Source organism: Acanthopagrus latus, chromosome 9, assembly GCF_904848185.1.
Source record: "Acanthopagrus latus isolate v.2019 chromosome 9, fAcaLat1.1, whole genome shotgun sequence".
In the NCBI taxonomy this organism is placed as follows: Eukaryota; Metazoa; Chordata; class Actinopteri; order Spariformes; family Sparidae; genus Acanthopagrus; species Acanthopagrus latus.
In genome coordinates this window covers 30,230,843-30,300,279 of record NC_051047.1, presented here as the reverse complement: position 1 = coordinate 30,300,279, position 69,437 = coordinate 30,230,843, and the positions used below count along the sequence as shown (strand labels likewise).

At 45.3% G+C, this 69,437-nt stretch overlaps 6 protein-coding genes across 17 annotated transcripts in view; 3 read left to right on the top strand and 3 right to left on the bottom strand.

Moving 5' to 3' along the window:
• The first annotated feature begins 2,783 nt into the window (after positions 1–2,783).
• cnot11 (CCR4-NOT transcription complex, subunit 11) lies at positions 2,784–8,789 on the top strand. Of its 3 annotated transcripts, none has more exons than XM_037110527.1 (8): positions 2,784–2,911; positions 3,409–3,828; positions 5,673–5,837; positions 5,999–6,151; positions 6,462–6,664; positions 6,755–6,957; positions 7,672–7,768; positions 8,288–8,789. In XM_037110527.1, exons 2-8 carry the CDS (start codon positions 3,510–3,512, stop codon positions 8,486–8,488), a joined length of 1,341 nt encoding a protein of 446 aa, XP_036966422.1. In that variant the 5' UTR covers positions 2,784–2,911; positions 3,409–3,509; the 3' UTR covers positions 8,489–8,789. The 3 variants fall into 3 exon arrangements, with proteins under 3 accessions (XP_036966422.1, XP_036966420.1, XP_036966419.1); XM_037110525.1 differs by lacking the exon at positions 2,784–2,911 and adding an exon at positions 3,069–3,313; XM_037110524.1 differs by lacking the exon at positions 2,784–2,911 and having other exon boundaries at positions 3,069–3,828.
• A 1,782-nt stretch (positions 8,790–10,571) lies between these two features.
• Positions 10,572–22,397, bottom strand: lcp1 (lymphocyte cytosolic protein 1 (L-plastin)). Its single transcript, XM_037110096.1, has 16 exons — positions 22,258–22,397; positions 19,313–19,393; positions 18,828–18,976; positions 18,615–18,738; positions 18,007–18,139; positions 16,572–16,653; positions 16,321–16,486; positions 15,902–16,044; positions 15,720–15,815; positions 15,444–15,639; positions 12,608–12,686; positions 12,356–12,470; positions 11,722–11,855; positions 11,508–11,628; positions 11,115–11,239; positions 10,572–11,001 (listed from the first exon to the last, which is right to left on the bottom strand). Exons 2-16 carry the CDS (start codon positions 19,377–19,379, stop codon positions 10,869–10,871), a joined length of 1,863 nt encoding a protein of 620 aa, XP_036965991.1. The 5' UTR covers positions 19,380–19,393; positions 22,258–22,397; the 3' UTR covers positions 10,572–10,868.
• On the bottom strand, positions 22,270–49,164 carry LOC119026022 (serine/threonine-protein kinase Nek5-like). Of its 8 annotated transcripts, none has more exons than XR_005076992.1 (29): positions 49,005–49,164; positions 48,647–48,683; positions 48,417–48,544; positions 48,028–48,124; positions 47,588–47,685; positions 47,425–47,508; positions 44,188–44,258; positions 43,530–43,616; positions 42,177–42,231; positions 40,965–41,078; positions 37,990–38,076; positions 37,695–37,764; positions 37,295–37,398; positions 36,275–36,333; positions 36,027–36,188; positions 35,188–35,266; positions 34,725–34,823; positions 34,518–34,598; positions 33,863–33,946; positions 33,625–33,693; positions 33,355–33,471; positions 32,932–33,106; positions 32,420–32,542; positions 32,255–32,336; positions 31,576–31,669; positions 31,428–31,545; positions 23,076–23,291; positions 22,509–22,679; positions 22,270–22,407 (listed from the first exon to the last, which is right to left on the bottom strand). XR_005076992.1 is itself a non-coding variant. In XM_037110091.1 (26 exons), exons 3-26 carry the CDS (start codon positions 48,537–48,539, stop codon positions 31,363–31,365), a joined length of 2,397 nt encoding a protein of 798 aa, XP_036965986.1. In that variant the 5' UTR covers positions 48,540–48,544; positions 48,647–48,683; positions 49,005–49,164; the 3' UTR covers positions 30,889–31,362. The 8 variants fall into 8 exon arrangements, 6 of the variants coding, with proteins under 6 accessions (XP_036965986.1, XP_036965988.1, XP_036965989.1 ...); XR_005076993.1 differs by having other exon boundaries at positions 31,428–31,539; XM_037110091.1 differs by lacking the exons at positions 22,270–22,407; positions 22,509–22,679; positions 23,076–23,291 and having other exon boundaries at positions 30,889–31,545.
• On the top strand, positions 26,898–30,987 carry LOC119026024 (GDP-Man:Man(3)GlcNAc(2)-PP-Dol alpha-1,2-mannosyltransferase-like). Of its 2 annotated transcripts, XM_037110097.1 has the most exons (6): positions 26,898–27,049; positions 27,202–27,423; positions 27,915–28,117; positions 28,418–28,586; positions 28,709–29,352; positions 29,677–30,987. In XM_037110097.1, the coding sequence occupies exons 1-6, from the start codon at positions 26,994–26,996 to the stop codon at positions 29,958–29,960; spliced, it is 1,578 nt and encodes a 525-aa protein (XP_036965992.1). In that variant the 5' UTR covers positions 26,898–26,993; the 3' UTR covers positions 29,961–30,987. The 2 variants fall into 2 exon arrangements, with proteins under 2 accessions (XP_036965992.1, XP_036965993.1); XM_037110098.1 differs by lacking the exon at positions 27,202–27,423 and having other exon boundaries at positions 26,979–27,049.
• A 2,717-nt stretch (positions 49,165–51,881) lies between the features above and the next one.
• On the bottom strand, positions 51,882–67,744 carry LOC119026025 (integral membrane protein 2B-like). 2 transcript variants are annotated; one of them, XM_037110099.1, is made up of 7 exons: positions 67,517–67,744; positions 57,799–57,969; positions 56,713–56,781; positions 55,150–55,299; positions 54,580–54,690; positions 54,210–54,360; positions 51,882–52,653 (listed from the first exon to the last, which is right to left on the bottom strand). In XM_037110099.1, exons 1-7 carry the CDS (start codon positions 67,598–67,600, stop codon positions 52,565–52,567), a joined length of 825 nt encoding a protein of 274 aa, XP_036965994.1. In that variant the 5' UTR covers positions 67,601–67,744; the 3' UTR covers positions 51,882–52,564. The 2 variants fall into 2 exon arrangements, with proteins under 2 accessions (XP_036965994.1, XP_036965995.1); XM_037110100.1 differs by having other exon boundaries at positions 57,838–57,969; positions 67,517–67,741.
• A 1,670-nt stretch (positions 67,745–69,414) lies between these two features.
• med4 (mediator complex subunit 4) overlaps positions 69,415–69,437 on the top strand; it is a 4,067-nt gene continuing 4,044 nt past the window's right edge. Inside the window, exon 1 of the mRNA XM_037110740.1 lies at positions 69,415–69,437. This exon is cut by the window's right edge and continues 128 nt beyond it. The gene's annotated coding sequence lies outside the window, so the exon portion shown is untranslated.

Genomic DNA, 69,437 nt, shown 5'->3' with positions numbered 1-69,437 from the left:
ACAAGGGGGACAAACGTACAACATCTAAACTGCTCTCACAGTTAACATATAAACCTTGACAGTGGTTTACTTTTAATTTATTATGTTAATATTTATTTTTGTAAGGAGCAATATTTTAAATAATCTAGTGTGTGGTTCTTTGACCTTAAATGTTCAGCTGCTAGGACAGGATTTAAGTGACAGAGCTGACATGATGTCATCTCTGTTTGTCGGAAGAGAGTCCAGCAGCGCCTCCTGCTGGAGGATCCACAGCTGGTCTCAGGAGCTCTGATAGACCAGGCCAAACATCTGGGCAACCTGAGCTTCAACATCTGGAATAAGATGAGGGACACGGTCTCCTACACTGCTGTCATTCTGGATCTGAACTCTGCTCATCCAGAACTCCTCCACTGTTTGTCTGTGATGATAACTGTGCTGATGATGAGGACTGTGGTGATCAAGCAATGTGTTCTCCCACTGAAGTTTATCAGGAAATAATGTCTCTGCAACAGTGAAACTAAGTAAGTTAAAAGTTCAACCAAAAAGGAAAGTTCACTCTTTATCTACTCACCCCCAAGCTGATTGAAAGTCAGGTGAAGTTTTGTGGTCCACAAAACATTTCTGGAGCTTCAAATGCAAGACAATGTGGCAGCATTCTCCTAAAAAACTGAAATAAAAACTTCAAAAAACCCCACAGAAAATAAGATAAAATGGCTCCTTGCAGCTTGTCCAGCCTCCAACACAAACATAATGTGATAAAATATTAGAAACATTTTCTTATTTATGGCTGATTGGAATATTACATCACTGACTTTCTCATGCAGTTCCCATGGATCGTGATCAGAATCAGAATCAGAACTCTTTTATTCATCCTGCAAATGGGGATATCTGTGTGTCACAGCAGCATAAGGACAGTTCAATTTAACAATAAAGAATAATCATAGTACAAAATGAACAACATAATAAAAAGGTAAGAAACAGATTCCTATAAACATAATATGTACAAGTGTCCCGCCCCTTTCTGTGACATCACCCCATGAAGTCATCGTTCACATTTAATTTAATTACTTGTCCACATGAGGCATAATGCAACGAAATAGTTTCAGGAAGAAGCTGAAAGTATCATCGTCCAGTAGCTGAAGAGAATTTTTTCTCCAGTTCTTCCAGCTGCTCTACACTCTGGCGATGATGTCACGCACTCTAGCTCATGCAATACACACCCATTATAAAATCAGAAGAAGGCCTAAAAATCTGTAAAACTAAAACTGTGATGGTTTGGAAACCGTAAGAGATTTTTAAAAACTGAATACTTGCCCAACAGTTCATGGTCTTCCGACTCTTTAAAAGGTGGAATGGTATCTGTAGCTCAAAGCATGAAGAAGAGGTTGAAAGTCGATGAGTTTTGAAGAGGATTTTAAGATTTTCCCATTTACTTTCCATTCAAACTAATCAGACTGCGACCAGATCGCCATCTATTGGCCGATTTGCACCAAATTTTACACAGAGCCTCATCAGTCCATGGAACACAATTATGAACATTTACGTGATAATCAGACCGTATTTTGTTTAGATGTGCAAGATTGTCTGCTTTCAACACAATATGCAGGAATTTGTTGTTTTATATTTCGGCCGTTTTAAGGACTATCAAAATTCTTTTGATAACTTTTTGTCAGGGGGGTCCATAGATGCTTCACGCAAAATTTAATGCCAATTGGTCAAATTGCCTAGGAGGAGTTCGAAAAAGTAGCTTTTTCATTTGTCGCAATTTTGCGAATGGAAAGTTAATGTAAAAGTGGGCGTGGCCTACACCAAATAATTCAGCTGCATGCAGGGAACATGTAGATAAAAGGTTTACCAATGTGTGACACAATATGTGTGAGTTATGGGCCAAAAACGCCTTCAAGTGGAAAACAGCGCCACCTGCTGGTCATTTTTGGTGTGTAAGTTGCAGGGGCTAGTCTATACCACGCCTATGAATTTCATTCCCATAAGTGTTATGGTTTGGGCACAGGGCCAAATATAATTTTAAACTGGCATCAGGGCGCCACCTAGTGGCCAATTGATAAGTCCTTTGTCAGATATCCTCAAGAGCGCAGTGGCAATGACTATACCAAGTTTGGTGTCAATCCGCCCAACCGATGTGGAGATATAAACTATTTGAATTTAAAGAGCGCCACCTTGTGGTCATCGCCTAACCTTTTGGACACATCATCAGGAATTCATGTCAAAGTATTATCTCAAGTTTCATGTCATTTGGACACACCGTTGTGGAGATATCCAACACTTCCTGTTTGGCAGGAAATCTGCAGGAAGTTGTTATTTAATAATGTGAGTAAATTCTTTTAATAACTTTTTGTCATGAGGGTCCACAGATGCTGTGTGCCAAGTTTCGTGCAAATCAGTGAAATCGCCTGGGAGGAGTTCGAAAAAGTAGGTTTTCGACATTTTGCGACGTAGTGAAAAAAAACGGTAGGCGGAAATGGGCGTGGCCTATACCACGAGACTCAGCCCACTTCACTGAACGCGTGGATATAAGGAATTTGAATGTGCGACAAAGTATATGGGAGTTATAAGCCAAAACGCGCTGTGCTTAATAACAGCGCCACCTAGTGGTGGACATTCAGGACGACAATAGATTATAAAATTTTTCGCGAGGTGTGACTTATATTCCAAGTTTGGTGAGTTTTTGGGTATGTCCAGGCAGTGAAAAATGCAATCATTTCGTCCGAAGAAAAAAAAAAGAAAGAAAGAAAGAAAGAATCGCTTCAAAAACAATAGGGTCCTCGCAGGTTCCCTGCTCGGGCCCTAATAATGCGGGGATCTGACCGGACACGGGGAACCATTTTCTGAAAGGGAACAAGTCTCGCCACAAGGCCTCATGTAAACCGTCCTCACAGCTGCACCTTGGGAAGGAACTCGCAAAGCCTTATGGGTAAAAACACCCGTTAGATCGTTGTTAATTTCTGCTCAGGTTTAAGTGTAAAAGTGAAGCTCCGGCTGTTTGTCATCGTCTCCACTGAATAAAACTGTTGTGACAGTAACGTGAGTGTTCGACACGAGTCAAATATTGGAAGGAAATAAAACATGACTGAGAGAAACTACCCAACCCACAATGCACCGCGGCTACAACGTCAAATCAGAGTTTAAACGGCTTCAGCTGAACGTTACTGGAGCCGTGCTAACAGCCGTGCTAACAGTCGTGCTAACAGTTCACCGGGCCGGAACATTTCGTTCGGTTCGTGTTAGCTGCGTTAATAAGTGTGTTATGTAGAAAGTGAGGCCGTCAGTGGGCTTTCTGTCGGCGGACTCTTCAGGTTGGACCATGACTTCACCGGTCTGTGTTAGTTAGCGCGGCTAGGCTAACAGCTAAGCTAACTCGTTGCTAACAGGACTCGTGTGATGACGGTCGAACTGTTTTCTGTCTTCTAGAGATGAACTGAGTTCTCGTGTTCGGACACAGACTGTCTTTCTGTTGTATACACATTGACCCAGTTCATCAGTACCGAACCGAACTCGCCGCCGGGAGGACGATGACTCTGGCCCCGAAGGAGCTGTCCAACCTGCTGAGCATCATCTCAGAGGAGGCTTGCACCAACACCTTCGAGAGCCTCTCCACCCACTTTCACCACTACTTCGGTAAGGCGGAGCACTTCAGGGTGGGTTCGGTGCTGGTGATGCTCCTCCAGCAGCCGGACCTGCTGCCCAGCTCCCCGCAGCGGCTCACTGCCCTCTACCTGCTGTGGGAGATGTACCGAACCGAGCCGCTAGCCGCGAACCCGTTTGCTGCGGTGTTCGCTCACCTGCTGAACCCCGCACCTGCCGGGGAGGAGCCCGAGAAGGTGCTGTCAGGTAGGTCCATGTGTCTGTGTGAGATTCAGAACTTAAGGGTCGTCCGGTGGGTCCAGAACTGATGTTGATGTCAATCATCAGGTCCAATCAGCTGCTCGGTGATGTTAACACTGTGTTCTGATGGTTCCGATGGTTCTGACTACATTAACATCTGTCTCCACTCTCTGTTGACCGAACCGTTCATAGATTCATCCATCAGATTAGTCAAAAGAGTTGCGTTTATAGAAATATGATCCAAATCGCGTGATGTTCAAGTGTAGAGCCGAACCGCTGGTGATGAAGAGGAGCCGTGTGTGATGAAGAGGAGGAGCCGTGTGAGTGATGAAGAGGAGCCCTGTGTGATGATGAGGAGGAGCCGTGTGTGATACAGAACCAGTCCTGGTACCTATTGGTCAGTTCTTAGAGTAACTTTAATTTCTCTGTAATAGAATCCTGACATCAGCTGTGAACAGAGTGTAATAGTGCTGGGCCGTACGACCAAAAATGTATATCACGGTATTTTTCAATACGGTTTCACGGTATATGACAGTATTTTTTTCCATGCATAATCAGGTGTTCACAGCATTTTCTACTGGTTGACAGAGGAATTATTAGCCCCTGTTAGACTGAAAAGGCAACACATTTGCTGCAAGGTAAAGGTATAAGGGAGGTGTAATTGTCCTCTCTCAACCACTTTCTCATTCTTTCTTCCCAAAAAGCACCACTGAGGTCGGCGTAAACAGGTGACATGACGTGAAGCAGGAAGTTGGACGTGAACAGTGTCGAACAACATATGTGGCGACACTTGACAGATTTACTTAATTATAGACCAGTGGCCCATATTCTCACCTCCTCAGTCAAACACATGCTGATGTTAAATTCCCGCTATTAAAGGAAGCGTTCAGCGGAGCGCCTCGCATTAGCTGCCTCAAGCAACAGACAGCTAACAGGAAGCAGGTCGAATTTTTCTTCAAAATAAGAGCTTTACGTTGCACCCATTGGAGCTTAGAACTGAGTTCCTAGCAGGGGGCTTTTAATTTGAGAGTAGCGACCGTTGGTAGCTAACAAGCAGACAGCTACAGAGACCGAGGAGAGCTAGCATCTCCTGGATCTCAGCAGCTTTCCAGTTGCTCATCTTGACATCCACGGATGAAGTGATGAACTGCCATGTCTATCCTATCAATCTTCACTGTAACATAACACCAGAGCTCTACTGTTGACCCTCACCTCGCCTCACTGTCACACCATGCCTGTTCAGAAGCACAACACTGAAAAGGGTCCGGTCTGAGGCGGTGTCACGCAGCGCAGTGTTCTGAACGTTGTGTAATCAAATACAGCGGTATGGGTGTATATTAAGCACTAGTGTGTAACATGAGCTGTGGCTGCAGCAGGAGTTCTGTCTCAGACCCGGTCCAGGTGAGGGTTAGTGTCTGAATGTATGACAGGTGCTTCCTCGGATTGGATGTCCTCCCTAGAGGATTTAGATTTTCTCTGCTCCTGAAGCTGATCCGTTTGATTTCATGTGAGTCAGAACCAGGTGGTCATGGTTCATTTGGTACCCAGCCATCATCACTTCATCAGAGCCCGGTCACCATTAAACCTGCCAGAACCAACACAACATAACTATTAAATCAATCGACTCTTTCAATAATCCATCGATCATTTCAAGTCGTTGATAAAGAAGAAGTGCCGCTCTGCTGTCGGCTTGTTAAATGTAAATAAGTTCTGGTTCTGTCCTCAGGGACAGAAAACTGAAGATCTTTGAGGATGAAACTCCATTTTATAAAAAACTGATCCGCTAATCCATAAATGAAAGGGCAGATTAACTGATGACAGACTAACCATGTGTCATGTGACCTCTGCAGGCTTCCTGCCTCCCATCACTCAGCCCGAGAAGTTCTTCCTGTCCCAGCTGATGCTGGCGCCGCCCAGAGACCTGTTCAAGAAGACGCCCAGACAGGTGTCCTGCATGGACGTGGGCAACATGCCTCAGTCCATCGACATCAGCGGACTGCAGCTCGCGTTGGCAGGTCAGTGGGTCCAACACAGCTGATCACATCCTGAACAGCACAGTTCTGCTAGCTGGAAGAACCTGGTGGATACTTTCATAGAGGTGAAGAGTCAGACGGTGAAGCTCCGTCAGATGTTTAATGTGTGTGTGTGTGTGTGTGTGTGTGTGTGTGTGTGGCAGAGCGTCAGTCGGAGCTGCCCACTCAGAGTAAGGCCAGCTTCCCCAGCATCCTCAACGACCCGGATCCAGACTCATCCAACTCAGGATTCGACAGCTCAGTGGCCAATCAGATCATAGAGTCTCTGGTGACAGGGCCCCGTCCCCCTCTGGAGAGTGAGTGAAAGATTCTGTAGAATCAGAACAAAGTCCAGTTGTTTGGTCCACCTTTCTGTCTTGTGTCCAATGGTAATAATTGTTGCTGTTCATGTCCTGACACCTGATGCTCACCTGTAACTATGAGGACAACCTGTTGCTATGGTAACCACAAAGGTTTAAGCAACTGCAAATTGTGACCCAAAAACAACTGAACAGAACATGTCAGATAAGAACAGAACAAAGCATATCAGAACACGTCAGATCAGCCTGCTGGCTGATGCTAACTTTTGTTTATGTCTGCTCTTCCTCTTCCTCTTCCTCCTCTCAGGTCACTTCCGGCCCGAGTTCATCCGGCCTCCTCCTCCTCTCCACGTGTGTGAGGACGAGCTGGCCTGGTTGAACCCGACTGAGCCGGATCACAGCATCCAGTGGGACCGCTCGATGTGTGTGAAGAACAGCACCGGTGTGGAGATCAAACGCATCATGTCCAAGGCCTTCAAGAGCCCACTGTCAGCCCAGCAGCAGTCACAGGTGAGACGGGTCAGAACCACCGACCCTCCTCTTCATCACTGGCCCTCCTCTTCATCACCGGCCCTCCTCTTCATCACTCTCTCTCTGCAGCTGCTGGCGGAGCTGGAGAAGGACCCTAAGCTGGTGTACCACATCGGTCTGTCCCCGGCGAAGCTCCCTGACCTGGTGGAGAATAATCCTCTGGTTGCCATCGAGATGCTGCTGAAGCTGATGCAGAGCAGTCAGATCACCGAGTACTTCTCTGTGCTCGTCAACATGGACATGTCTCTGCACTCCATGGAGGTGGTCAACAGGTGAGAGCACCTGGACACTATACACAGCTCTGTTCTTTATGTTCAGACCCAACGTGATGTAGGCACATCAGTACCAGAACAAACAGGTTTCTGTGTGATCTGACTCAACTAATGGATCAGAAGCTGAAATAACATCATCGGAACTGAAGCTGCGTTGTTTACATGCTTGTTCCCTGAGTGGAGTTCAGATTTTCCATTTTATCGTCAACTTTGTGTGTAAGGAAGTGGTTTGGTGTGAACACAGCATGATGTGTCGTCAGGCTCCAGGATGCTGTCAGTAGTGATGATGTCATCAGAAGCTGTCTTGTGTCATGACTCAGAGGTTAAAATGACATAAATCACTGAAACTGCAGTAGAGTTGAGTCTGATCAGCTTTGATGAGCCGACTGTGTTGTAAATGTTTTATCTGCTGGTGTGTGTGTGTGTGTGTGTGTCACGGACACACTGCTTCTGTTCTCTGCTGTTTCTAATCACGACTGTTTGAGCGCTAACATTAGCATCAGTGAGGTGAACAGTCGAGTGTTGTTGTCTTCCAGCTGTTGTTTCAACAGGTGGAGGTTTGTTAAGCGATCAGTCTCATGAATGAAAGTCAGATTATTCAAATGAAGGTTGCTTATTGTATTTTAGTTTAGTAACAGTCACATCTGCACAGGACAGACGATACATGTCATCACCACTAGTGTCTGACTGACTTCTTCTGTGGTGTTTCCTCAGGCTCACCACAGCTGTGGATCTTCCTCCAGAGTTCATCCACCTTTACATCTCCAACTGCATCTCCACCTGTGAGCAGATCAAAGACAAGTACATGCAGGTACCAATACTACAGTACTGACACCACAGTACCAATACTACAGTACTGACGCCACAGTACCAATACTACAGTACTGACACCACAGTACCAATACTACAGTACTGACGCCACAGTACCAATACTACAGTACTGACGCCACAGTACCAATACTACAGTACCGACGCCACAGTACCAATACTACAGTACCGACGCCACAGTACCAATACTACAGTACCGACGCCACAGTACCAATACTACAGTACTGACGCCACAGTACCAATACTACAGTACTGACGCCACAGTACCAATACTACAGTACTGACACATGAAGTCAATGTGACTCATCCGTCTGTATTCTGTTGTTTGTGTCCTGATGAAAGAATTGTATAGAGATGCTATATAAATGTTCCTGCTGAGTCGTTAAAACATCACTGCATGTTTTGCATAATAAAAATTAGTCTAACAATCTTAATGATTAAACAGAAGATGATGATGCAGTTTGGTTTCAGTCCGTTTTTTGGTCTCGATGTCGTCCTGCAGAACCGTCTGGTGCGTCTGGTCTGCGTCTTCCTGCAGTCTCTGATCAGAAACAAGATCATCAACGTTCAGGACCTTTTCATCGAGGTTCAGGCCTTCTGCATCGAGTTCAGCCGCATCAGAGAGGCTGCCGGACTCTTCCGCCTCCTCAAGACCCTGGACACCGGAGAAAACCCCACCGAGGCCAAACCCGCCAAGTCCTGATCTTCATTGAGACCCTGAGGTACTCTACAGTATGACACGTCTGAACATGTCAGAGGGACGCCGGTCCGTTCACTAGAGACTGTCCTCATGTCTTTGTACATGACAGGAGCACACACCGGTGACGATACTGTAAATATGGCGGCGCTTTGTTTCCTCCCTGCTCGCCGTCTGAACTCTGTCAGCGTTTCCCTTCTCTCTGTTCCAGAAGTTAAAGCTGGACCAACAGTTCAGATGTTTTGTTTTTTGTCTTTCTCCTTTGGAAATGAAATCTTTTCTCTAATTAAACAAGTTTAACTCAGTCTTCATGTTTGATGTGGTCACTTCCTGTTAAAGCTTCAGGATCAGCTCAGCGTGTTAAACAGACCTGGTACAGACTAGAGATCGACCGATATGTTTTTTTCAGGGCTGATACCGATTATTAGTAGTCAAGGAGGCTGATAACCGATATTTGGAGCCGATATTCATTTGCAGTAAAAGGGAAAAATAATGGCATCAACATTTTGAGTAATACAAACTACAAGACTTTGAGTGTTTTTACACATAGACTGAAGTCTGTCCATCTGCAATAAGGGTGTGAAAAAAGAGAGAGAGTTAAAAGTGGGGCCACATGCTGACATACGCTCAACTCATCATGCTTCATTTACTGCAGCATTTAGGAAGCCTGTAGTTGATTTTATTATGTAAATGTTCTGTTTTACCAACATGTGATAGCAGGGACACTGTCATTCAAAACTAGCCTGCTACATTACTAACGATGAATCTAACTGTAGCTGAAAAAATATCACAATAACGGTAGAAACTATTCATCCCTGAACACCATGCAGTTCATGTAGGCTGTATGATGCAGCTGCAGCATGTCTAAAGTCTTGAACAGCAATATTCTGCTCCTCTCTACAAGAAACTGTCAAAGACAGCTTCAGGACACAAACATGACAGTATGTCATGTTCTGCTGCATGGAATCTCTCAGTCAACACAGAAAAACATCAAGTAAAATAACTTGGTAGTTAAACAACCATTATTGCCCTACAGTTTTCTCTCAGACGGAGCTTTGCTGTCAGTTTCTGCAGCTTCTCATGTGGCTGACACACACACACACACACACACACACACACACACACACACACACACACACACACACACACACACACACTTCTTACTTTTATCACTGTTTCCCTATCAATATTATCTGCAACCTTGTTCCAAGTGATTAAACTGTTAAAAACAGTAAATATCCTACAGCTTCTTCTCTTTAATAATCAGTGTTTATCACAGGAACAGACGGCTGCTGCTGACGTATTGGGCCTCACAGTAACGTTAGTAGTCGTGAGTTGTAGAGTTTCTACAGTCTGCTGAGCGTCTACAGCCAGAGAAGGAGGAAGTGGACCGGTGGGCTAACGTTACGCTAAAAGCTAATCAGCCTTCACCTCAACGTGCTTCCCTGCAATAAAACTGGACTGAATTGAGTTTATTAGGTTTTACTCTCTCACTCACACACGGACTATTTCCATACTGGTATTAGCGAGTGATTAACAGGCTGCTGCTTATGTTTATGACGTTAACAGGCTCACAGTAATGTTACTAGTGGTTGTGAGTTGTGGAGGACTGGGATGTTTATTACAGTTTCGGGACAGTCTGCTGCCTTAGCTTACCTTCGGAACCAAGGCCCCAGGAACAGTACCGGGCTATGAGTCCAGTTCTACGTGGTGGCTGAACTTCTCCTCCTCTCCGCTGTGTGTGTGAGCACTGTGCATGCACAGTTTTCACTGCTGATTGGCTGTTACCCGCTCTGCCTGTAACCAATCAGATGGTGCTGTGGGTGGGACAATGCTGGAGACAGAGAGGCTCGGCTGCATCACAGCCAGAATAACCCAGTTTTAAATTGATCACTTATCGGCCATCGGATTAAAAGGCCGATGCCGATATGCGTCAAACTGCCGGATATCAGTGCCGATAATCGGTCAATCCCTAGTACAGACGCTCATTCACCTTCTGGTCAATCTAGTAGCTTCCCTAAAACTCACTGATTAGTGTTTGTTCATGTTGTGTTAAATTAAACCTTTTTATACAATCAAACAACACAACTTTAATACAAAAATGTGTTTATTGTTGGAACATTTGGCGTAAAGTTTGTGATTGGAACATGTTTAAATCAACTGAGCAGGAGAAACTCAGACAGTTCAGCCATGTAGAGAAAAACAGTCCCTCCTGATTAACCCTCATTAAATTAACCAAATGTAGAAATCAAAATGAAGCCTGAATGTTTCTGTAACTGCTGCAGTAAGTGAACCGTTGGCATCACGTGTTGGACACACTAACAGTGCTGCTCAGCCGGCAGAGGCTCTGGTCTCTGCTTCTTCAGCTTCTAGAGGTCATCCTGTCTTAGATTCTCTTCATGCCGCGGGCCATCAGGCAGGCAAACACCGTCATCACCATTTTAGGTTTGACCTCCACCAAGTCCTCAGGCAGCGCATACACCCGGGCGCCAATCTTCCTTGCCATGGAGATGGCATACCTGGAAACACATGGACAGGTGAGGAGGGGGTGTAGTCACAGGTGTAGAGAGAGAGGTGAGGGGGTGTAAAGCAGTGAGGGGGTGGAGGTGTAGTGATGGAGGTGTGTACTGACTTGGCGTTGTTGAGTTTCTCCTCCTCCGTCAGGTCTTCGGTCTTCAGCAGGTCATATCGGATCGATCCGGGCTGGATGGCGTCGATCAGGTCCAGGACCGGCAGACTGCTGCTGATGGAGCCGTCCTGCACCAACAGGAGAACGTTTCAGTCGTCACAGCAACACTTTGTCATGTTACGCTCCTCCTGATTGGTCAGGACACCTGGAGGGCGCTCGGTGTCAGAGACGCCTTCTGGTCTCAACACATTGTATCATCATCACTCAGGAGAACTGGAACTACAGTCTGCAGTGAGTTATTAACTGTGAGGACAGCTGGGTCACCAGGTGGGTCACCAGGTGGGTCACCAGCTGGGTCACCAGGTGGGTCACCAGGTGGGTCACCAGGTGGGTTACCTTGAAGCTGCTGATGGTTGGTTTTCCAGCCTGTGTCAGTGTGTCGTTGACCCAGCCCACGATGGTGTCATCATTCACCTTCTGCCCGTCGCCCAGCTCCTCCAGGATGTTCAGGGTGTACCTGAGGACAGACAGGTCATGATGTCACGCTACAGGTCGTGAGGTCATATAGGCTCTGACCTCTGACCGGAGCGCAGGTGAGCAGTGTTGTTACCTCCTCATGAGCTGCCACAGCAGAGCGAGGGTGAGGGTTCGATTCCCTGCGTTCAGGTCCTGACCTGCGATGCCCACCAGAGAGAACTTGGCCTCGTTCTTCCCCAGCTCCACCGCGTAGTTACAGTTCTCCAACTGTGACACAAACACTCAGATTACTTTAGTTACGTGTAAGCTTTAATTTATTCAGAGCCTGAGCTTAAAGCTGGTACAGTCTAAAAATACTCCACTACTGTTTCTTAAGTAAAAGTATTTAAGTATCATTTAGTATTAATTATGCAGACAGGCTTCTTCGTGGCATCTTAACACTGCAGTTCACAGTGGTGGAAAGAAATTAAGTACAATTACTCAGGTACTCATTACTCAATAGAGTACTTCTAACGTCAGTCCATTAGTTTAGGAGCTGTAGTTACTAACTGCAGCTGCATGTTGGATCCTTCATTACAAGTAAATGTCCTGAAGTCAAAGTAAAGAAGTATTATTAAATGGAGTTAGAGTATTTTTGCACAATTTTTGCTCTATTCACTTCATTCACCACTGCTAATCAACAAGTGATGCAAACACAGCATCATCTTTGTTCTGTTAGCATGCTAATATTAGCATGTAGCTCTGGGCTGCAGTTAGCATCGCCGTACCTTCTTCATGTTGCTGCCCAGTTTGGGGTACGGAGGTTTGTTGACTCTGTCCCAGTTCACCGGGACCTTTATCTTCTCATACAGCTGGAAGATCACCAGAGCGTCATCGATGTCTCTGTGACACAGTGACAAAGACAGGAAGTGACTTTTATTGTGGAGACTGTTGGTCTGAGCTGAAGGTTCATCCCTGAGGATGAAGCTGCTCCAGATGTGGGCAGATGAACCAGTCTGTGGTCAGAGTTCAGTTCTTACGCGTAGAGGTGGTTCACTCGAGGATTCACTCCCAGAGAGTTCATCCAGTTCCTGAAGGTTCGCTCCTCCCTCGTCTCACCTGCAGGAGAACACACCTGGAGGTCACTGGCTTCATCTCAGCTTCTCTTCTTCATTTTATTATTACGTCTTCCTGTCAGATATTTTGGCCCTGAACTCGACTACATTCTCAACATGTTCACTCCATTCAAAAATCATCTTCTCAACTGGGAAGTGATCGCATGTTTCTCTCATTGATCTCATTCATATCATAGTCATTCATACTTTCAGAGATATTTGACATTTTTCTGCCATTTTTTTCATGTTCAAGCAGACGACACAGAAGTCGAGGAAGAAATCCATAATTTTCACACCTATTCAAGTATTTTCAAAACTCATCTAGTCGTTCACACTTGCAGATGAAAACTCCATTCAAACTGTGAAATATTCCACATTAAAGGTTGTATTCATCTTTTAAATCCCATTAAAACGTTTGAAAATGTTCAACTTTATTTGAAGCTTTGTCGCATCACAGTTATAATGGCAGTCAATAAGGAATCACTGATCTTCCAGCTCTTTCACTGTACAGAGTGTAAAGCAATGTGATTGTGATTTTGGGCTATATAAATAAAACTGGTTTGATTTGATTTGATTCTTCTCCCTCCATCATACATTCTCATTGAACTCCATTCAAACTGTGACACGTTCACAAAGATTAGGACTTTCTCCCCTGAATTCAGCTTTTTGCACAGTTGCAGTTCAAACGTTAGTAACTTTTCAGCCACTTTGAGATTTTTGCAGTGGTGTGTATGGGGTGGAACACTTACAGCCGGAGTGGAGGAGCCAACTGAAAAATTCAGAAAATCTTGTCTTCAACTCGCACTCCCGTCGACAATTTACACTCCAGCAGAAAATAAAAACACCAGCTTGTAGTTACACTCGTGCTGGTGTTACAGTGGATCTCTGGAGGCAATCGGACAAAAACTTTTGGCTCGGTGTGCATTTTACTGACAGGAACACCGACCAACTGACGTGTTGAGTCCCATTAAACTGAGAGGAAAAATATCTGGAGGCAGACAAACACATCCACTTTTCTAAACTGCTAAACAAGACACATTTTTGAAAACACACACAAAAACTTTAAAAAGTGCTCACAAGACTCTTATAGTTTGACTATATCACTACTTGAGTGATAGCAGTTACTGTTTGGGAGGGAGAAGCATGATAATGTGAGGAGAGCCTCAGCTGAAATCACTATTAAATCAACTCCCACAGTCCGGTACCAGGACCAACCTGGTTACTACGATATATCACGTTATTTCATCTTGCGGTACGTTATCGATACACTGGCGCCAAATATCCCCCAGTTGGGGGACCTTGGGGTTTTTAACCCTAACTCTAACCCTTAAGACATGCAGAACAGCCACAGAGCCACTACTGCACTAATGATGAAAGAATATAGTCATATTTTATATCAAATTAAACAGCAGAAGCTGGGCTACAATGTGTAAAAAAACATGTTTATATGACCCAAACATAACCCAAACACTGCTCAAATAAACAACTAAACATCAAACTTCGTGAATCACCCTAACCCTAGAAAATTAGCTTGGGGCTTGAAGGGTTAAACAACACACATACAGCTGCTCTAAACAGATTCTTTCACAAAAACCTGCTACAGTTTTGATTTACAGTCACTACTTCAAGCCTCCACATGATGGCGCTTAGCATGAATAAGAGTGGGTGCTGTGGTAGAATACTCTTTGAGAGGAAATACAAAGAAGAAGAGGGAGAAGAAAATGGTGCAAGGCGGAGGATTAACAAACATCAGAGAAAAACACATGAAAGTTGCACCGTTGTAAGTCTAAAGTCTCCACTTCGGCTTTTACTATACTGACAACAGAACAACGCTTGATAAAGAGTTCGCAATCTGCAAGAACTGTCTCGCGAAGGTGAAGATCACGGGCAACACAATGAACATGCATAGCCACGTTTCTGTAAGCCAGCCTACAATCAACACCATATTGATATGATATGAGTCCATATTTACAGATAAGACGCACTGAAATGTAAATTTTCTGCTTTCATTTTGTTTTATATAATTTTCTGTTAATTTGCACAGACAGAAAATAATTTGGCGAGGCATTATTCTGTATCATTCTTCTCTTAAAGACGTTTACATAACACAAGGACATCGGAGCAGCTGCAGCCACTGTCATTCATGTGACATTGATTGACTGTGAAATTGATTCAATTAATTATGAATTTCTTTAGTGACAGATCTCGTGATGTATCGTGGATGAAATTTCTTGCAATATATCGATTATCGCAGTATTGCTGTATCGTGATATTATTGTTATTGTGGAGAAAAATATCATGATAGTATCGCATCACGAGGTACCTGGTGATACCCAGCCCGACTGGTTACCATCACCATGGCAACCGAGATCAACTGAGCTGACACAGAGAGACAGATTTATCAATGAGTCAGGTTAATTATACTATATTTAACTATTATCTTTTCATTCATTCGAGCCAAATATTCCAATGTTCCCAATCATCGATACATCATAATAAATTCAGTTTGGCCTTAGTTTTTCAACAAACCTACATTATTTCACAGTTTTTATATATTCTGGATATTATTCAAAGTTTTGACAGCCAGCAATCCGGATTTGGCTTCAGCTGGTCAACAGGGAGCATTCACAACCGCTTTATAAGTGTTTCATAGGATTATTATGTTGTTGTATTTGTAAGTAATCTAATCTGAGAAGAAGCTTGTAGAGTAAAAGTACTACTCTGACATGTAGTGGAGTAACTACTCAGGGGTGTGACGGACCTTCGATGGAGCTCCAGTCGATGTCCTGGTTCTCAGGTTTCTTCAGAGCCGGGTACTTGTTGAACAGGTTGGCGACAAACGCCAGGTTGAGTTTGGGGTTGCCGCGGACGACGTCTGTGGGCATGACGAACTGTCTGCAGCCGAGCCGGTCGGCCTGGTCCAACATGCACTCGGCTCGTTTCAGGTCCTCCTTCTCCTGCAGAGAGACGAGGAGGACGTCAACACATGTTCATATTAAATGCTATTACTCCTCTGAATAATTAACGAGAGTCTTACTCTGAGCCCCGACATGTCGATGGCGATGGGGGGGATCCCCTCCTCATCTCCTTTAGGTGCCACCTGGTTCAGCAGGTTGTAGTACGCCTTAGAGTCCTGAACACACACACAGTTTCAGAAACAGCCGCAAACATGAGCACAGACTGAAGGGATTCGACTTCTGAGAGAAGAAATAATCAAACCTTGATGTCAGAGCTGAAGTTATTGATCTTGCCGGCACCGGCCTCCTCCAGGTGATAGTTGGCCCAGCGGAGAAGCAGCTCCTCAGGGGACAGTTTCATCAGATCCTCCAGAGACTCTCCATCACGCAGCAGAGCCACCAGAGCTGCACACACACACACACACACACACACACACACACAAATAAATGTTTCTGGTTGGTGGATTTTTGGAGCTAAGCTAAGCTAACAAATCTAGCTTCAGCTTCACAGTTACTGTTCAGACTTCAGTGGTGTTGAGTTTCTCATCTGAGAGAATGACTCTAAAATCTAAAGTCGTTTCTGAGAATACAGTCAGTGTATTAGACGAGTGTTCTTATTATTCTGTCCATGTAGATGTATCTCTCTCTCTCTCACACACACACACACACACACACACACACCTTCGTTCTTGCTGAGCTCAATGTCGGCAAACAGTCCGATCTTGATGACCTGCCACAGCAGACCCAGGACCAGGTGCTGCCGGCCCTCCTTCAGGTCTTCCGCCCCGATGTTGACCACGTGGCAGCCGATGGCAGAGGCAGAGTTCAGGGCCAGGTTCAGGTTCTCCTGTTGAAGAGGACAGAACCACACAGGATGTAAAGACATGTACAGATGATGTCATCCGACTGCCTCCGACTTCCTTCAGTCTCACCTGGATGGTGAAAGGTGTGAGCTTCTTCTTGTTGATGGTTCTCTCGTCGATGGTGTCGGGCACCGACAGGTTGATCATCTTACTGACAGGTGACACGTTGGACAGTTAGAAGGCATCACTTCAAACAAGACTGCAGCATTTTGGGAAATACAGTTTTTCCGTTGTTCCTCAGAGTCAGGATCTTCAGATTGATGCTCTCGACTCTTTAAAGCTTAAGCCAGCGGAAGGTTAATTTAGCTTAGCATAAAGACAGAAAACAGCTGGCCTGTGTAAGAAACTGTAAAGCTCATTAATTGACAAGTTATATATTGTTTATTTCATCCATCTGTGTTTGTAGTTGTACAGCTTCATGTGAGGGAGACGAACAAAGATTGTCATTTTGATGCAAATATAAAATACTTCTGAGGTTTCTGGGCTCTCTTCATCGAAGGTGTCAGCATGTAGTACGTTGATAAAAGAACTCTGCGGAGGCAAGGCTGGGTGGAATGATAGAGCGATCTTTATTGAAACAGATGCCAGCGCCCCAATCAGAATCGGCCGCATTCTGATGCTCTCAGATCTGTGGCGAAGGTGACAAACAGCTTTGCCCTCTGCGCTATCAGAGGTCCTTTCGAACCCTCCATCTTAAGAGATCTACCAAATGCTACGCCTAACTTTCTCTTCCTATGCAAGGGTTTTTAGAGTCCCTTTTCCAGTGCACACCCACTTCTCCTAATTGGTCACTTTGGTAAATTATCCAATAGACTAAAAGAGGAGTTGACCTGTGTCCCCCATAACTCATCTAACTGGCTGCATTCAACATCATGTCTTGTCCCCAAAATGACCCAAATGGGTTCCCTGCTCTTCTACGGGAACATAAACCTTTAAGCATCTCCCACCAGCTGGCGTGCGGGCCAACCTCAGGTTTAATACTTTATGATGGCCTGCCGCCTGCTAACCTGTAGCACTCACACAGTTACTACTCGGACCCTGGAGCTGTGAGCATCACTCTGTCTGCATGCTTCACTCACATGAGGAGAAACAATCAGTCATCATTCAATCTAAACTAAGTAAACTCAAAAATCAGAATGTTTTGCCATCCAGATACCTCACTTAACTAAACAAGATATCACATGTCAGTCTTTGAGCTGACATTACACAGAACCAGGCTAGCTGTTTCCACCTGTTTCCAGCCTTTATGCTAAGCTAAGCTAACTACCTCCTGACTCCAGAGCTGTGATGAATAAACACATAAGAGAATTTTCATAAATGTTGAACTATTCCTGGAACGATGGCCGCCTGTCAGTGTAAATCAGAGTGACCTTGATTTTTGCAGTCTTTATGCTAAGCTAGGCTAACATGCTAGCTGTATTATAATAAGACAACCTGACTCTCAGTGAAAGAGCGAGTCAGCAGCTCGTCCTTGTGAACAGATCAGTTTTAAAGCAGAAGGTACCAGAGGACGATGCCGTCTCCCATGCCGGTGAACAGGTCGTTGCTGGAAGGATCCATGGGCAGAACATGTTTACAGTCGCCGTCCTTCTCCAGAGCTTTATTGATCCAGTTCACAAAGGCCACCTTCTCCTCCTCTGCAGGGGGAAGACAGCACACATCAGACCACAGCCGACATCTGTCAGACCTGTTACAGTTCAGTCCATCATTCTGCAGCCTTTCATTGACAGGACAGCTGAAGAGTGTGACGGGAAACAGGGTAAGAGAGGGGGAGTGACACGCAGCAGAGGGACCCGGGCCGAGAGTCCAACCCGGGTCCGCTGCAGAGCCTCGGCACATGGGTCGCACGCTACCAACCGAGCTAAGCGGCGCCCGCTCAGAGCTTCTGTTGATCCACTCAGATGTTCTGTCCCCAGAACCTCAGAGGGAATCAAACCCACAGAACTCAATCTGATTGTTACAGTTCTCATCATCATCACAACATGTACAGTCGCCTCACAAACAGACCCACAGATATTAACAAAGCTAAAACTTCTGATGCTGGTTATTACAACAGATGACTCGATGCTGATGGACTGATTGATTGATCAGATCTGATGTTGGTGAACAGACCGGAGTACGAGTGCTGGGTGCCCGTCTGCTCCGATGTTCCCGCCACGCTACAGATTCCCTCCTTCTTATTGATGGCCTTCCTGAACGTCTTGGCCACCTCGCTGCTCTTCAGCCCGTGGACGATCTGAACGAGACATAGAAACAGTTCTGAGCGCGTTGATGCCACAGATGGGTCGGACAACAGAACAGCTGACTGACAGAACCTGTGGTCACCTGAGTGAAGTCCTGGAAGGTGAGCTGGTTGCTGGTCTTGGTCAGCTCCTGGACGATCTCTCTGACTCGGTATCCTGGCAGAGACAGGTTAGCAGCTCTGAACAGCTCATTGAGCTCGTCCTTACTGATGAACCCGTTGTGGTCCACGTCTGGAGGAGGAGAGGTCAGAGGTCAAACTCAGGGACCAGACTTTCATACAGGAGGCCCATTATCTTCATTCAAACCTGGTTCATCCTCAAGCTGTTCTTCTTACTGAACTCTGTGGGCCAAACTGATCCTAGACTGAGCTGGGATCAGTTTGGCCTCAGGACCGCGACCTTCAGTTCATCTACATTCAAATATTCTGATTTCTGATCAGCCTTTAACACTGCACCTCTGCTAGCTGAATAAAACAGGTGACCAGTGGAGAGACAGACTGAGAGAAGTGATCATTTATACAGTCAGACCGTCAGTGACAGGAAGTGACATCAGCTCAGCGCTCTTACCAATCTTAGCGAAGGCCTCTCTCAGCTCCTCCTCTTCCTCTGGAGAGATGGTCACGGGGGCGGCCATGTTGGATCCTGAAACTGACATGACATGCTATGAGTTCAGCGAGCAGCAGAGAAGGAGGAAGTGCAGATGAAACCTCCTGATTCTGCTCACTGATGCAAACTGTTCACACTTCTCTCTTCTGCTGCCGCTCACTTCCTGTCTGACAGAACAGCCTCTTTGTCTGTTCCTGCTGAGTGTGATCAGCTGTGATCAGCTGTGATCAGCTGTGATCAGCTGCAGGACAGCGAAGAGGAAGAACACTGAATGATTTAACTCTTCACTTGTTCGGCTCTGATGTCCTGATGGACCAGCTGCAGCAGAACCAGAGCTTGGGCAACAATAATAGATGCTTCATTACTTTTATCATTCATCATTTCTAAGCAGGAGCTGCTGTGGTGCAAATAAAGAATAAAACCTCCAACAGCCTGAAATGATTCAGTCTCTCCAGATTAAACCTGAGCAGCCGAATACGTCACTGAAAACTGAAGATCATCAAGTCAGTTTTTCCCTGGGTGAAGTTTTGGAGTGGAACGACTGAGCGTCAGAGAGGCGCCGAGTGAGCAGCCAGCCTCTGGTTCACACTCACAGCTGATGTTCAACAAAAGGTCAGTGAGCCCCAATTAATACTTATTGATCCAAATGGAGACATCAGAGCAGAAGAGACAGCTGACTTGGTGCATCATGTTCAGAGGAGGAAGAGAGAAGACACTGAGATCACATGACGCCTCGTTTATTTCAGTCTGATGATTCACTGAGTGTGTGTGTGTGTGTGTGTGTGTGTGTGTATGCAGAGTTTACATGAACACACACTTAGTATCAAGAAAGAGGATGTTAAGAAAGACTTCAGATTTCATCCTCTCAGGACTGATTCAACTTCCTGCAGCTCCAACAAACCAGACGCCACGCCACGCCACGCCACGCCACGCCACAACACGCCACGCCACGCCACGCCACGCCACGCTGTATCGTTACACTGACTGTGGCTGTAGAAGCTGTTTCTCCCCACTAACATCTCTGTGTGCTCGTCTGTAACTGACCTCAGGAACAACAACCAGTGACTTCAGTTCCTCCTGATGCAGCACGAGCTCATTATTTACTCATGTGAAACCATCTTCAGACTGAGAGATAACTGCACCGAGCACAGCGGCTACTGATGTATGAAGGTAGCAGGTAGCAGGTAGCATTCTCAGCTGTTAGCATGTAGCTCATTTACCAAACAGAGCAAACAGATGTAACTGGAGTATCAACACGGTGAATCACAGGACGACGACTTGGACTGAACTCTCTCACATCAGCTTCATTATTCCTGAAACAGAAACTGACAAGTCACCTTATATTTAATCACTTCAGAATCTCCTGTTGATCAGATTTATTTTATCTTTAACATCAAGTCGATCAGAGTTGGACGCTTTGAGTGAGTGTGCATGTCAAATAAATCTGTTGTTCAACTCTCGTCCTCTCGTTCATCATCAGGACGATCAAAAGCTCAGTCGAAGTTATAAAATAAGAGAAGAAGCGAGAATCTCTCTGACATTTTATATACATATATGTATAGATATAGATATAGATGATTAAAGAGTCCTGCAGCAGGTGACAGAAGCACAAATGAAACTCAGCCTCGAGACTAAACTGAGTTTAACCAGACATTCTGAGCTGACTTGAGTGAAATGTGATGTTACAGATGCAGGACGGGTCCTTAAACGCATCACGACCAACAGCTACAGAGGAACATAACATACTGATAACACAGCACATACTGATCACCGCTGACAGTCGATCTCACCGAGCTGAGAGCAGAAGCACGTTTTAATAAACTGTCAAACATGAATTCACTTCATGACAAACCTTCCAGCACCAAAGACGACGGGAAACAGAATAAATAAAGTGATGTGACTTCAGTTAAATATTCCATTATAGCTGCAGCTAATCATTCACTTCATCATTGATTATCCTGCCAATTAAACAGATCAACATTAGTTATGGATATTTGCATATTGGTGCATTGATGATGGATTAGCAAGGACCAAATATTCACGAACATTTGAGGAATGAAAACAAATCAGAAACATGACAGAAGAAACAAACACAAAGGTAAAATAATGTATAAATGTGCAGAAATCCTGAAGCAGAACTAAAAGGTTTTCTATTGTGTTCACTACTTGAGTAAATGTACTTAGTTACTTTGCACAACAGGTTGTCAGTGAACTTCCATATTAGTCTTTGTGTGACTGAAGATCATGTGACTATGAATCATCGGAGCAGCGTGGACTCGGCCTCGCCAGCCTGTCGACCACGTGCACCAGCATCTCCCCACACCTCCACAGCAGCAGGCATCACAAGTACCAGAACTGATGAAGAACCAGAACTGATAAAGAACCAGAAGAAATAAAGAACCAGAAGAAATAAAGTACCAGAACTAATAAAGTACCAGAAGCGCATCAGTTTCTGCTCGCGGCCTCGGAGGGATTTTCTGCAGTTGAAGTGAAGCTGACCACAAACTTCCTGTTGAGCTCGCTGCAGAGGTTTAACTTCTCCTTCCTCTCCTGCAGGCCTCTCTGCCTCCACCTCATCTCCACCTTCAGTCTACAACCTTTTCATTACTTCTGTCAAACACGCACAAAGTTACACTATCACCAATGCACAGTTACAAGTCTGTGATGTTCTTTGTGTTTGTATCGGACGATCAACGAGCACAGCAGCAGAGTCGTCAGCGAACACGGACCGGATCATTTAAATGTAGAGATTGAAGGGATAAATGCAACATCATGACACACTCACACACACACACACACACACACACACACACAGGATAAAGCCCTCCACTCAGGTGTGTCTCATCCCACAGCGATGCCTTCAGGAACACCTGCGTGGAGGAGGAAACTCCTGATCTGTGAGTTACCTGAGAGGTGAGCAGGAGGCTGCAGGTGTTCGGAGGAGTGTTGGTCTGTCCGTCTGTTCCTCGTCTGTTCCTCGGCTCGTCCGTCTGCTCACTTCTCCACAGGCAGCACTGAGTCGGCACTGATCAGGGCGACAACGCATCTATTCAAATCTACAAGGAAGGAAGTGACACGCAACACTTCAGAAACAGGAATGAAAGCATTTTGTCTTTATATGGCAATGACGCTGGCTGCAAGTGAAGGTAACCCTAACCGCGCTGAGGGCGGGAGGCTCAGAGACCAGGCTGAGAGACTCAGAGCGTCGTTCAGGTTCCAGTGTCTCAGACTGAGATCTGACCAGCAGCTTCACCCATCATTTTGCAGGCGGCAGTGTTTCTTCACTGCCTGTGATGTTTTCTACAGTCAGTCACATCCACTGCTGCTCCTGTGGACACACACGAGTCAGTATCATTTGATTTGACTGTTGTTCTTTAAGTCAACAGCTGACGGATCTTTGAAGGCTCAACTCAACTTTGAATTGTGAATTTTTCAGCCTTGTGAATCAGATATTAACTTTAATCCTCATACATTTTATTTCTATATAAACTCTCCATGTTATTGGGTTGTATTTGGCCTCATCTTCATCTAAGTGATTATTGTTTTAAACAATTTATTCATCGTCCATCTGATGTTTGTCTGTTTTCAGTTGTTCAGTACAAAAACAAAGACACAGACGGATAAAGAGACACTGAACATGTTAGTTTCCAATACCAGCGGGCGGACACACGGACAGGCAGGTACACAGGTTATTTACCTGGTGTAGGGTTGAATAAACACTCACCTGTCTGTCTGTCTGCCTGTGCTCCAGCTTCTCACACCATGTTGGTCATCATGCTGCCAACAGCCTCTGCTCTTCTTCAGTCGGTCCTGCACAGCTCCGGTCCCATCAGTCATCATCACAAGTCTGATCAGGTCTGAGTCAGTCTGTGATCCAGATCATCCCTGAGGTGGTGAAGGCTGAGGTCTGAACCGGGTCTTCTAGTCCTGAACACTGTAACTGAGAAAATGTTTTTATTCATTCCTTTGCTGACTTAATGCTTCTGAAATTAAATCCTCATCCTGGTTTTACCGAACAGGTTCAGTACAGCCCGGCTCAGTCAGCTGTTTCTACCACTGACATGAATATCAACTTTTATTGTGCTTTTGTATATAACTGATTTTACAGAATGCTTTGTCTTTTATCTGGACTGAGAGTTTTGAATGGAACGTTAAGAGGACGGCGGCGCAGAGTGAACACGTCCTGTGTCGTCATGACATGAATGAACCACAGGTGTTTCCTCACAGATGCGTCACACCTGGTTTCATCTTATCTGTTTCCTACACTCTGTCTCTGTGTTTGTCACAATGTAACTCACATATTACAGTATCAATAATCTAACTGGCTGGCCATCTGTTCCTCTGTTACCTGGACAGGACACCTGCACACCTGTCTCCTTCTGGAGGTGTATACAATAGAATTTAAACATAAAATACAAGTTCAGTTAATCTGTTATTATAAAACTAAATGCAAAGCACTGCAAAGCTATCAGAGCTAACAAAGCTAACTGGAGTCAGGTCAGCTGGACTCACCTGCTGACCTCAGGTACCTTCAGGCATAGACATATACATACACATAGACATAGACATAAACATAGATATATACATACACATAGACATAGACATAAACATAGATATATACATACACATAGACATAGACATAAACATAGATATATACATACACATAGACATAGACATAAGTGAGTGTGTAAATGAGACATTAACTTACAGCCCTACGTCGAAGAAGCTTCACTACACTGACTTGTCTTGCTTCACGGGGCGGAACTGCCAAATCCAATATGGCGGCAACGTTGCTGTATCGTATCGTATCGTATCGTTGACATATCGTATTGTTGACGTATCGTATGGTTGACGTATCGTATGGTTGACGTATCGTTTCGTTGACGTATCGTTTCGTTGACGTATCGTATTGTTGACGTATCGTATTGTTGACGTATCGTATCGTTGACGTATCGTATCGTTGACGTATCGTTTCGTTGACGTATCGTATCGTTGACGTATCGTATCGTTGACGTATCGTATTGTTGATGTATCGTTTCGTTGACGTATCATATCGTTGACGTATCGTATTGTTGACGTATCGTATTGTTGATGTATCGTTTCGTTGACGTATCGTATGGTTGCGTCTGAAATTCCATACTATACACTACATACTCAATGTGTGTACTATCCTTCAACATACTTTTGAGTGAATAACAGCAGTATACATCTTTTCAGACGTGCTGTTTAGCACAGAAGTGACGCACTTCCTGAGACCCTCCTGCCGGTTGAATTGGAGATGTGTAACCGTGGTAACCCGTGCCAACCTCACCTCTACTGGCAATCTACAATAATATCTGTGTAAGTATAAGGTTTCACTTATGATGACACACTGTTGTGGTTGTAATGTTAACTGAGATAACTAAGGAGCTAACGTTAATTAAACAGCTACTGTTAGAAACTTAAATTGAAGCATTATAACGTTAGACATTACACCAGAGCTGCATTGGTCGCTGTCTGCCATTGTCTGTTGTGTTGTTGTTGTCATCACTGCTGCATTGCATTGTGGGATATTTATGCCGGCGCAGTGTCCAGTACTTGCATACTTCAATATCGACCAGAAACAGAGGTGCTGCTTAGCTTGGTTGGTAGCGCGTGCGACCCATGTGCTTTCTGCAGCAGACCCGGGTTCGACTCCCGGCCCGGGTCCCTCTGCTGCGCCTCTCTTACCCTGCTTCCTGTCACACTCTTCAGCTCTCCTGTCAAAAAGGCCAAAAAATGTTTTAAAAAATATAGATTTACCAGAAACAGTATGCACCTCACGTACTATTGGGTTCATACGAAGGTTTCAACATACTAAAAAATCTGACATACTGTTTTGGTGTACTCAGTTGAACGCTAGCGTGGACTTTCAGATGCAGCCATACATCTTCAGGTGTTCCCTGTGCTGACGTCATCCTCACACTGTAAACTGTCCACATTTAGGGTTAAATCTCAGACGCAACCTCAGCTCATGACGTCAGCAGCAGGACTGATGGAGGCTGTGTTAAAGCTCTAATTGTTTCTACAAACTGTCTCTGCTGTGCTTCAGGTTGGAGTCAGAGAGTCCTGAGCTGCTCCTTCGTCTGAAAGTTACATTCTACAGCAGCAAGCTTCAGTGGAGAGATTTACTGCAGGTAACATGGAGCTAACCTCCACTGTCTCACCTGAGCAGGTGACCTGATGGTTCACAGAGGGGCAGGTGTGAGGGGATCCAGCATCCCCACTCACTCCTCTGCTGCCCAACACCTCCATCCTCAGATGCTCCACATCACTGAGGGGTTCCCATGGAAACCAGCAGGGACCAGAGCTGAGCGCCTCCTGCTGGACCTGCTCAGTCAGGTAGGATGGTGTTATGACATAAACATGTCTTAAATATGCCTAAAATGGGACTTACATAATAACCTCCCACAGCTGGCAGATGGAGGTTTGCAGCACTTTATAGATTTTCTATTTTCTATTTATGACTCTGACTGGACTGTTTTGTGCCTTTTCTTTCCTCCCACTGTGTTTACTGTCATGCACACGCACACACACACACACACACACACACACACACACACACACACACACACACACACACACACACAGGTAAAGTCTGTGAAACATCTGATTCTACTTTCTTCTATTTCTACTTTACTTCTTTATTTGTGTTTTAATAGAAACTTTATTAAAAGTGAGCTTTTGGAGAGGTTTGAAGAAAAACAGAAGCAGACAGCGAGTCTCATTATTTGAGTATCCGGTCTGTGAAACCAGCTCCAGTTGAACTCTCAAACGGTTGATGGAGTTTAATATAAATATATTTTCCACATGAAGAGTAACATGTGATGAAACACTGTGTGGGTTCATCTCCTCTGTCAGTTCTATGTTCCTGCCCTCTGGATGGTTCGGGACATTTTAACTAACAGGATGAGAACTTTACAAACAAACAACATATTATTCTGTGAGAATGTTTGAATGGGGTGGAAAGTTACAGATATGAGCTCACTGACATCATGTGTTTGTTCCTCTGTCTGCTAACCACAGACACCCCACACACTCAGACCACGACCTCAGTCCAGAGGAGACAAACTGACTTTAGGTGTTATACTGAATTAATACTGAGCGCCTCCACCTGGCGAACAGGAGAAACATCTGTCACATCTCCACCCACCTGTCCTGTCAGGTGAGGAGGCTCAACCTGCTCAAGCTCAAACCCTTTTGGTTTCCATGATGGTGACAGTTATTTGCAGGCAGTTAGGAGTTAAAACAAACATTCAACACACAGCTTCAATCATATTATATAATTAATGAATGAAAAGGTTAACTTGAATAAATATAAATTATATATATATATATGTGAAGAAATGGGGGGGGGTGAAAACTGAGCAGGGTGAGTGTTTTATTTACATATTTATCATTATTATTTATCTTTATTAAGAACATTCAGGTGACAAAGGTTAAAATACACGTTTATTCATAAACTATACAAAATAAAGAGGTAAAAACATTAAACCTCTATATTTAATGAACCGTTAACAGTTAACGTGCCGATGACGTATATGAAAACAAACTAAGCCAATCACAGCGAGGCAGCGCGGTCAGCTGACAGCAGCTTCCGGCAGTGACGTCAGGTGTTGTGAAAATGGCCGGACACGAACATCATCATCACTTCTCTCTGTGCTTCTGTGATTTAATGAGGTAATCTCTTCTTCTTTTCAACGATTCAACGTTAAATTAACGGACGGTTCACCGGAAGCGACGTCAGAGTGCTAACCGGACAGCTAGCTTTAGCTTGATAGCAGCGAACTGTCGTCGGTCCCGGTTCACGGTCTCTGTCTGCCCCTCCTCAGGTTGTTGTGGTCTCTGGTGGTCCCCTGTGCCTACCTCAGCCTGCTGCTGACCCTCCTGCTGCTGCTGCTCCTGATGGGGGTCCGCATGTGGCTGCAGGGCCGCCGCAGGGCCCGCCGGGCCCAGGACGGAGGCCCCGCCGTGGCCTTCTTCCACCCGTACTGTAACGCGGGAGGAGGCGGGGAGAGGGTGCTGTGGTGCTCCCTGAGGGCCCTCATGAACCGGTACCAGCTCCACCTGACTCACAGCACCTGGTGTCTGTGTTGTCTGCTCGAGACTCACACTACACACATACTGTATCCATGTAGTGAGTCCGTGTCTGTGTCGATGTCTGTCCACACAACAGACCGACAACACGGCTGAGGGTCAGACTCTCTGCTCACTCCAGCTTCTAGCTCAGACACGTTAACACAGTCGGATTCTTTGTCCTTGTTGTTGTGAGTGTTCCCACCAGCAGCTGTGGATCCACATCCCGACCCAAACCCGCTGTGGATCAGCTGTGGATCAGCTGTGGATCAGCTGTACTGAGTCTCACTATCAGCGGGCCGTTAGCATCACTGCAGGGATTCGAACTAAATGACCATCCAGTGCAGCTCTAAGTGTTGATGTGGAAATAAGACGATTTTAGTGACAGTGTTCAGAAAAGTAAAAGATGAAGTGACTGCAGTTAAATGGAACTGAGTAGAAAGTGGACTGAGTGGTCGTTTCCCTTCAGATACCCGGGCGTCTCCTTCGTGGTGTACACTGGAGATCAGGGAGTGACGGGGGAGCAGATTCTGGAAGGAGCCCGACAGCGTTTCAACATCACGCTGCCTCGACCAATCAGCTTCATCTTCCTGCGTCACCGCGTGCTGGTGGAGGCGACTTCCTACCCTCACTTCACCCTGCTGGGTCAGAGCGCCGGGTCCATGTTCCTGGGTGAGAACAAACAGAACCGCAGAGTTAATGTCAGTCTGCTGTGACACATCTTCAACTCCTGTCTGAGCACAGCATTAATATTAACATTACAAACACAGAGAATATTAAAGTATTCAGAAATAAATATCACGTCTATGATCACCTGATGTCTCTGACTGTGTCGGATCAGAACTCAGAGAATGTCATTCAGCTGTTAGCTGATTGATCATCAGTTCTTCTGTGTTTTATAACTTTAGTAACAGTTGTATATATATTGTGTGTGTGTGTGTGTGTGTGTGTGTGTGTGTGTGTGTGTGTCAGGCTGGGAGGCTCTGACAGCCTTCGTTCCTGACCTGTATGTGGACTCGATGGGTTACGCCTTCACCCTGCCGATCTTCCGTTACCTGGGCGGCTGTAAGGTGGCAAGCTACGTTCACTATCCCACCGTCAGCACCGACATGCTGTCAGTGGTCAGAGAGAGGAACCCAAGGTAACACACACACACACACACACAAAATGAACATGATGCTCTCAAAGCGTCTGATACCTTATAGAAACACCTGACGTCTAAAATGAAGCTAACCTTCTGTGTTCCTCCTCTTGTGATTCCAGATTCAACAACGCTGACTTCATCTCCAGGAACCCCATGCTGAGCGCGGTGAAGGTGGTGTACTACTGCTGCTTCGCCCTGCTGTACGGCCTCGCCGGCTCCTGCAGTGATGTCATCATGGTGAACTCCACCTGGACACTGGGACACATCCTGGCTCTGTGGCGTTCGCCAAACCGCACCAGCGTCGTCTATCCGCCCTGCGACGTCAGAGCCTTCCTGGACGTCCCACTGGAGGAGGATGATGAAGATGACGTGGAGGAGGGCTGGGAGGAGCTGGGACAGGAGCTGGGGAGCGGAGAGGAGAAGGACGGACGAGGAGGAGACAGGAAGTGTCACTCCATCGTGTCGGTGGGTCAGTTCAGACCGGAGAAGGACCACCGGCTGCAGATCAGAGCCTTCCACAAACTGCTGGACAGGAAGGAGGGGGGGCTGGGGGGACGGGAGTCTCTGCGGCTGGTGCTGATTGGTGGATGTCGGAACCAGGAGGATGAGGAGCGGGTGCTTCTGCTGCGGGGGCTCTGTGACGAGCTGGGCGTGTCCGACCGGGTCAGCTTCAAACTTAACGTGCCCTTCGAGGAGCTGAAGAGAGAGCTGGTGGACGCCACCATCGGCCTGCACACTATGTGGAACGAACACTTTGGGATAGGTGAGCACGCACACATACGAACGCTACTCAGTCTTAAAGATCCGACATGTTTTATAGATATCTGTCAGAATTCTGCATTAAACCAGCTCGACCTTTGTTCTTCATGTTGCTGAGTCGAGTTCTCACAGCATCTCAAATGTTTCCAACATTGTTCAGAAAAATCCTCCAGTTTCCTTGAGGTGACGTTTCATCTGGTCGTCTGTCTGTAACTTCAGGAGAGTCAGAGAGAGCAAACATGACCTCATCTGAGTCCCATGATGCCACACTGCTTCATGACATCATCAATAACATGATGACCCATCTGTCCCTCTCCTCTGTCTCCAGGTGTGGTGGAGTGTATGGCTGCAGGCACCATTGTTCTGGCTCATAAATCCGGCGGGCCGAAGCTGGACATCGTGGTCCCGTATGAAGGAGGACAGACGGGCTTCCTGGCCGACAGTGAGGACAGCTATGCTGCTGCCATGGAAACCATCCTGACGCTGTCTCCGTCTGCCAGGCTTGAGATCAGACGAAACGCCCGGCGCTCTGTTGAGAGATTCTCCGACCAAGAGTTTGAGTTCTGTTTCCTGGCAGCGACGGAGTCCCTGATGACCAGACTGGAGCGATGAAGAGGAGCCTGGCCTGGAGTCCACCACGAACCAGGACCTCATCTGTCCTGGGTGTTATTAGTCTACACATGTATGGAGTGAAGCAGTGAGAGTCAGATCTAAACTTCAGCACCGTCAGTGACGTGTGACATGATTCGTCATACAACATTTGAACAAGAGAAGAAGGAGAAGCTCCTGCTGGACTCAGAGCTTCTTATCCACTGACATGAAGAAAAACTAATCAGGACGAGGTTCACCAAATTCAGTGACTTTGCAAGTGTCAGACTCAGGTGTTTGATTCTCACCTGGTGACAGGATTGATGGAAGGAAGAGGACTTGTTACAGACACACAGAAAGATAAAGTTTGTCCTGTCTTGTATTGAAGGTGAGCAGCAGTTCAGTTAACATGATGCAGTGATTCAAACATGAAGTCACATCATGTTCATCATCAAACTGTTGATGTGACGTCGGGTTAAAGTTTAGCAGAGATGAGCTTCAGGGAAGTTTGATCAGTTAACTCGCTGTCTCTTCTACGTGTCTTTAAATAACCTGTTTTGTAGTTTTTCTTCTCTTTTCATTATGCTGTGCTGAAAGTTCCCCCTTGTTTTCAGTCTTTGTGCTAAGCTAGGCTAGTGTGCATCATCTGGTCTGACTCTGGTGACAGACAGGAAGTATTTCTGACAATTTGTTCCTTTTAAGGTGTTTAAATAAAGTTACATTCCAAACTGAGCTACAGCTTTACATCCAGTGGACAGTGATGTGATCATAGTTCAGTGAAGACGTGTCAGGATTCCTGAACTGACAGAAAAGGCTTGTAAAGGTATTTTTTCATCAGTGAAATGAAAACTTGCTGTGTTTTGTGTTGAGCTGAAGGCCAAATGTCTCTAACTGAACTGTTGTTTCACTTCCTGTTTGCGATGAGTTCCAGCCATGGAGATATGATCGTGTGCAAAATATCAAAGAATCTTTATTTTAAAATACATTATTAATATTTAGGTCTGTTAATGTAGAGGAACTCAACAATACTGCAATAAATACAATCATCAAACATGTCGAGTGACTTCTTCTGACAGGAAAAAAAACACTGACAGAGGAAACAATCTGTCTTCTGACAGTGAAGGAAAGAATTATAATCAGAAATCAGAGCTGCACTGAAGATATTGTGTAAGGAAATAAAGGATATTCTGTATTTTTCTTATTGTCATTAAATCTTGTGAAAAGACCAGAAGAGCCAGTATCCACTGTCTGTGTTCTGCATGTTGATGAAGGTTCTGCTCATTAGTGATGATGCACAGGACCTTTGATTTAAGAACTGTTGACAGCAGAAGTTTCTCTTGTTTGCACAAAGGAAACTTCTTGACATCCTGTTAGAGAACAACTGTCAGTGCAGACCGACTGTTCAGCTTAAAGAGTTCGGAGTCAGTTATTCTGCGGGATGTTTGTGAGACTCAGGACGTTTCTTTGTAGTTACAGGCATGTTATCTTCACCTTCTTCAGAGGAAATGAGTGTAGTCGCTCCAGCAGTGACGTCTGAGTCCTCCACCTCAGTCTTCATCTGGTGACCTCTGTCCTCCTCCTCCTCCTCCTCCTCCTCCTCCTCCTCCTCCTCCTCCTCCTCCTCCTCCTCCTCCTCCACTCTCTCCTCTGAGCTGCTGTCCTCCAGGACAAACAGGTTCTTCATGGAGTCTGCCACCGCTTCTCTCAGCTCATCCTCCGACTCCTCAAAGTTCCTGGGGACAGACAGGTAGTACACATCACCTGATGTAGTTGAAGCTACATTCAGCAGGTGTTGTCCAAAGAGTCTCACTAAACACTTTAAAACTCTCAGCCAGTAAGTTGTGTATTTGATCCACATCTAATGGAAAGTGACACTATGTCATGTGCGACTGCTTTGGTGGTTTTATGAAAATTCTTTAGGAAGAAAAAGCACAAAGACTATTTCACACCAAGAGCTGCTGGCTGAGTGGGTCTAGAACAAGACCACTATGCGCTATGTTGCTGTTTGTGTTTTTCAGGTATTAAAAATAATATTTCCAGTTTTCACGCAGCTCAGTTTGGTTCAGGTAATGAAACTACTGGATCAATTTGAGTAAAAGATCACAATCGCCAGTCAGCAATTTCACACACAACACAAACACGTGATGATCATTAAAGATAAAACAAAAGAAGCTCATTCCATTCACAAAGTGTTCATTGGTTACAATATATTGATATTAACTTCAGGAGGACGAGGCAAATATATCTTATCATAATATCAAGCTAATTCATCCCAACACATAAGAGGGTCCAGAGAGCAGGAGGAAGAGTTGACTCACGTGTCGTCATCGTCAGACCTCGGCTCCAGACGCTTTTCATCCATCTCCACATCAGAGTCCTCCTCCTTCTCTGGCTGTAAATCTGAGAGTTTGGACAGGTCTGTGTGTCAGATGTTTCCAGAGGTTTGATCACCTGAACAGCTCATCTTGTTCATTCAACACTACCTGTGTTCAGTCTGTGTTCACCTGCAGAGTCCACAGTTGAGGTGAGTTCAGCCTGGTGGAGAGCATTCAGCAGAGTGTTGGGGGGGGCGTGGCCCCACTGTCTGTGAGCTGCTGCCTCCTCACCTGAGGGGGCGGAGTCAGGAGACATACATACAGACAGTACAGGTACTCATCAGTCATCCTGTAGTGCTGTGACACAACACCTGGACAGAGGGTAAAATATAAGTTTTTGATCTGAAATAAAAGAAAGTTTAAGATGTGATGAGATCCTCTAGAATGCAGATGTCTCACTCTGTTGAAACTACAGAGACAGTAGAGCTTCTCTTACCTCATAAACAATCTTTGGTGAGTTCAGACACAGACTGACATCAGATAAGTTCCATGTGTCCTGTCCCTGAGCTGCAGAGCTGCAGGCAGGCTAGCTGTTTCCAACTGTTTACAGTCTTTATGCTAAGCTAAGCTAAGTGACTGAAGAATAAATGAATGACTTGTGAAACATTGTTGTACTCCACCTTGTTCAGCCTCCATCGCCGTGTTGTGGATGGAGTTGATGTCCATTTTGGCGAGTGCATCCATCAGTGTCTGAGGAGTCCTCTGGCTCCACCTCCTATGCAACTCTGACCAATCCTTGAGCTTCAACTCCTCCCCCTCCTGGAAGCTCAGAGTCTGGTTCAGAGGGTCCACGTCCTGTTTGAGGAGTCAGGGACAGAATGAGAGGAGGAGGAAGATGATGCAGATAAGACACAGGAGAATAAAAAGGCGCAGATGAAGAAGATGAGCTCCACCAGGAACCAGGACCTCATCTGTCCTGGGTGAAGCAGACTCAGCTGAGTGTGTCAGACTCAGGTGTTTGATTCTCACCTGATGACAGAAGAGCTGGAAGAAAGACGATAGAAGATGCAGAAGAAGAAGAGAGACAGAGAGGAATCACTTACCTTCCCCTCCTCCTCTTCCTCGTCCTCCTCTTCCTCCTCTCTTCTCTCCTCTTCCTCCTCCTCTGTGTTGTTTTTCATCCTTCCATCATCTAACCGGATCTCAAACATGATTCCCTTCTGCGGGAATGACAGATATCATCTGAGACACTTCAGTGTTCAGGTGGACAGCAGGCTGAAACTCAGCGGCTTGTTGATTCTTTGCTGTTTTTCATGAAAGATCTGACGGGTTTGTTTTATTGTCAGACAGGTGTACCTGTCCTCTGATCTCACCTGGTCTCTGTGTTTTCTCTTCAGCTCTCTCCTCTGATCTCTGATCTGCTTCAGAGCTGCTTCAACTTCCTGCAGCAGAGACAAGAGACATTATAGATCTGATCATCTTTTAATCTAACATCAGCACAGAGTGAAATAATCCATACAGAGTCTTCACTGTTCTTTATATACACGTGTTCTGACTTTAGTATAAAACAGGTTCTGAGTCAGACTGAACTGACTTCCTGTCAGTGTTTACCTGTGCAGGTGTGTCTCTGTGCTGCTCCTCAGGCTCTCTGCTTTTCTCCACCACAAAGGTTCCTTGTTTGTTTTGTGGCTCAACCTGAAACAGCACAGAATGAAAATATATTAGCAGCATGATTTACAGTCTGATCGGGTCGAGACTGTGACTGTGTGTTGACAGGAGGGTGATATGAGTCCAACCTGTCTGATGACACTGCTGTTGATAATATTTATCTCTAAACTTTACAGTAAAGACTGAAAATGAAAAAAACGAAGAAAACAAGTACTCTGATCTCTCCACAGTGATAATCATCCAGCAGTTATCTGCCAGGAAGTGACTGTTGTTGGTGATGTCAGGGTGTCTTGGTCTATATAACAGTGAACAACAGCCAACAGGATGTTTCTTACAGACGTTTCACCTCTAGTCCTCTTCAAGAACCTGAAACATGTGGAGCTGCCTACGATACAGCACAGAGAGTTACTGTGACCTGGACGACTGACAACCTTCAGTAGTTTTTGAGCAAACAAATAAACAAAGCAGAGAATTTCCTTTTAGCATGTGACAGTTTTCCAACCTGACGTTGCTGAACAGGCTGGAGACATGAATATTCAGCTGGTGTGATGAGACGTCTGTCTGCTGTAGTCTCAGGTGTAACACAGGTCGTACTCACCTGAGCTTCAGCTCTCTGCTTCATCTGTCTCATCTCCTCATGATACTGATGTCTGATCAGATCCAGCTGACGGAGGTACTCCTGTTTACATGTACACACACACACACACACACACACACACACACACACACACACACACACACACACACACACTTAAGCATGGTACTTGAGTAAATGTACTCAGTTACCTTCCCTGGTGTCTCCTACCTGCTGTCCGTCCTGTCTCCTGTCCTGAAGAGTGTGTTGGCGTTCAGAAGGTCTCACTTCCTGTGTCCTGATGCGTTCAGCTGTACATGGACGCAGACCCTGATGGTCAGAGAGGAAGCGTCAGAGGGCAGAGGTTATAGGGTCAGTAGAGCATGGCATGCTGGGAAAACACCATCAACACCCACACTGAAAGAAGGTGTCAGTGTAATCGACAGCGTCTGCTCAGTGACTTTATATTTGTCCTACTGAGCAGATTAAACTGACGTCCTCCCTCCGTCTGCTGAAGTGTCAGCTGAAGGTGGTCATCCCGTCGTTTGTATCTATTCTACTTTTTGTTCCAGAGTGATTGATTTATGCTTAAAACACATTTGTTTGATGAAGTGTGTGGAATTACTGTGTTCCCCCAGGGTCAGAGTCATCGTGTCTTAACAATATTATAATATAATGAAAAGCTCCATCCTACCAGCTGTTTCTCTGCTCTCAGTTTGTACTGGTTGGCCTCATGTCTCCTCTGCAAGTATTCATTACGAGCTGCAGCCACACTGACACACACACACACACACACACGCACGCACACACACACACACACACACACACACACACACACACACACACACACTCCATTATGATAATACATCACAGATTAATCATGTTCAAAACACCAGATTAGTTTAAAAAACAAGCTAAAAGAAGCATTTTGGAAAAAAAATGTTTATTCACTTTCATGCTCGATGTTTGATCAGAGAATTACTCTCATGTCTGCACGATCAATACGAAGCTACAGTGGACTGTTAGCTTAGCAACCTGGCTGTTTAACTTCAGTCGAGCTAGCTGTCTCCACTGTTTCCAGTCTTTATGCTAAGCTAAGTTTACCATCTCCTGGCTTTAGATCCATTTTAACAGACAGATGAACATGAACACGTGGAGCTGCTCTCAGCTGAACATGGTGGCTGATGGGTAACTAGTCAATGAAGTGTTCAGTCAATAATTAATAATCAGAAAATACTCTGATAATCAATTAATCATCAGATTCACACACATCAAAGTTTCATGACTTCTATTTTCTTCTTCTTCTTTAACAAATTAAGGCATGTTTGAATCAATTCCAATTATAGATTACTTGTTTAAATCATGTTTTATCAAAAGTTTCTCAGTTGTGATGCTTTTCTGCATTTCTGTCTCGTGATAATAAACTGTTGGTCAGACGTGAAGACGTTACTTTTGAACTTAATTCTGTTTTGATTTTCAGAGAATTTGTAGACAAATCACTAAATCAATCACCCTGAGAGTAAGCTCACTCACAGCTGGTGTGGTTCCACAGCAGGCTCTTCACATGGCTCCTGAGGAGCAGGAGGAGCAGGAGGAGCAGGAGGAGGATGAAGGACGTCCTTGTTCCTCCACTGAAAGGCGTCCAACTGGGCATAGTAGTGCTGGTAATGACTGACGAGCTGCTCACCATCAAACCTGCAGCAGTAACAGAGTCGTCACACCATCACTAATGATCACTGATGAACATTCACACTCACAGGTGAAGATCCAGTCTGACTCACCTGTGGTTCTGACCTGTGATGTCTCTGTCTGCAGCTCGTCCTGCTCTCTGATGGACAGGCTGACATCACACATACATAATATCAGTACAACTCAAATATAACAGGCCGTAAGAGACAGCTGTAGGAACCCTGGATACCATTTAACACACTGGACCTGCACACTGTCCACCTGCACACTGCCCACCTGCACACTGTCCACCTGCACACTGCCCACCTGCACACTGCCCACCTGCACACTGTCCACCTGCACACTGCCCACCTGCACACTGCCCACCTGCACACTGTCCACCTGCACACTGTCCACCTGCACACTGTCCACCTGCACACTGCCCACCTGCACACTGCCCACCTGCACACTGCCCACCTGCACACTGCCCACCTGCACACTGCCCACCTGCACACTGTCCACCTGCACACTGCCCACCTGCACACTGTCCACCTGCACACTGTCCACCTGCACACTGCCCACCTGCACACTGCCCACCTGCACACTGTCCACCTGCACACTGCCCACCTGCACACTGTCCACCTGCACACTGTCCACCTGCACACTGTCCACCTGCACACTGCCCACCTGCACACTGCCCACCTGCACACTGTCCACCTGCACACTGTCCACCTGCACACTGCCCACCTGCACACTGCCCACCTGCACACTGTCTATTTGTTTGACTAATGTATACTTCTGTGCAGTATTACTGGTGGAGCCAACACATGTCCACATGTTATAGCTCTCCTTCATGTTCTCTCAGCTGTAATAAATTGAACTATATCTATATCTAATCTTTAACTATAGATAGATCTAGATCTATCTATAGATGCTGTGCTGGATCTAAGTGTTCTGTTCTAGTTTCAGGCTGTAACAGTTTGGTGTGTTGCAGACTAGATGATGTCACCTTGATCTCTTCAGACACAGTATCAGTTCCTGAGTGCAGTACACATACTCAGTACACATACTCATAGTACACTATGAGCCAACTCTATCACTCTTCTTCCTCTATGTATAATTGTTCTTAATACTTGATACAGGGCAGGTGTGTGGACTCTGGGGACCCTCCAGTCTGGTTTAGCAGCTGGTCTCCTCACAGCAGCCGCTGGTCTCTCTGCTGGTCCGGACTTCTTCTCTGTGAACAGGACAGTCTCAGGTTAGAACAACATGTGGCTCTCCTGCTCTGGTCCTTCAGGTTCAGTTGGATGTTGAACTGAACATGAGACATGCGGGGTGACTCTCCCTCAGTGCGCTAACATGTCATGTGATCACAATCAGCCCAATCAGGATTCAGCTCATCTCCGTGGAAGCGATTTGATCAAGGAGAGTCGAATTTCTGAACAGACATGTTGACGGGAGACGACCAGCAGGAGGCGCCACAGTCCTCAACAAACACACAGCTGCTGCTTCCTGTCACATGTTCAGTGTTACCTGCTGCTCCTGGTATAACTGCTGCTCTGCTTCTGTGAAGCGCTGTGTGGTTCACCTCCTGCTGCATGACCTGCACACACACACACACACACACACACACACACACACACACAGGAAACAAACAAAACATATCAATACTTCCATATATCGGATCAATTACAGTGAATACTCTGCTGTCTGAACATATTCTGGAATAAACTTTTCATGATAGTGTCATATTTATCATGTAGCAGTAATCATAAAGTATTCATCTTGGACACACTGATTGTGACTAAGAACCGATCAGAGGTCTCACCTGTGTGTCCAGGTGTTTCCTGATGTGTTTCTCCAGGACAGGACGTCTGAGGACGGAGCTGACCGAGGGACGGTCCCGAGGGTTCACCTGGAAGACAGAGTGTGCTTTTGTGTGTAAATTACAATAAATAAACTGTGACCTGATAAGTAACTAGTAACTTTAGCTGTACACCTGTAGTGACGCACAACGTTCAGGTAAACTTAATCAATATATGTATGAAACTCAAGTCTTTAGATTTGAGAACACTGTGACACTGGTTTCATTGTTACCTCTGAGATGTAGTGAGGGAAAAGTATACACTCATAAAAAAAACTAAAGTTACTCTCAGAAATGTTTGATTGTTCAACAGACTGATAATAATTTGATCAATAAAAGACTCATCCATAAGAGATACGACAGGTACAGCATTGTGACCGACCTGCTGCACATCATGAAACTATAAACATAAGATCATAACTACATTAAATGTCACCGTGTGGTGGTGACAGACTTCTGCTGTCTCTACATTCACTGAGAGAAGGAAACATTCAGGTAAAGTTCTGTGTGTGTTGTTCTGTGTGTGCGTCTGTTAGCTCCAGTGTGTGTGTTAGCTCCAGTGTGTGTTAGCTCCAGTGTGTGTTAGCCCCAGTGTGCATTAGCTCCAGTGTGTGTGTTGGCTCCAGTGTGTGTTAGCTCCAGTGTGTGTTAGCTCCAGTGTGTGTGTTAGCTCCAGTGTGTGTTAGCTCCAGTGAGTGTGTTAGCTCCAGTGTGTTTGTTGGCTCCAGTGTGTGTGTTAGCTCCAGTGAGTGTGTTAGCTCCAGTGTGTGTGTTAGCTCCAGTGTGTGTGTTAGCTCCAGTGTGTGTTAGCTCCAGTGTGTGTGTTAGCTCCAGTGTGTGTGTTGGCTCCAGTGTGTGTTAGCTCCAGTGTGTGTTAGCTCCAGTGTGTGTGTTAGCTCCAGTGTGTGTGTTAGCTCCAGTGTGTGTGTTAGCTCCAGTGTGTGTGTTGGCTCCAGTGTGTGTGTTAGCTCCAGTGAGTGTGTTAGCTCCAGTGTGTGTGTTAGCTCCAGTGTGTGTGTTAGCTCCAGTGTGTGTTAGCTCCAGTGTGTGTGTTAGCTCCAGTGTGTGTGTTGGCTCCAGTGTGTGTTAGCTCCAGTGTGTGTTAGCTCCAGTGTGTGTGTTAGCTCCAGTGTGTGTGTTAGCTCCAGAGTGTGTTGGCTCCAGTGTGTTTGTTGGCTCCAGTGTGTGTGTTAGCTCCAGTGTGTGTTAGCTCCAGTGTGTGTTAGCTCCAGTGTGTGTGTTAGCCCCAGTGTGTGTTAGCTCCAGTGTGTGTTAGCTCCAGTGTGTGTTAGCCCCAGTGTGCATTAGCTCCAGTGTGTGTGTTGGCTCCAGTGTGTGTTAGCTCCAGTGTGTGTGTTAGCCCCAGTGTGTGTTAGCTCCAGTGTGTGTGTTAGCTCCAGTGAGTGTTAGCCCCAGTGTGTGTGTTCGCTCCCGTGTGTGTGTTAGCTCCAGTGTGTGTGTTAGCTCCAGTGTGTGTGTTGGCTCCAGTGTGTGTTAGCTCCAGTGTGTGTTAGCTCCAGTGTGTGTTAGCTCCAGTGTGTGTGTTGGCTCCAGTGTGTGTGTTAGCTCCAGTGTGTGTTAGCTCCAGTGTGTGTGTTTGCTCCAGTGTGTGTTGGCTCCAGTGTGTGTGTTAGCTCCAGTGTGTGTTAGCTCCAGTGTGTGTGTTTGCTCCAGTGTGTGTTGGCTCCAGTGTGTGTTGGCTCCAGTGTGTGTGTTAGCTCCAGTGTGTGTTAGCTCCAGTGTGTGTGTTTGCTCCAGTGTGTGTTGGCTCCAGTGTGTGTGTTAGCTCCAGTGTGTGTTAGCTCCAGTGTGTGTGTTTGCTCCAGTGTGTGTTGGCTCCAGTGTGTGTTGGCTCCACTGTGTGTGTTAGCTCCAGTGTGTGTTAGCTCCAGTGTGTGTGTTTGCTCCAGTGTGTGTTGGCTCCAGTGTGTGTTGGCTCCAGTGTGTGTGTTAGCTCCAGTGTGTGTTAGCTCCAGTGTGTGTGTTTGCTCCAGTGTGTGTGTTGGCTCCAGTGTGTGTGTTGGCTCCAGTGTGTGTTGGCTCCAGTGTGTGTGGTAGCTCCAGTGTGTGTGTTAGCTCCAGTGTGTGTGTTGGCTCCAGTGTGTGTGTTAGCTCCAGTGTGTGTTGGCTCCAGTGTGTGTGGTAGCTCCAGTGTGTGTGTTAGCTCCAGTGTGTGTGTTGGCTCCAGTGTGTGTGTTAGCTCCAGTGTGTGTTAGCTCCAGTGTGTGTGTTGGCTCCAGTGTGTGTTGGCTCCAGTGTGTGTGTTGGCTCCAGTGTGTGTGTTGGCTCCAGTGTGTGTTGGCTCCAGTGTGTGTGTTGGCTCCAGTGTGTGTGTTAGCTCCAGTGTGTGTTAGCTCCAGTGTGTGTGTTGGCTCCAGTGTGTGTGTTAGCTCCAGTGTGTGTTGGCTCCAGTGTGTGTGTTGGCTCCAGTGTGTGTGTTGGCTCCAGTGTGTGTTGGCTCCAGTGTGTGTGTTAGCTCCAGTGTGTGTGTTAGCTCCAGTGTGTGTGTTGGCTCCAGTGTGTGTTGGCTCCAGTGTGTGTTGGCTCCAGTGTGTGTGTTAGCTCCAGTGTGTGTGTTGGCTCCAGTGTGTGTTGGCTCCAGTGTGTGTTGGCTCCAGTGTGTGTTGGCTCCAGTGTGTGTGTTAGCTCCAGTGTGTGAAGACGACCTGAGAACATTTAGATAAACCTCTAGCTCCAGTATATGTACTGGTTTTAATGGTTTTTAATGTTTTTATTTTACTTTTATGTGGTGGAAGTAAAATCTGAACTGAACTTTCAACACAGAAACAGACACAGATGTGCTGAGTCTGAGTCCAGTTGTTTAAATGTGAAATGACAATTACAATAACCTGCTGTTTATGGATTTATGGTACATCCACTTCATAATATTCACACAAACTCAATAAAAATACATTGAAATGAATAACAGTGTTCCTGACCTTGAAGAGCTGTGACAGCAGCAGACGAAGCTCGTAGGAGTAGCGGGTGGAGACTGGGTTGTAGCGCCCCCTGCAGATCTTACTGACCAGCTGCCGCAGACTGCTGCCCTCAAACTGCAGGTGAGGACAGGTGAGGACAGGGAGACAGGTGATTAATCAACAAATATGTAGATCATCAGATCATCATGTAGTTATTTCTCAACTAAACGTGAAACTTTCCTCATGTTTGGTTTCATGATCAGTATTTTGACCCAGTATCAGGAAGTTTCACTCTTCTGACATTCAATCGTTTGCTTGTTCATTGTGCTGAAATTAATCTGGGTGTTAGCATTCCCTGCTGGAAAAACCAGCACAGACCAGCATGATTTCCATGCTGGTCTATCCTGGTCTGTACTGGTTAGTGCTGGTTTGGTGCTGGTTGAGCTGGTGGACCAGCTTCATCATGTTGGGCCCATTAATTATGATGGCCTACCAGCATAGTCTTGCTGGTGATGTTGCTGATGAGGCTGGTCACCAGCATCCCAGCACCAGCATGGGAAGTTCCCTGCAGGGAACACCTGTGCCTGAATCCTGTTCAATCAGCATCTTGATCTGCCACACCTGTCAGGTGGACGGCTCATCTTACTGGATTTTAACAAATGTGTGCTCAACATTTGAAAGAAGTCATTATTTTGTGTACATACAAAAGAAAAACTTGATAAATTGTTTACTTCAACTTGTGAGAGAAACAGGAGCATCAAACACAGTGTTGCATTTATATTTCTGTATATTTAGTTCAGTATTTACAGTTTGTTTCAGGTTTCCTCAAATTAGGAAGCTCGTGTTCAATAAACTTGGTGTTCTGTGACGACCTCACTGACTCTGACTGGCCTGTACTGGACTTTCACAACCAACTTCACTCCTCCTCATACTGCAACATGAAATAAGTTGTAGACACATCATGCTGGTCACCAGCATCTCAGCACCAGAACACAACATATGCTGGTCTTACTCGTCACAAGCTATGTTGGTCTATGCTGGTTTATCCAGCAGGGTTAGCTGAGCATTAGCATTAGCTGGGTGTTAGCATTAGCTGAGCATTAGCATTAGCTGGGTGTTAGCATTAGCTGAGCATTAGCATTAGCTGAGCATTAGCATTAGCTGAGCATTAACAGAGCTTGTATGTGTGTGTGAAGCAGCAGCTGGTGGAGTTGTAGGTGTGGTGCAGCTCACTGGATGCCTCAGGGTGCAGAGTTCATACAGGACACAGCCCAGAGACCAGATATCCCTGTAGAGAGGAAACACACACACACACACACACACACACACACACACACACACACACACACAGATATGTATTGCTGGGGTCAGCGTGACTGTTGTGATCAGGATCAGAGAGTGCATCTGTGTAATGAGGAACATGTTGTGTCAGTCGACATGTTTCTTGTTGGAACAGGAAGCTGGGCGAGGCCGTCCCCCTCAGCTAAACTCACACAGCACAAACAAAGACATGATGTCAGACTGCACAGCAGCTTCACCCTGAGAAGGAAAAGGTTCACTTCTGCAGGAAAACAAGCTCTGGCCTCTGATTTCTGGCTGGAAATCAACTATGTGTGTGTGTGTGTGTGTGTGTGTGTGTGTGTGTGTGTGTGTGTGTGTGTTTGAGGGAAAGAGGAAGAGACTTTGACCTCAGTCTATGAAAACAAGAGAACAGAGCAGTGATCTGTTCAGTCACACAGTCAGAGCCTGAAGATGAGGTAGCTGTAGTGTGTGAGTAGACACCATCCTTAGGTTCACTATCTATCTGCTGATGATCTATGGTCTGGGATGCTATCAGAGTTTAAGCTAACATTAGAAACTCTGTCAAATTTTCCAGTTGACATTACAGAGTTTTATTACTTTTGTCTCATTGTGTTAAAAGAAAAACTGAAATGTTTCCTTGTTATACTTGTAACATGTGACTCTTGATGTCCTGGGCTGTGTGTGATATAGTGAGATTCATGCTCCCTTCTATACCAGCGGTCACTGTGCTGGAGGGGAAACTCACTGTATATTCACTCCCCGCGTACTGAATGATGTCAGACACATCTGTTCTCCACAGGTCGTCAACTGACGAAGATGTTGGTGTTGTTTCCACAGTGTGTGAGGACACGTGTGATGCCTTACAGCTGGGTCTGGCTCCAGATGGGTGTGAGTGTAATAAACATCAGAATATTAATCAGTCAGAATTCATCTGTTTTGTTTCTGTGGTTGATTTTCAAAAGGAGCCTCCCTGAAATGAGCACAAGAGACTGACTCCACCCAGCTGGGGCTGCAAGCTGACAAAAACAAACTAGATCAACACTGTGGATCATTTACATATGGAACTGTACATCAGTGTTTGTCTACTGCTTGTGCTCAAGGCTCACCTGTATTCATATCCATGTAAAACAGGTGTTATCTGATCACTCTGTGAACGTTTCTGTCTGTCTGCTAAGGCCAGACAACGTTTAACAAACATACTGACGCTCCTTTTTACAGGAGCTGTAAGGATCTGCCTCATGTTGTGTTTCATGTTGTGGTCGTAGAGACTGACGCCATACGTACGTCTTGTTGTTGTAGGGTCGACTCTCACAGATCTCTGGAGACAGGTAGTAAGGTGTCCCCACACAGGTTCTGGCCAGCTCCATGGTGCTGCACACACATCACACATTTTTTTCACCTTAAAAACCTCAAATACAGTTTGACTAATTTTTACATAGATTCTTTGTTTTCCAGGATTTATATATCGACAATCTGAGGCTGCCTGATATGATAAAACATCATATTGCATCAGTCAAAAGTGTTCTGAGTCCTGATGATGTGACTCTAGCTGGAATGTGAAGGTGTGATCTGTGTGTCAGGAAGTCTCCGCAGCTCCACACAACTTCATTATGATGATGTTTGTTTTCCTTCAGAACATTACAGCTTCTGACATTTTGATGATATTTATATCAGTTGTACAGCTTTACTGCACACGTTTGTACGTAGTCACTTTCCACGACTGCTTATCCTCTCATGTTATCCAGTACAACACAGTAGAAATACACACTCGCAGTATTTCCAGAACACAGATGAGTTGAGTGTGTTTACATGTCCTGGTCGAGTGTGTGTGGAATGATAATGACTTGTTTGGAGCTTGTCCATGTGTTACACAGACCCAGTGATAAACAGCTGCACTGTGTGTGTGTGTGTGTGTGTGTGAGTGAAGATGACACTGACTTACTTATTCAACATTCTTGCGATTCCAAAGTCTCCCAGCTTCACTTTCATCCCTCCGCTGGTGAGGAAGATATTCTACACCAGAGAGACGGAAACACTGACTGAGTGTGTGTGTGTGTGTGTGTGTGTGTGTGTGTGTGTTAACAGATATGACTGATGACAGTTAGTGATGGTAGTGAACAGAGACTCAGTTATTCTGGGAGTTGGCTCACAGTGAGCTCTTTGTTGAGGACAAGGCTGATCTGAGAACAGCCCGTCCTCCACTCTGTGATGGTAACACTCATTAATTAAAGTTTGACCTCAGGCTCTGTGGACAAAGTTGTTTACAACTGCAACAAGCAGTGTGTGTACATTCTGTGGGTTACATAGCTCAGTTAAAGAGATCAGCAAACTCTGTGGATAAAAAGCTGCGATCAGGCTCGATGCTCCCTTAATGAATATCCATCCATCCATTTTCTTCCGCCTATCCGGGGGGTTGCAGGGGCAGCTGTCTGAGCAGGGACACCAAGACTTCCCTCTCCCTGGACACTTCCCCTAGCTCCTCCGGGAGAATCCCAAGGCGTTCCCAGGCCAGCCGAGCGACATAGTCACTCCAGCGTGTCCTGGGTCTGGGTCTCCCAGTGGGGCATGCCAGGAACACCTCCCAAGGAAGGCGTCCAGGGGGCATCCGATATAGATGCCCGAGCCACCTCAGCTGGCTCCTCTCGATGTGGAGGAGCAGCGGCTCTACTCCGAGCTCCTCCCGGGTGTGACAGAGCTCCTCACCCTGTCTCTAAGGGAGCGCCCTGCCACCCTGCGGAGGAAACTCATTTCAGCCGCATGTATCCGGGATCTTATTCTTTCGGTCATGACCCAAAGGTCATGACCATAGGTGAGGGTAGGAACGTAGATTGACCAGTAAATCGAGAGCTTCGCCTTTCAACTCAGCTCTCTCTTCACCACGACAGACCGGTATAACGACCTCATTACTGCGTCCGCCGCACCGATCTGCCTGTCAATCTCACGCTCCATCCTTCCCTCACTCGTGAACAAGACCCCAAGATACTTAAACTCCTCCACCTGAGGCAGTAGCTCTCCCCCAACCTGGAGGGGACAAGCCACCTTTTTCCGGTCGAGAACCATGGCCTCAGATTTGGAGGTGCTGATTCTCATTCCAGCCGCTTCACACTCGGCTGCAAACCGCCCCAGGACATGCTGGAGGTCCCGGCTCGAAGGAGCCAACAAGACCACATCATCCGCAAAAAGCAGAGATGAAATCCTGTGGCTCCCGAACCAGATCCCCTCCGGCCCGTGGCTGCGCCTAGAAATTCTGTCCATAAAAATAATGAACAGAACCGGTGACAAAGGGCAGCCCTGCCGGAGTCCAACATGTACCGGGAACAGGTCTGACTTACTGCCGGCAATGTGAATCAAGCTCCTGCTCCAGTCTTACAGGGACCGTACGACCCTTAACAGAGGGCCCCCGACCCCGTACTCCCTGAGCACCTCCCACAGAATGCCACGAGGGACATGGTCGAATGCCTTCTCCAAGTCCACAAAACACATGTGGACTGGTTGGGCAAACTCCCATGAACCCTCGAGCACCCTGCGGAGGGTATGGAGCTGGTCCAGTGTTCCGTGGCCAGGGCGAAAACCGCATTGTTCCTCCTGAATCTGAGGTTTGACTGTCGGCCGAATTCTCCTCTCCAGTACCCTGGAATAGACTTTCCCAGGGAGGCTGAGGAGTGTGATCCCCCGATAGTTGGAACACACCCTCCGGTCCCCCTTTTTAAATAGGGGGACCACCACCCCGGTCTGCCAGTCCAGAGGCACTGTCCCCGACTGCCACGCGATGCTGCAGAGACGTGTCAGCCAAGACAGCCCCACAACATCCAGAGACTTGAGGTACTCAGGGCGGATCTCATCCACCCCCGGTGCTTTGCCACCGAGGAGCTTCCCAACTACCTCAGTGACTTCAGCTTGGGTGATGAATGAATCCACCTCTGAGTCCCCAGCCTCTGCTTCCTCTATGGAAGACGTGTCAGTGGGATTGAGGAGATCCTCGAGGTATTCCTTCCACCGCCCGACAATATCCCCAGTCGAGGTCAACAGCTCCCCACCCCCACCGTAAAGAGTGTTGGTGGAGACCTGCTTCCCCCTCCTGAGGCGCCGGATGGTTTGCCAGAATTTCCTCGAGGCTGACCGGTAGTCCTCCTCCACGGCCTCCCCGAACTTTTCCCAGACTCGAGTTTTTGCTTCCGCGACCGCCATGCCACAGCACGCTTGGCCTGCCAGTACCCGTCAGCTGCCTCAGGAGTCCCCCGAACAGCCGCGTCAACAATGGAAGTGGAGAGCATGGTCCATTTAGACTCCCCAGCCTCCCTTGGGATCTGGTCCAAGCTCTCCCGGAGGTGGGAGTTAAAGACCTCCCTGACAGAGGGTTCCGCCAGACGTTCCCAGCAGACCCTCACAATATGTTTGGGTCTGCCGAGTCTGTCCAGCTTCCTCCCCTGCCAGCGGATCCAACTCACCATCAGGTGGTGATCATGGTGGTGATAATGGATATGAAACTTTATTGATACAGAACATCACTTACAGACAACACAAGGTGACGGCCGCGCACCAGAACATTTTCTCTTAAAACAAAGCTGTGAAGCATCCAAAGATACATGTTCAGTTTGTTGTGGATCCCTGCTGTGGTCAGGCTGATAAACAGAAGATAAATCACCTTTTTCATTCCAACAGTTAAAAAGTAACTGAGCTCTCCTTCCGTGGGTAAACGGCTCTGGGTCAGAACAGAATCTGATGAGCTCCAGGTGTTTATTCCTCCAGAGGCTCTGGTTCTGCTCCGGCCCTCCACACACAACACTCAGCAAACATGTTTTGTTTTAATAGAGAAAAGCTGAGTGCTGGAAATGACATATTGTGTGTTTAAATAAGGAAATGTTTCATGATTAACTGATTCATCGGCTCAGTACAAAATGAATCAATAATCAATAATCATTTTCTACCACAAAAATGTTACCCGCTTCTTAAATATGAGGATTTGCTGTTTTTCTCTGTTTTATATTATTGCCAGTTAATTATTCTGTAGTTGTGGACTGTTGGTCAGACAAAACAAGCAGTCTGAGATTAAACGTTTGGAAGGTGTCTTTCCTGAGCATTTTTCTGACCTTTAATAAACTGAATAATTAATCTATTAGCCATGAAAGTATTTAACATATGAAATGATGAAAATGAGTTTCAGTTGCAGCAGTCATACCTGAGCTTTGATGTCTCTGTGGAGGATCTTCCTGTCGTGGATGTGTTTGAGACCCAAACAGATCTGAACGAACCAGCCGACGATCTGAAGAACACACATTTATAACAGCGCGTGTGTGTGTCTGTGTGTGTGTGTGTGTGTGTGTGTGTGTGTGTGTGTGTACCTGCTCCTCGGTGAAGTGGACTCCTCTCTGCAGGTTGATCTTCTTCATCAGATCTCCTCCGTCACAGTACTCCATCACTATATACAGGCTCCCCCTCTCTGTACACACATGAAGTAACAATACACGTTCTGTACACACATGCAGTACCAGTACACACTCTGTACACACATGCAGTACCAGTATACACTCTGTACACACATGCAGTACCAGTACACACTCTGTACACACATGCAGTACCAGTATACACTCTGTACACACATGCAGTACCAGTACACACTCTGTACACACATGCAGTACCAGTACACACTCTGTACACACATGCAGTACCAGTATACACTCTGTACACACATGCAGTACCAGTACACACTCTGTACACACATGCAGTACCAGTACACATTGTGCAGTCTGTACACACATGCAGTACCAGTACACACACTCACCCTGGAACGAGGTGATAAAGGTGACGATGTTGGGGTGTTTCATCTTGGACAGCAGCGTCACTTCTTTTGTGGATGCTTCTTTTTCCCGTGCCGACATCTGAGCAGTGAATGCACCACCAGTCCAACACAAACATGCCAGTTAGTTTAGCTTAGCATAAAGACTGGAAGCAGCTAGCCTGACCACAGTCAGTGCACCTACCAGCACCTCTAAATCTCATTCACTAACAAAAACAGAGTCAAACTGACAGATATCTGTCAGAATACTTCCTGACAGGCAGGATCTCCAGGCTGTAACCAGACTGGCCCAGAAACAGGCAGCCAGTCACCAGTTAACCAGCTCCATCACAGCTAACATCAGTGAGAGACATGTGCACACGCTGCTGTCTTACCTGTCTCAGGTGGACCTGTTTGACCACACACTGCCTGTCTCCACCCGACCCTTTATCCTGAACCAAGAAGGCTTTTCCAAACGCACCCTCTCCAATCTGACGGATGACCTCATAGTTGTTCATGTCACCTAGAAGACAGGAAAGATATAACATTTTAAAAAGAAAAATAATTGAACAGTATAAAAATATTGAAAAAGTATAAAAAGGTCATAAAACCAGGTGTTACTCACTCAAACGACAAGTGAAGCGTCACGTGAGCTGACTTGACTATATATTAGACATAATGACAAAAATGCAGATTTTTGATTAAAATGATTAAATAACAGAAAAAGCACTTAAATGAACCATGATCCATTATTATTATTATTATTATTATTATTAATAACCACAGGTTATATATATATATATATTCGTATATATATTCGTATTTTTAGTATTTAGGCCAAGGAGACGGCGGCGGAAGGAGCCCGTTGCCATGGAGACAGATACACAGGCGACTAGCTGTCATGTTAGCATGCTAACATAAGTTCTGTTTCGAAGATAAAAAGCCGTTTAAAGATGTTTTAGTGTCAGAGAAAAGACTCTTACCTTTTATAAAGAAGTCTTGTTGTCAGAAGTTGAAGCTACATCGTGAAACAAAGCGACAGAAACAAGTTTAAACTGGTTTAACGACGTTAAGAATCTGAGTCCTGTCACAAACCTGGCTGCTGTACGCGAATACGAGAAGAGAAGCCACAAGGCATGCTGGGAGTTGTAGTCGTGATGGGTTTTTTTTTCTCGGCGGAGTTCGATCCAACTGATCTTTAATCAGCTCATTGATCCAGTAAACAACAGTCGGACTGTGTTCCTGGTAGCAGACTTCCTGTAGCACTACACACCTTATATCACTTTACTGTATTCTATGTCGGGGCCACTCAGTGTGAAACGATTTAATATCAAAATGCCAAATCATTATATATGTATATACATTGAAATATATATCATGTCATATCAGTATTACATCATATTATATAAATGTGTCTGGTCTAATTCAGTTCCTGCAATGTAACGCTGTCATCAGGTGACTGCCACATTCATCAGCTCAGTATTTTGTCATTTATTATTATTTATGTGGATTAAAATAAGTATGAAAGACCACCTACTCAACTCAGTGTGTGTGTGTGTGTGTGTGTGTGTGCAGGCGCCTCTCACCTGTCCTGTCTGTAATGAGAGCCTCATGAGGATTCACTGAGTGTGAAGACAAGATGTTTATTTAAATGGTGAGATGCAGCAGAGGTTTGCTGCTCATGTTACTGTGGTCAGACTTCAGACATCACACCCCACCATGATATGTCAGGCAGTCAGAGTGTGTGTGTGTGTGTGTGTGTGTGTGTGTGTGTTACTATATCTGACACTGATGCAGATTTACATCTCAGGATGAAGTTTTCAGATCTGTTACTGAAAGACAGAAGTCACACTAAAACACTAAATGGTATTACAATAGAAGTACAGAAGTATAATCAGTAAAACGACTTCAAGAATCAGGAACAGAATTAAACACCATGCAGTAAAAATGCCTCTGAATGTTCTGTTACTGAGCAGTTTATCTTTTATGCAGCATGTTACTGTTGGAGGAAAAGGAAGTGAGTCTCTGTATCAGCAGTTTAATCTCTAACAAAACACTGTGTGATATGTTCAACCTTAACATAGTAACTAGGAAACAAAGCTGTGAAGTACAATCTCAGAATTTAAAAAGATGAGTAAATTATATTTTAGAAATGGTTAAATATAAAAATTGAGTATGATATTAAAATATATAAGACAAAAATACTCAAGGGAACTAAAAGTATGCTACATAAAAAATTGCTATTTGGTTTCAAAAGTGTAAAGTGTCATGTTTGTAACATGTTTGGGGTTCAAATTAGATTAAAATCTTCGTCTGTAAAGGAACTACAACTGCCAGATACTGTAAAGGTAACAGAGCAGAAAGTGGAATATCAAAATACAGTTCATAAATAGGGTTCCTCAGTCATACTTATAATAATCATAATAAAGAGCAGACGATGTGACGGCTTCAGTTATAATACAACCAGTGTGCTGATGATCCGTCAAGGTGACTCTCTGTTAACCACCTGGCTCATTTCCCATGATCCTCCTGTGTGAGGCCCCTCTGATTAGAGCTTTAATCAAGGACACATTTCCACTGTGATCAGATGACAGCAGGCTGAGCTGTGACAGCTGATCACTGTCAGACTCTGAGGTCACAACAGTCACATGATACACACTCCAATACACATGTCGGCTGCGAAATACTACACACACTGTGTACTAGTCAGTCAGAAGCAAAAGTACCAGGACAATGTAAGAATGTAAAAATACTCTGTTAAGTATAAGTACAGCAAAACCATTAATGTATCAATGCAGAAAATGATCAGCAGGTGGATCCAGGATGTTCAAACTGACTCAGATGAGTCCCCATCATCTGATGACATCAGAGAGAAGGTCAATTATTTTGTTGCTCTTATCAAACATTCATCCGGAGGAGACGAGATGTGTTATCTCCAAGTAAGGCAGTAAAATAACCAGCTGCTCTCTCCAGTGTAAAGAAACTAAGGATCTGAAAACATCTGCTTTGATCTATAACTGTGTTTTATTATATAAACTTGTATGATTTTACATAAAATCTAAATGTGCACAGTAACTGAAGCTGCCAGATTATGTTAGAGAAGTAAAAAGTCTGAGATGTCTGAGACGTAGAAGAGAATAATGGAAAATACAAGCTCCTCATAACAGAACTGAAATACAGTAGTTGAGTAAATATACTCTGTTCCTTTGCACCACTGGCAATAAAGTTGACTTTGAAGTTAACCCCCTAACCCTAACCCCAACCCGGCCGGAATCGATCCGGCTGTGTTTACGGCATGCGTTCTAAACACTCGACCACCTGCGCACCTTGTATTTGTTTTGTTTTTATTCACAGCTGATTTAATCTAAACATCTAAAAATTTCAGCTTTGATACATTTGTGTTAGGATGACAGGAGTTCAGCTGTCGGATGATTGTGTCACAGCTGTGAGCCGGCAGCAGCTCAGGGTTTCAGTCGGCATGTCGTCTCTTCTGCTGTCCCATCAATAAAAAGCCATAGATTTACATGCTAATGTTAAGCAGGAATGCTAATGTCACCCATCTTAGTGTAGCGAGTTAGCACGCTAACGTGAGCTAATAATCAGTAAACAGCTGAGGCTGATGATGTCATCAGTTCTGCAGGTATTTGGTGTTGGACACATTAACATGTTGACCTGATGATGGTGCTGGTCGGGTCACTAACGTCTGCAGGATTCATCTGGTGGGGACCATAAATGAAAGTCGATCCACTGATTGATCGAGTCACAGTGTCAGACTGACTGTCGTCCCCGGAGCTACATGGCTAATGTGGCTAACAGTGCTGTTATCTTCTGGATGTGTGGAGTAAATGAACATGTTGACATTGTTGTTTTCTGTTTGTTTATTGTGTTGGTCTGGTCATATCTTCAAAGAGATTATATACACAAATTAGTACAAGAAGAAGATTTATCCAAAAAATGACACATTCAAAGACCCTCGAGGAAAAGACGTTAAGATCAGAGTGCGGCCCTGTAAGCTCGGCTCGCTTCCTCTTTTGTTTCCAACTTGTTTTAAAGCTAATGGAGAGCAGCTGCGTCCACACTCGTATCTTAAGATCGTGTTCAGTTGAGAAACACCAGGCGCAGTGTTATTAAGCTACAGCAGACACAATACAAAAACAACAAGTCTCCCTGGACTGATGAGTTTAAAGTGGTACAAAAGTCTTCTTTCTCCTGAAATCTGAGAGAAAGGCAAACTACATTTTCCCTTGTCTAAGAAAATAAATGCTCAGGCTATAGTTGCAGTTATTACTTTGATTAAAATAATTTACTTTAAGCTAATTATTTATGAAAAGACTCCAAGAAAACCCCGAACAGAAAAGTGGAAAAATACACAGACTTTCTTTGTTTTACAATCACGAATATTCAGCGAACAGCTTCACATTTCACTCGTGTCACTCACTCAAACTACCTGAAGTAAAGGACAGGAAACAGACAGGTGAGGGTTAACAACACACGTCTCACTGTACGCCAGTGACCTTAAGAGCAGCCGTGAGGACGACGACTCTTACGGCTCACAGATCAGTGTCTCCACCACGACCCTGCTCCCAAAGTGACGGATCTTGTGGCAGTTCAGAGCTTCACGCTTCTGCATACCTGCAGGACGACAGGAGGGACAGCAGAGACATCAGAGAGACATCAGAGGGACAGCAGAGAGACAGCAGAGAGACATCAGAGACATCAGAGAGACAGCAGAGACATCAGAGAGACAGCAGAGAGACATCAGAGGGACAGCAGAGACATCAGAGACATCAGAGAGACAGCAGAGACATCAGAGGGACAGCAGAGACATCAGAGGGACAGCAGAGAGACATCAGAGGGACAGCAGAGAGACATCAGAGACATCAGAGACATCAGAGAGACAGCAGAGAGACATCAGAGAGACAGCAGAGACATCAGAGAGACAGCAGAGAGACAGCAGAGACATCAGAGAGACAGCAGAGACATCAGAGGGACAGCAGAGACATCAGAGACATCAGAGAGACAGCAGAGACATCAGAGGGACAGCAGAGACATCAGAGGGACAGCAGAGAGACATCAGAGGGACAGCAGAGAGACATCAGAGACATCAGAGACATCAGAGGGACAGCAGAGAGACATCAGAGGGACAGCAGAGAGACATCAGAGACATCAGAGACATCAGAGGGACAGCAGAGACATCAGAGGGACAGCAGAGAGACATCAGAGGGACAGCAGAGACATCAGAGGGACAGCAGAGAGACATCAGAGAGACAGCAGAGAGACATCAGAGACATCAGAGAGACAGCAGAGAGACATCAGAGGGACAGCAGAGAGACATCAGAGGGACAGCAGAGAGGGTTAACAAGCTGACTTCAGAGAGGAAACATTCCAGGAACAGGTGGACAGATTAGTACAGGTGAGAGTGACCCCAAGACACACTGAGGACACATCTGAGATCTGTTTGATCTGATCCACCAGTGAACCAGTAACGCCACATCACCAGACTCCATTAACAAATGTGGTGATTCTACGATGTGTTGAGTTAAATCAAACTTTATAACGTAGTGAAACTGTGTCTCTGACAGATTCTGACACATTGTGTCCTTGTTGTAAATTCAGCATTAAACCAGAAGCTGAAGTTGTTTGTCTCCTTGTAAAAAGTGTCAGTTTGTGGCAGCATGTCTGTACCAGCCTGTCTGCTTCTGTGTCTAAAGTGCTAAAGTCTTACCTGCCAACATTGATCAGCTGTTTGAACACACTGTTTACACTGATTTCACCATTTACACTCCATTTATGAAAGAAGAAACATGTTATTGATCTAAACATGTCACATGTTACAAAGACACTAAACAGGAACAATATAGGCGACTTCTTTGTCCCCGTGGAGAAAGTCCCCAGACTCCCTTAACAAATGTGTCAGTTTAGTGAGTTGTTGAGTTGGAGACACTTTATAAACTCTGTGAAACTCTGTCTCTGACTCATTCTGCATTATTTGGACCTTCTTGTTCATTCAGCAGATGTTCTACATGAACTTCTTTCTGTCTGTGAGTAGAAACATGGAGTCTGTTTGTCTCAGAGATGGACGTGTTTGTTCATACAGAGCAGGAAGTGACATCACAGGGTTTTGCATTCGCAGTCCCCCTCAGTCTGAATCCAGCTCACATGGACGTCATATTAGTTAAATAACGTACCCAGGATTCTGTCTCTGCGCTGCAACTTGTAGGTGTCTTTGCCGCGGCACAGGTTGTAGATGAAGTATCCCAGCTGGTCGACGTGCTCCAGACGCTCAGTCACAATCATCTCCTCGTGGATCAGGTACGACTGAGGCAGGTATGTACCAGCCTGGAGAGAGAGAGGAACACAGGAACACATCAGGCATCAGATAATAAGATTATGAATCATTAATAGTGAATCATTCAGACTCTGGCTCAGTGTGCAATATGATGAAGTCTCAAAGCAACAGTGAACCAAAGCCAATGTATCTGTAGGGTGATCATAAAGACTGGATTAACTTCATGTGAAGTTTGTCAGGACAGAATCATAATCTGAGAAGTGTGTTACCTTGACGTTGACGAGCAGCTCCAGGAAGTCTCTGGGAGGCATGACGATGGAGGTGTTGAGCGGGATGACATAGCACTTGTTCAGACTCAGGTCCAGGTAGGCTGTCAGCTTCTGAGACACCACAAAAACACAAAGGACTTTAACTTTCTGAGAAATATAAGTATCTTTAATTCCTCGTTCATTTACTGAGAGCAGGGTCTTTATCCTGTTGTATTCAAACACATTGTTTCCACCAGCACATCACAGTCATACTCACATACTCAACAGTTCCTTCACATTTCTGCTTTTTAGCCTCCCAGGAAGATCTGCAGTTGATTTCACATTAAAAGTCTTTAATTCTGCCTGTTACTGGTATGCTTTTAATGTGGAGAATCCACAGGAAGTGATGAGTTTCATTGACAGCTGTCATCATATAATAAGATAATGTTCCACACAGACCTTCTGATCTCCTCTTATCAAGACGCTGTATCTATATCACAATAAATCTATTGATCCCTCAGCTCATTATTGATTCAGACAGGAAACAGCTGAGCATCTGTGATGTCAGTCTGGGGCGGAGCTTGGTCTCACCCTCTGGAAGTCGTGGACGATGTCGGCGGGGTCTCCGTCATCGAACTCGGGCACGGGGACATTGATGAGCTCGACTTGCTCGTCCTCCAGCACCCGGATCCTCTCCTCCAGCTGACGCAGGGGGAACTGGTTGGGCAGCTCCACCTCCACCTGCAGACCAGTTCAGCCAGTTAACAGCTACACTCAGTCAGCTACACTCAGTCAACTACACTCAGTCGGCTACACTCAGTCAACTACACTCAGTCAACTACACTCAGTCGGCTACACTCAGTCAACTACACTCAGTCAACTACACTCAGTCGGCTACACTCAGTCAACTACACTCAGTCAACTACACTCAGTCGGCTACACTCAGTCAACTACACTCAGTCGGCAACACTCAGTCAACTGCACTCAGTCGGCTACACTCAGTCAACTACACTCAGTCGGCTACACTCAGTCGGCTACACTCAGTCAACTACACTCAGTCGGCTACACTCAGTCAACTACACTCAGTCGGCTACACTCAGTCGGCTACACTCAGTCAACTACACTCAGTCGGCAACACTCAGTCAACTGCACTCAGTCGGCTACACTCAGTCGGCTACACTCAGTCGGCTACACTCAGTCAACTACACTCAGTCGGCTACACTCAGTCAACTACACTCAGTCGGCTACACTCAGTCGGCTACACTCAGTCAACTACACTCAGTCAACTACACTCAGTCAACTACACTCAGTCGGCTACACTCAGTCGGCTACACTCAGTCGGCTACACTCAGTCGGCTACACTCAGTCGGCTACACTCAGTCGGCTACACTCAGTCGGCTACACTCAGTCGGCTACACTCAGTCGGCTACACTCAGTCAACTACACTCAGTCAACTACACTCAGTCGGCAACACTCAGTCGGCAACACTCAGTCAACTGCACTCAGTCGGCTGCACTCAGTCAACTACACTCAGTCGGCTACACTCAGTCGGCTACACTCAGTCGGCTACACTCAGTCGGCTACACTCAGTCGGCTACACTCAGTCGGCAACACTCAGTCAACTACACTCAGTCGGCTACACTCAGTCGGCTACACTCAGTCAGCTACACTCAGTCAACTACACTCAGTCAACTACACTCAGTCAACTACACTCAGTCGGCTACACTCAGTCAACTACACTCAGTCGGCTACACTCAGTCAACTACACTCAGTCAGCTACACTCAGTCAACTACACTCAGTCGGCTACACTCAGCAGCTACATGTCTTAACTCAACACGGATTAAGAATTTAATAAGAGACCAAAGTGATGTTTATCTGTGGAACAATCCAACGTATTAATGAATCAACTCGTTGTGTTTGGTCGTAGTTATTGTTGTGAGCTGTGCTAAGAGGATGTGATGTGGAAGAAAAAAAATGTTTGAAAATGGCCAATAAAACAATGTGTGAGGAGCATAACTTGATAAAAACACACAGATGAGAAAAGTGGTGAGTCTGAATCAATCAGTGTCTCAGTGTTATTGATTACTGATGATGTAATCTCTGATATCTGCTGAGTGTGAATCAAGTGTCAGTGTTGTTGTTCTTCCTCGTACCTCCTCTTCCTCCCGGATCATGAAGTCCTCCTCGCGGTAGTTAACCCCGCACACAAACACATGGCCCTCCTTCAGGGAACCACCACAGAACCAGGATGGAACCAGGAGAGAACCAGCAGATAAAACTAGTTAGAGTCTGTATCATTCGAGTAGAAAAGTACGCATTCCAATGTGTAATAACAACAACAACAACAACAATAATAATATAACAACAACAACAACAACAACAACAATACACCACCTGCTTTACACAGGAAAACATTTCAGAATACAATTCTATAAAATCTGAGAGGAAAACAGTAGAATGAGCTGAGGGAGTGAAACCATGAGCTCAGACGTGTCGCTGGACCGTCAGCTGGACAGTCAGCGTCTCTCAGGTCCAACTAAAGCTTTACTTTATTTCACTGCAGCTGAGGCTCTGGACTCTTACACCTCAGGTTCCACCTGTACAGTACAGACAGCCAGTTACTGGGTCACAAACACAAACTGTCAGCTGGCGGTGTTTTCGTCTGAGATCCTCCACAATAAAAGCCTTCCTGTCATGATGAACACTTTAACAACAGCAGCTATCCTTCATGTATCTATTTTCACTTCTTGGTCTCTAGTCAGTATAAACATGATGTCACTGAATGTCTCATTCTGTCTGAACAACTGTGAGCAGCCAGCTCTCCTGGGTTACCTGTACAGGTAGGAACATGAGTGCAGCTCTCAGCAGTCTACCTGCTCCAACATGTCCGCTCTCATTTTGTCCTGAAACTGTGATTTATATGTCAGATGTTCACGGCTCTGTTTCAGCCGACACTGTGAGAGGTGGAGTTCAACCAGCTGAAGCTGTCTTGACTTTATTAAAGTGTTCTTGTGGTCTTTACGGTTTGTTGAGAGAACACAAGTAGAATGTATTTGAATGTCAGAGGGCGAATGGAGGTTTAGCTCATGTTTTATTTCACTGTATCTGTTCTGCACACGACTTCCTGCGTCCCCTGTACTGAGGTGTCTAACTCCTCCTGGGTCGCCTACGTGAAGCCCTCAGTTCTTTAAACGCCTTCACGGTTTCCTTTAATATTTAATCAGCATCGGACACGTTACCTCTCCGTCCTCCCAGCCCTGCTGGGGCTGTCTGCTCACCTCCAGGATGTAGTAGCGGTACAGGTAGGCTCCTCCAACCACCACTCCAGACAACATGAGGGCCAGACCCAGGCACATGCACCAGCACCAGGCCCGGGACTGCTGACGCACCGGCAGTACTGCCTCCACATCCTGATGAAGAAGAAGAAGAAGATGTGAGGATGATCATTGATTCGGTGATCAGCAGTCATCAACAGGTTTCTTCTGATCTTTGCTATTTTTGTCAGCACAATTAAATGCTGCTGGTTGCCACTTTAATTATTTCTGTCACTGACATAGAAGCAATTTGTGTGTGTGTTCAGGGGTTCAGTATCTTGCTCAAGGACACTTTGGTATGCAGCTTGGAGGAGCTGGGATTCTAACCAACAACCTTCTGATTACTAGATGACCCGCTGAGCTACAGCCGCCTCCGTGTGTGTGTGTGTGTGTGTGTGTGTGTGTGTGTGTCCAGGTGGATAAATGAAGAACAAGTCTGGACTCGTCTGCTGATCAGAATTTGGTCTCAGACAAACTGAGTCCTTATCTGAAGATCTGTCTGGTTCTTTCACAAGTTTATAATGGAAGTTGAAGCTGAAGACAGAAGCTGTGGTTCCTCCCACACAAACACAACATCACACTTCACTTCAGATGATCTCCTCTAATGACAAACAAACCAGAGTAATCAACTACTTCAGTGTATAACTGACGCTCACATGTAATGTTCTCCAATAACACATTCATCAGTAAAGTAGGAAACAAGTGACGACACAAAGTTTAAGAGAGAATATGGAAACATAAATGTGCACTTGCTATATTCTTATTACTAGATAATCTCTTAGACAGTAAAAGTACAGCAGTGTCCTGTGAACCATTGTGAGGCTGACGAGCAGAACTGAGGCCATTTCACTCAATGTAATCACTGTGGAGAGCATCAGAACCGACCCAGTGACCCACTTACCTGTGACGGTGTTGTCTTACATCTTTACGAAGCATTTTGAATTTTCAGCTCTGGCTTTTCCACTCCTCTGCACACTGACATGATAATAATTGTTGGTAACGATGATTTTCAAAGTATGTGCACCACAGTTTTGAGGAGTGATTATTAGGGCCCGAGCAGGTCTCGACCTGCGAGATTACTGTTGTTTTTCAAATGATTACTAGAATTACCACCACGAGGTGGCGCTGTAATCAGTGCGTTTTGGTTTATAACTCACATATACTTCATCACATATTCAAAAACCTTACATCCACGTGTTCACTGAATTGTGCTGAATCTCATGATATAGGCCTTGAATGACATGAAACCCAGGTGACCACTTCCCCATGAGCTCCTGTGGCTCTGTGCAACAATTTGCCTGATGACCACAAGGTGGCGCACATATCTCCACATCGGTTGGGCGGATTGACACGAAACTTGGTATAATCATTGCCAATGCCCTCCGGAGGACGGCTGATGAAAGTGTTACCATTCTACCAACAGGTGGCGCTCTGGTCGCAGTCTTATTAGTGTCAATGGAGGTATGTAGGAAAATCTTCAAAACTCATCAACTTTCAACCTTCTTGTCTCTCATACTTTAGGCTACAGATACCATTTCAAACCTTTTGAAGAGTCAGAAGACCTTGAACTATCGGGCATGTATTCAGCTTTTTTTAATCTTTTACAGTTCTGAAATCATCACAGTTTTAGTTTTAAGGATTTTTAGCTCTTCTTCTCATTTTATAAAGGGTGTGTACTGCGTGAGCTAGAGTGTGTGACATCATCGCTAGAGTGTAGAACAGCTGGAAAAACTGGAGAAAAAATTCTCTTCAGTTTGATTTAGATCCCACATCTTTTACTTCTCATAGATAATATATACATAGAAATGTAGGAAATCTTATTGGCAGCTTTTCAGCTTTTTCAAATATTCATCTTTCTGCCTTTTCAGCTTCTTCATACATTCAGCTTTATGTTCAGCTGGAGAAACTCTTCAGCTATCAAAATGTTCAACTTCGTTAGCCCATTCAGCCTATTACTTTTCAGCCTTTCTGCCTTTTCAGATTTTGAAAAATTCCACCTTTTCTGCAAATTCTTGACCATTCAACCTTGCTAATGGATACAAACCTCTGTTTGTATCAGTAGAGTCACACAATGTACTCCTCTCACTATTTGTTTTTTATGTTCTTCTGATTTCAGCATACATTGTTTAATACCAGCAGGAGGAGCAAGCCACCAAATTATAACGGGAAAAAACTTCCTCAGCGGAAGGTGTTGCATGAAGAAGCCCCGACGTGCGTGGACTGCAAGGGCTCATTCATCGCTGCTTGAAGCTTTAATAATAATAATAACAATAACAATAATAATAATTATCATTATTATTTTTATTATTATTGAAAACTCCAATTAAAACATGCTTTTAACAGGTGGGACAGACACCAAACTGTCCTGTTGGACCATCAGAAGATCAACTGGGTGAAAGAACATCTGCTTCTCTGATTAAAGTCAACGATTAAAGTACAATGTAATGTGAGAGGTCAACTATGACTCCCACAATGAATTTTGGTATAAACTGTCCAATCACAGAAGTTTAAATTCTATGGATTGATTGATGGAGGAGGAGGCTTCCTCCATGTACCAGCAGCTTCGCTCCACGTCGCCACAGCTGCCGACTTCTGACTTCATGTTGGTTATTATCTTTTGTTTTCCCACAATGCTTCACTTCAAAACAGACTTCCTGCTCTTCTTCCTGTGTGGTCAAACCAACGGTCCACAAACTGAAAATATCTGCAATCACTTCTGTTCTCATCAATAACACTTGCAGCACAATATGTCATGAACTCGGACGGCTCCGTTATCTTCACGTCAAACGTCTGCAGATAAACACACAATGTAATAAAAACAACATTCAGATGAAGGAGTAAAAGAAAGTTTCAGTCAGCGTCTCCTGGACAGTTATGTTGGTTACAGGAGGAAATGGGCTGTTTCTGACCTCGCTGCAGTTTACTGACAAACTCAAGCCAACCACTATTTTTTCTGAGAAAGAGGAGGAAAGTTCAGAAAAGAGGAACCAAAGAACAACGGTTAGAGACTAAACTTGAGAATAAAGAGGAAGTGAAGCGTGAAGACAAATGCGCTGAGCCAGCAGCTACCAGTCCTGCTGATGGACATTAGAGAGACGTGTCCTCAGGCTTTTGTCCTTCAGGTCGTCTTGACTGATTTGTTCCTGTCACTCACACAGCTGAAGATGTCCAGCAGAGAAAAGAGGAAGTGAAGATGAAACGACAGAGAGAAGAAGAGGATGTTTTCAGAAGACTCACTGTGGCCCTGAGTCTGGTCTGTCAGGCAGGAGGTGGACAGACACAGTTCAGAACCACTGAACTGAACTCTGCATGAGACCCAATGAAAAGACCCAGTCAGGTTTTAATCCTGTACAGGCTGTAAAGTCCATCCTCACCAATTAGACTCTAAACTACCAACTAATTATCAAAATAGTTGCCAACTGATTAATAACTGATAACTACAATGTATTGATGAACTAACTGAGCCACAGGACTGGAGATTATGTCATCACCCTGACACTGAGGCGCCTCCGATGCTTCATGCTAGCATGACTTTACTCACTGCTGCCCTCCATCTTACTGACCATCAACTTACAAATCAAAGGGGGAACAGGTGAAGCAGAGCAGGTGATGCAGTTCACCTGCTGGAGCAGTGTGTGTGTGTGTGTGTGTGTGGGGGTGTGTGTGTGTGTGTGTGTGTGTGTGTGTGTGTGTGTGTGTGTGGGTGTGGGTGTGTGTGTGTGTGTGTGTGTGTGTGTGTGTGTGTGTGTGTGTGTGATCACATTAAGTCAGCTACAACACAGCAACACGTCCCAGCTGATGAGGTTCTGGTGGATCCTCACATGGTGTGTGTTTGTCTGGGGCATCAGAATCAATATCCTGGTTGTTTATTATATTTGTGATCAGTTGATGTGAATCAGCAGACAGCAGATCAGCTGATCCACAGAGGTTCAGGTTCACAACATGACGTCACACACAGCCCGTCTGGATGCAACCTCACACAGGTGAGCATCAGACAGGTGAGCATCAGAGTTCAGGACAGAGTTTAGTTTCAGTGTGAAACTTCATCCTCAGCTATCTGAAGGCAGCAGATGACTAAAAGCTTCACTGAACATCTGAGTTTTACCTGCACATTCAGTATTAAAGGAACAGTTCACCCTCAACTTAAAACTCAGTCCTCCTCTCCTCCTCCTGATGATATAAAGTCCTCCTCTCCTCCTCCTGATGATATAAAGTCCTCCTCTCCTCCTGATGATATAAAGTCCTCCTCTCCTCCTCCTGAGGATATAAAGTCCTCCTCTCCTCCTCTTGATGATATAAAGTCCTCCTCTCCTCCTGATGATATAAAGTCCTCCTCTCCTCCTCCTGATGATATAAAGTCCTCCTCTCCTCCTCCTGAGGATATAAAGTCCTCCTCTCCTCCTCCTGAGGATATAAAGTCCTCCTCTCCTCCTCCTGATGATATAAAGTCCTCCTCTCCTCCTGATGATATAAAGTCCTCCTCTCCTCCTCCTGAGGATATAAAGTCCTCCTCTCCTCCTCTTGATGATATAAAGTCCTCCTCTCCTCCTGATGATATAAAGTCCTCCTCTCCTCCTCCTGATGATATAAAGTCCTCCTCTCCTCCTCCTGAGGATATAAAGTCCTCCTCTCCTCCTCCTGATGATATAAAGTCCTCCTCTCCTCCTCCTGAGGATATAAAGTCCTCCTCTCCTCTTCCTGTCAGGTGAAGTGTGGTAGTCCACAGAACGGTTCTGGAGCTTCACAGTAAAACAGATCTGCAGCGTTCTGCTGAACACCTGAAGCAGCTGAGACCTGATTTGAAACCTCAGATGTCTCCATCCTTGATCACACTATGGAACTGTTCAGTCTCTAATCTGTCAGGTCTGTCTATCTGCTGTCAGCGAGCAGAGGGTGGATGATGGGGGTGGTGTTTAGGTGGAGTATGTGTGTCTGTCTGTTAATCCTCCTCCTTGTAGAGTTTTATCGGTCGGCTCTCAGCAGGAGGCAGCTAAAGCTCAGAGGATGAGTCTCAATCTAACTGATTAACTGTAATCCTGTCCAACAGTCTGAGGGGACGCAGAGAGACCAGAGACCAGGACGGGGCTCTGCTGTAATCTGATTACTCCACGTATCTGAAGCCACAATGATGAAAAGAGCAAACTGAAGTCAGAGACATTTACATGTATGTCCATCAGCTGCTGACAGTGTGAGGCTGTCAGGCACACAACAGCTCATGTTCTCCATCTTCAAGCACGAAAAGACGTCTGCAGACTGACCACCTGTCCACCTGTCCACCTGTCCACTGACACACGATGAAGACATAAAGACAACCGCAACGTTCTTACAGTTAATAACTGAACCGTGAGGACGTTCAGGATTCTGGACCGACTGTGATAATCAATAGTTTCGGCTGTAATCTAAACGCAGAGCAGACGTAGTTTACACACCAGGCGGACGCTGGCTGAGGAGGGATGTATAGAAAAACAAGAAGAATCCGGACCTGGTCTCAGTTCACCATCACCAGGAGAGTCCATTTACCGCGTGTGTCCGACTCCAGCAGGAGGTGATATGAACCTCTTCAGCTCGTTGCTAACGGACCTTCATCCGTCAGCGTCAACGCCGCCACACTAAACAAGTTACCAAGGCAACGGGCTGCCAACAGCGAGAACATGGATGACTTTTGGTGCTGTACATTACACAATATCTATTGTGTTAGTAGTAGTTGTCTTCTCAGCGTCCAGCTCCGGATGAATGACATGGACGACTCCCGGGTCAGCGCCTGGTGTGAGGACTGTGGTTCATGTGCAGAACGCTGATGTCAGCTCAGGTCCGACTGACACGTACATGTGAAAGAGTCGATCGACTTCCAACCACATTATCTCAGTGTTAGTGGACTTTGAAGAGTCGGATTTAGTTCAGTCCTCATGTGAACATGCTGAGAATTATCTACATTGTTGATTAATCTTTAAAACATTTTCCTCAACTAATGGATCAGTGCTGGTTCTGTTACATTTAACATTTCAGGAACCATATTAAAGAGTTGATGAATAAAGAAGCAGACAGTCAGCTGAAGAGTCTCAGAGTGCACACATCCATGTTGTGATCTCAGAAACAGCTCCTTCCTGTTTCTGGTTCACAGTCAGTCACTCAGACCACTTCCTGTTTCAATAAAACCACTTTACAGCTGCACTTCACCGACAACAACGTGTTCATGGACTCTTCATCTCTACAGTCGCTGGTTCAGTTCAGCTTCAGACACGTGATGAGCTTCACTTTATATTATATAATGTTTAAAGACAAAACATCAGTCTGACTTCTGATAATGAACCATGTCTGGATGAAGATCAGGTAACGTGTCATACTGATGCTGCTCTGGACCAATCAGGCTCCAGTACTGTGTGTCATCATCACAGTCAAACATGATGAAGCAGTTTGTCGCCTGAGTCCAGTGTGTTGTTCTGATGTTAGTGTCTTTACACAATGATGTTATACTAATTATCATTATGAACATGAAACGTACAAACACTTCTAATAAAGTGCTGAACCTCAGGAAGACGTTCCTCTGAAACAGCTGAAGTTCGGTGTAAACTGACTTTAATGAGCAACACTGACACCTGGCATCATGTAACAGCACCTGAAGGCTCACCTGCAGCCTGACCAGGCCTCAGTACAGCACAGTGATGCGTTCATGTGCCAAAAGCTCAGCTCAGGTGTTCCATGTGTTCACATTAGGTTCAGCTGTCTGCTGCTTAATTTCACTGTTTTCTCTAGGAAGTTCTGCACAGGATCCTGTCAGGCCCAATGAGTTGATTCAACAAATGGACATCAGTGTGATAATCATCTACTTTATATTCTGATGAAACTATTGATAAATGAAGGTCTAAACTAATCACGTGTAGATCAGTTTAAAGGGTCCAAGGTTTTGTCAATTTTTTCTTCATGTTGTGATTAAGATAAGAAGAATTACTCAGATACTGTGTTGTTAATACTTGTGACATTTTATACTAAACCATTGATCAAATACTGGTGAATATGAATCTACACACTGAACTGTGAAGGTTTATTCATGTTGAGAAATGAAAGAATCAGAGCTGATTACTAAGTGTAAGTGATTAAATATGAGCTTCATTCAGCAAACTGAACCACATGATCAGTGTCAGTCTGACCGGGCGTCTCTCAGTTTGCGTCCTGAGCTTTAGGATGACCACGGCTCACTCAGTTATTCCTGTAGAGGCTAAACGGAGCTGCAGACGTGATTAGACCGAGTGTTGAGCCTGATCTATTTTCTCTGACTGTGATCATCTCACACCGAGGCTTTCCATCACCGCTTCTCTTCTGTGAACACACACAGGCTGCAGACGATGCAGCAGGTTCATTAACGTTGTTTCTCCTAAATCATCACATCAAACTGTTATTAAACTGAACAGAACCAGAAACACAGAGAACTTTGAGGTCGGCAGCTAAAACCACTGAGTCCAGGCTGATTCACTGTGAGACCAGGAAGAAAAGAACAAGTGAGAGCTGAAAGGCTCTTTAGTCACCAAGTCTATCGACACTAAAATAATATAATGCTTATCATCAGCTCATGTTAGTGGATCCAGCTCCTCACAGCAGGGTCTGTTTGTCCCAGGCAACAAGAAGTTGTTTCTGACAGTTTACAGGCTAAAGATTAAAAAGAAGACCAGCAGAAATGTAACTTTTTTCTTTCAAAGGTCGGAACCAGCTGACTTCACTGTAAGCAGCTGAATGCATCACGCTGCAAAACCAGCCAGCAGCACCTTTACAGGCTGAGGCTCAGGTGACAGAGGAGGCTCCTCCTCCTCCTCCTCATCATCATCATCATCATCATCAGCCTGAGACGAGATGAACAAGCTGACAGAGCTGAAATATTGTGAAAGCGATTCATGTGCTCACAGATCTTCAGCTTCATGACTTCAGGATCAGTTTTCTGAGAAGAAGACAACTGTGTTTCCTGACACACACTGCTTGTTATCATCTTCATCGTTTCACACCTTCACCTTTAAACCTTATTACCTGATGACACATCGCAACATATCAAATAAAATGCAGACGATTTGAGCAGCTGTGACACAACAGGAAGACATTTATAACAACATGTTATGTGCTGCAGAGATTAGAATAAATGTCTGTTTCTTTTACTCTGAATGTGTCCATTGAGAGGAATCTCAGAGAGGACCGAGGGGTGAAACACAGCAGAGGCCCGGGACTCAACCAGGGCCGGGACTCAACCCGGGCCGGGACTCCAACCAGGGCCTGGACTCAACCAGGGCCGGGACTCAACCAGGGCCGGGACTCAACCCGGGCCGGGACTCCAACCAGGGCCTGGACTCAACCAGGGCCGGGACTCAACCAGGGCCGGGACTCAACCCGGGCCGGGACTCCAACCAGGGCCGGGACTCAACCCGGGCCGGGACTCCAACCAGGGCCGGGACTCCAACCCGGGCCGGGACTCCAACCAGGGCCGGGACGCCAACCCGGGCCGGGACGCCAACCCGGGCCGGGACGCCAACCTGGGTTACTACAGCGAGGACGAAGCCTCTGGACGTGGGCGCTGCTCTACCAACCAAGCTCATGGAAGCCAAACATGAATAAATGGTGATGTGAATCAGAAACTAGTGTTTCCCACACACTGACGGTGTGCAACAGAATCAAGACCGACCGCCACACTTTGAGTTTTTAGGGTTTTGTAACACTTCTTAAAGACACATCATATCCATTCAGCTGCGTCTCTGCTCGTCCTCTGATGAGTCTGATAGATACTTTATCACATGGATCCCTGATCAATAAGGAGATGTGGGATTTATTACAAGAGCCACAATCACAAATTTGAAATTCATCACTGTATAATATAATCATAATATATAATTACATGAACTTCACTTTATATATATAAGGAGTGATTAAACACGTCAGGGTTCATGTTACATAAGTTACTTCACTTGAGTCTTTCCATCTGAAGTTACTTTCTATTGTACTCCACTACATGTCAGATGTTACATGTCTGTATTAATTCATTTAATCACAGCCGGTAATTTAATTAATCATGATCATTGCTGCTGCTGTGTCATAAAGGAGTTCTGGTTCTGGTTCTGAACATGAGAGAGAAACTTTACTTTCAACTTCTGGAATCAAACTAGATGAAAGTGTAACACGTTGTTTTCTGATGATTGATTATTGATTGGTTGTGACAGAGGCTTCAGCGTCATGTGTGATCTGTGACGTCACACTGTGTGCATTAGATTAGATCGAGTGTAAACTACAAACAAAGATCGTTTAACTGCGACCAGACGCTGACACACAAAGTTAACTACAAACTGGGAGTAACAATATTAGAGAAACACATGAGAAGTGTTCAGATAAATGTTACAGATTAACTGGACGAACGTATAAAGTGTTAAATATGTAGTTTATCAGATTAATCCCACATTAACCTTCCGGGCAAACAAACCGCCGAATTATATGACTAACATTTCCACAACCCATTAAACTGAAAGTTAAAGTTGTTCCGCTGCAGTGTGTCACACGTCACGTCTCAGCTGTAGTTAAACCACTTTACAGGAACTCGATCACCATAAAACAAACTGCGTGATCTCACCGAGCTCAAGCTAACTGTTAGCTCCGTTAGCCATTTTCTACTCACTTTGTCCTCCTCGGTCAGAAGAGTTTCCGCGTCCTTTTTCACATCTTTCTGTCCCAGAGCCGAGTTAAAAGAAACCTTCACCATCCTGTAAGAGACGCTGACAAAATACAAACTGTGAAAAACACGAAGAAAAGTCCGTAAAACGACGAAAACAGAGTAAAATCGCTCCGAAGTGAAGAGTTCGCACTTCTCTCCGGCCAAGTCTGATCTGTTGTGATAACAGCGAGGTCAAGCTGGCGACGCCGCGACGACACTTCCGGTTTATGTTAAAAGTAAAAGCATCACTGGCAACATTTCCTGTAAGCGATATGGCGTTAATAAACCGTTGAACAACATCTTCAGTTGAGGTTTGAAATGTATAACTTGACCAAAGATTATTGAATGCAAACGTTAAATAGTTCATATAGAATTATAAAATTGCATAGAAAAGAACCGGAAGAGTTTTCATCAAAGTTTATTTTCATTTTCCTTCAAGTGACAGAAACGAGGAAGTGTCCTGACAGTGGGTCAACGGTAGAGGTAAGATCGGGCCTAAAAAATCCAGCCCGACCCGACCCAGGCCCGCAGGCATTAAAGCCCGACCCAGCCCGAGCCCGACCAATTAACTTGATTTGCAGGCCCGAGCCCGAAGCAAACCCGAAATTTCAAGATTACGTTCACGAAATGTCCGCAAAGCCGTGCGCAAAGCGTGCTCTTGCTCTGCGCCTCCTGTTTAGTAGTAGTTATATAGCAATTACCTTACAGCGCCGCCTTCTCTGTTTTATCCAAATTATTTATTTACAACAAGTATTCCTTAGTTTAGTATCCACACATCGTTTTAGTATACATTTTTATAAACATATATTTATTTTTAAAAAAAGTCAGCGAGAGAGAAGCCCGAGCCCGACCCGACCCGAACGTAATGATTGACATTTTAGGCCCGACCCGACCCGAATTTCGGGCCGGGTCGGGCTCGGGCTCGGGCTCGGGCTCGGGCTCGGGCTAAAGTTCTTACCTCTAGTCAACGGTTCATCGACGGAGTTCTGCACTTTTATTTTGAAGTTGAGCACACAGAGGTTCCGGTACAGACCTCGCTGCTGGCGGCTGTCTTGACGAGTCTGCTGCAGAGGAACATCAGGGCTGAACGGACAGCCGGGATGGTTGCCAGGTTTGGGCTGTTTCTGCCTGGTCGGAGTGAAAGTAGAAACTAAAACAAGTTAAAGAAAAGAAAGTAAAAGTGAAATAAATGCATTTGACCACTCTTCTTAAGTCTAAAGTACAGAGGGGACGTCAGTAAAATGTGCTTCACCTGTCAAGTGTAGAAATACTTGTTTTGAAGATAAATGTCTCTGTTATTAATATTATTATTGAAACATGTTATTGGAAAAGATGTTTATAGCTTGTTTCTGAGGTGGAGACACTTTGAACTCCTTTGTATGACGGATTTTACTTTATTTTGTCAATGTGGAGCAGCATTTACTGCTGGCAGCAGAGAAGGAAGTCTGAACTGTGGTACTTCACTGCCACCTGTGTGTGAGTGTAAATGAGAGGATACATACGTATACGTAATATACGTAATATTACTGCACTCGGCAGAAAACTCATGCCTTAATCTTGATGTATTTTAATTATATGTAGTTTTTCCATCTAATTTTAGTCCATAAGTTGAATGTAAAGTTTCCAAATGTTTTTTCTCTCATGTAGAGTCAGTGCGAATAAATGAAATAATTCAGTTGGATTAAATAAAAATGATACAGACACTTAATATCTGAGATGCACTGGAGTAAAAGTAGAAAGTAGAATAAGACGGAAATACTCGAGTAAAGCACTTAACAATTCTACTCACAGTACTCGAGTAAATGTACTTGTAGGAGTAAAGTGACACCAGCAGGTGGCAGTAACGCAACACAGAGGCAGTCAGCTACTCTAAAGCTTCAAAGAA

Coding starts and splice junctions, on each gene's coding strand:
- cnot11 (XM_037110527.1), top strand. CDS start 3,510: ATGACTCTGGCCCCGAAGGAGCTGTCCAACCTGCTGAGCATCATCTCA. Junction 6,152..6,461: donor GCCCCGTCCCCCTCTGGAGA/GTGAGTGAAAGA, acceptor TCCTCCTCTCAG/GTCACTTCCGGCCCGAGTTC. Junction 7,769..8,287: donor TCAAAGACAAGTACATGCAG/GTACCAATACTA, acceptor GTCGTCCTGCAG/AACCGTCTGGTGCGTCTGGT.
- lcp1 (XM_037110096.1), bottom strand. CDS start 19,379: ATGGCCGCCCCCGTGACCATCTCTCCAGAGGAAGAGGAGGAGCTGAGA. Junction 16,654..18,006: donor GGAGACGGCATCGTCCTCTG/GTACCTTCTGCT, acceptor GTCACCTGTCAG/TAAGATGATCAACCTGTCGG. Junction 12,471..12,607: donor CGAGTGAACCACCTCTACGC/GTAAGAACTGAA, acceptor ACTGTGTCACAG/AGACATCGATGACGCTCTGG.
- LOC119026024 (XM_037110097.1), top strand. CDS start 26,994: ATGGCCGGACACGAACATCATCATCACTTCTCTCTGTGCTTCTGTGAT. Junction 28,587..28,708: donor GTCAGAGAGAGGAACCCAAG/GTAACACACACA, acceptor TTGTGATTCCAG/ATTCAACAACGCTGACTTCA. Junction 29,353..29,676: donor GAACGAACACTTTGGGATAG/GTGAGCACGCAC, acceptor CTCTGTCTCCAG/GTGTGGTGGAGTGTATGGCT.
- LOC119026022 (XM_037110089.1), bottom strand. CDS start 48,539: ATGAACAACTATGAGGTCATCCGTCAGATTGGAGAGGGTGCGTTTGGA. Junction 37,399..37,694: donor AGTTATACCAGGAGCAGCAG/GTAACACTGAAC, acceptor TCCTGTTCACAG/AGAAGAAGTCCGGACCAGCA. Junction 36,334..37,294: donor ACACACCTGCCCTGTATCAA/GTATTAAGAACA, acceptor GTGTGATGTCAG/CCTGTCCATCAGAGAGCAGG.
- LOC119026025 (XM_037110099.1), bottom strand. CDS start 67,600: ATGGTGAAGGTTTCTTTTAACTCGGCTCTGGGACAGAAAGATGTGAAA. Junction 57,970..67,516: donor TTCTGACCGAGGAGGACAAA/GTGAGTAGAAAA, acceptor CTTCTTCATCAG/GATGTGGAGGCAGTACTGCC. Junction 54,691..55,149: donor TCGTCCACGACTTCCAGAGG/GTGAGACCAAGC, acceptor GTGGTGTCTCAG/AAGCTGACAGCCTACCTGGA.